We start from the raw sequence: 72,089 nt of genomic DNA on the forward strand, positions 1-72,089 counted from the left end.
CCCTCAAATTTGATCTTCGGGCCGAGTGGTGCCTTATTTAGATCTTCGGTTGAGTGGTGCCTTATCACCCTTAAAATTCTATCCCAGTGGAGTCCCTCATATTCGATCTTGTGGGCCGAGTGGTGCCTTATCTAGGTCTTTGGTCGAGTGGTACCTTATCACCCTCAAAAATTGTTTGAGCAATGCTCACAAGATAAAGATTTTGTTCGTCCGAGTTTTTCTTTTGAGGATTATCGAAAGATTTCATCGTGATTAACCGCCTATTTTTAGCAACTCTGTCGTCTTTGAGCAAAGCGTCAGCAGTACATGCTCTTGTTGACAAAATTAGTTGGTCTTTTGTCTTTATCCTTCGGCTGTTGGCACAGGCCTCGGCCAAAGAGGGGCAAACTGTAGACGCTGATTTTTGTCACCCCCTAATTGGCGATGATGACAACGGGACATGGACGATGGATGACGCACTCTCCCTCTTTTTAGACCCAAAGATACCTGACCCATAAGACCAAGAACCATACTAAGCACAAAATGGCCCATTTTAGGACCAAAAACAAGGAAAAATGGCACTGCACTCCCACGGCGTCGTGGACTCTTCCCACGCCACCGTAGACGCCTTCCCACGCCATCGTGGACGCCTTCCCACGGCATCGTGGGGATGTGTACCGGATTTCCACGGCGCCATGAGGGGGTGTGACATCAGCCTACTGACATCACCCACGGTGCCGTGAACATCTCCACGGCTCCGTGGAGGACTTATCCTGTTAGGAGAGAGAAGGGATCCCTCCTTATAAATAGGAGGGTCCCCTCCCACATTTCCCAAGGAATTTTGGGTAGAGAGACCCTCCCCAAGTGATTCCTAGCCTCTTTTCCTCCCTTTTTACCCTCATTTCTCCTCCTGCTCTCATGAAAGTGTGAGTGCTTGAAATTTTCTTGTGGCGGACAGATCCTTCGATTATCCCTCTGAGTATAGAGCGCTTTTGTGCCTTGGCATTGTTATCCCGTCTGTGCATGGATAACCATCAAAACTCCTTTATTACAGACATTATTCTATCTATTTACTCCTCTCCAAATCACTTGAAAGAGTCGTTACTTTGCCAAGAAAGAATCAGCGTCAATCCATTCGTCTATCTCCCCTGAGCCAGGGGAATACGACCATACAGGTATAATTACTGCATTTTTGTTGATTCAATGTAGTCCTTTCATATTTCATCATTTTAGTCCGTATTTTTCATATATGTAATGTAGTTTATTATGCTTGAATTCAATTCATAGTATCTAAATGTAGTTCATAATATCCCCCATCCCCATAATAAAAGAGAGAGAGCATTCGTCCTTATGTGGCATCTAACACAGAGAGACCGGTTTTGGTCGGGCGAGGTGGGTGCCTAACACCTTCCCACACTCGTAACTTGACCCCTTACCCGGACCTTTAGTCAGACCATATGGAGTCACGTAGCCCGATTCCGCTCACAACGGGTAGGGCTACACTTAATGGGTCCTAGGCCCTAACCCTAGGTGGCGACTTCACATTATATTAGCATATTTTAATGCATGATCCCAATCCCCTATCTATCAATATTATACATTGATAATATTACCCATATCCATATACGCACACACTCACATCTCCCAAAACCTTATGTCGCCATATACCATAAGGGCTGAGGAAACCCTTGTCCCGAAGGACCACGGTACTTACACTAAACAATAAATCAACAACATTGGCTCCTCAAGCAGAAATACAAGCAATGATCTCAAGGCCTTGTGAAAAAGACATGAAAACAATTACCTAGTAAGTACAGCAACATGGGAACATAAGAATTTAAAAATATTTGAGCAACTTATTGACCTGTTTTTTGTCCTATAGAGGGATCAACTCGAGTTACTACTATTGAACCTTGCGAAGAACCTAATGTCTGCAAAATGCAACAAGAGCAACATAGAATTAATATTAAGAATATTAGTATCACACATTCTTATTTAATTTAGGTTTATTTGAATATATCCATAAGAGTTTTGTGAAAGTTTGAGGATAGTTCTCCATATATTGCGGTCCTTCACGAACATCTGACGTACCAAGGCTTTGAGATGGTAATTCTGGTGTTTTCATATTGATCGAGATCTGGCATTTAACTATTTTATTAGTTTTCTTCTGCTTGCCCGTTGTTTCAATGAAGGTCTTATGTCTTTTGCTACCACCTTTTCCACCTTTTTTTTTAGCACCAAATCTCTATGAGCTTTAGTTAATTGAACTGAATTTTCTGCATTAGGACTATCCACAGTCAGTGATGCAAGTTGTGTACCCAGAATATCGGCATTAATATTGGTCATCTCAAAACCAGCGGCTGTATTAGATGCTTGGTTTGCTTGATTAACAAATTTAGGCATAAGATACCTAAAACGCTGTGTGCAACTCAGCTGGACATCTTCCATCACATCTTTTCCCTTATTGTCCTCCACCAATATATTTTTTGCTGCTCGTCCATACACTTTATTTTGAATACATCTAAAACTTTCAAAACATGACAACAAAGGATCCCATATGTCTCAAATTTTCTACAACTACATTCTAAAACTTGCTCAGATACCTTGAACAAGATTGCATGTTCTCCTTCCATAAAGTCACCATCCTCATCAACCATTCCAACAATGTACTAATGGAAGACATTAGTTACATTACGATCTTTAATAGAGCAAGAAAGAAACAAGTCATACTCATCCCTAAATTCTTTAAATATATAAGGGATATATACTTTTTTCGCTTGTTTCAGCATTGGTGCATTGCAACCCATATTCCTAGGAAGCGTATTTCTTGCATAAAACTCCGCCTTCAATTCATTAGCATGTTTATCCTCTATAACCCGTTCAAATTGCTTAAAAATCTATACAAGATCCAAACTGGGTCTCAAATAATCTTTCAAATCACTGTTAATATTTTCACTGAATTATGTGCTCCTCACACCAAGTGTGAAAGTGTGTTTCATATGACAACGTGCCCATTTCTGTTTAATACTATAAATCCGATCTAACCATGAATTATACTCAAGTTGGTAATCATCTAGCAAATTTTTTCAAGCATTCTAAAATTTCTCTTCATTTTCATAAAGGAATATGCATCTATTCAAATCCTTAAGAAAGGATGATCCATGCTTCATCATATTACCAAGATGCTTTATCCCATTCTGCATTAAGTGCCAAGTACACAATCTATGCCATGTTTTAGGTAAAACCTCACCTATTGTCCTTGCAAGTTCAACATCTGGATCAGTAAAAATGGTTAATGGTTTCTTTTGTCCATGAGCCTCCAAGAATGTCTCAAACAACCATTTGAAAGAAGCAACCGTCTTATCATATAATAGTGCAGCTCCAAATATGGTCACACACCTATGATGGTTGTCCGGTAAAAATATCAAACAGCATTTACTCTTTGCGCAAAAAATAGTGTCAAAGATCAAAACATCACCAAACAATGCATAGTTAATAAGCATCCTCAGATCTGCCCAAAACATATTTGCTATTTGTTCTTCATTATCTAGTTGCAAAGAGCATGTAAATGATGGGTTGTTCATTGTCTGATTTTCAAAATATGCTAGCAAACTCCCAGCTTCACCGTACTCTAGATTACGTTGACGTTTGGTTTGAAGTTAATTAATTGATTAGATCTTTCTTGGTGTAACATAGGTTTTCACTACTAGCTACTTGCATGCTCATTAAATCAAAAGTGGTCTTGGGCCTGATACCGGAATCATCATCCAAATCTATTCCATAGGCATCTACATTTGAGATTTGGCGCTGAGACCGCATCAAATGAGTAGTAGCTGGTGTATGCAAATCATGGTTGTGATCAGTAAAAAAATATTTACATTCGTATTGACCATCTTTCAACCTAGATAAACACAATCTTGCAAGACAATTGATTCTGGTTTCTACACGAGGTTCCTTCGTGAGCAAATCTCTCTTGTCTTTTTTCTGATGTTTGTGTTTATTACACACAAATCTCCTTTGTGTAATGATTGTCAGATCTATCTTGCTCTTATGTGCATGATCTCTCCTAATACTAAAATCAACTTTTCTACCATACTGGTTATAAAACTCATATGCATCATTTTTCGATTCGAACGTCATGCCAATCCGAGGTAAATCTTCAACATACACATCTTTAGCACTGTTATCAATCGGTGAAATCACTGGGTTGGACATATTTGACCTTGTAAAAGATGGACAATTTCAAATTTAGAAAGTCTATGCTGGCAACGACCTACTGCAAATCATAGACATGTGCAACAAGAGTAACTACATAAAATAATATAAGAATGACAGGTACAAAAAGATACAAGAAGCTACAAACCATAAATATGAACAAAAAAGATGTTCAGAGAAAATTACATTGTAATAAATTTACATGAACTAAGAAAGCTACAAACCATGGATTAGATTTGAATAGAGGAATAGATACTAATTTTCACACCAAATTACATTTGTTGATCTTTCAAATGAAATAGTACAGGTTCTGAATGTCAAGCATCTAAGTTTAGAGATCAGGGGCCTATTTTTCTTCCATAATTGAAACAGCAGACCACTAAACAGAAACTCCATCCAATACTTCTATATATATCCAAGGAAATATAACAAAAGTAAATAAATAATTATACAGACCGAAAAGTCTAGAAGAGACTCCATCTAAATGTAGTCATCTTTTCCCTCCCAGGCCCAGGTCTTGGCCTCAAATCTACATAGTCTGTAGACTGATTTAAAGCATCTCTGATGAGCCCAGTGATACTTCCGATGGCAATAAGAAATGAGTAAATATGCAGTACTCACACTGATGAGAGAGAACGTAGGAGAGTGGATCTAATCTGTTAATGAAATATTTAGACAATATCAAGTAATTGGAATGATAAAATTCTTACTAGATGGATGAGAGAGAGAGAATACTTAAGACTATTACTAGCCTAATATATCTAACATTAAGACTCTTAGACAGGGCAAACAACTCCTAGACATAGTATGCCTATTTACTGTACTTCAAATTTGTTAAAAGCTTAGCCTTCACATTCACAACAAATATATCCTCCCTAAAAAGTCTATATGTAATTCATCCTCCCCATCCTTTCTGCGTCCCTTGATGTATATATGAGAGTACTGCATTCTACTTCACCATAACTGGGCACTGTCCATCCTCATCATAGTCTGCATACTCCCTGTTGCGTGTGAAAACCTCCGGTGCTTGGTTCGCCCGTGGATGAACCTGCAAAAACCAAGCAATGAGCGCAAGAGGGCCGGTGTGGCTCCGGCCTAGGACTCTCCGATGCTCAAGTCAGGTCTCCAACGCGACAGCGTAACTGCGTAGTAAAAAGCAAGATGCGGAATAGTGCTCCATACCTGGGTATTTATAGGGTAAGGAGGAGATGAGACGGTTGGAAGAGTCCTAGTATGGTAGGAGTCATTCTTTCAGAAGGTTCTCTCGCGTAGAGCGGAGTGGAGAGTTATTTTCGGGGTCGGACTCTTATTAAGGTAAGAGTCCATGTGTGGTGTGATTCCGTGTCGCGTTGGGATCGTGGCTCGATCCTTATCCCGTGATTCTCGGGATGTGCTGACATGGCCCGGAGATCCCCGGTGGGGGGCTATGAGAGCTTCAATGGAGGAGGGCTCGGCCTACGAGGTCGGCCCATGGGGTCGGCAAAGGAGGTCGAGCTCGGGAGGTTGGTCTCGGCCATGAGCTCGACTAGGTGTCTATGGCTGACCCGTATAATCTCGGCCTCAGCCACCGGCTAGCTCGCTCAAACCAGGCTTTGTCAGGTGACTTATTGGATATGGGGTCGGCCCAATTTCCTGCTCGGCCCAACTCGGTTCTCGGACTGAGGTTGGGTCGGCCACGTGGTAGCCTCTAATAGGTGGGGTGTTTTATGCCTCATCACAGGCCCCCCCACTCATCAGGTGTCGGCTCGGCGTTGATGAGTGAAGTTTCCTGGGCACTTTTTTGGAAGATTCTTGCGGTTGGGCCGAGATTATTTATTGCTGCGGATTTGACGTTGCATGATCTGACGGTTGGGTGTCCGTGCCACATCAGCAGAGTCATTATGGCGGGCTCGGGAATTCGAAACGTCCTTTGATCTGGGCCGTTGGATCATGTTGAGCTCTGGTCGGCCGTTGGATCAGTAAAACCCAAGGATTATAAATAGGCGACTCCTAACTATTCATTCTTCACTGCTCTAAGTTATTGACTTCTCGGCAAGTTTGGAACCGTCAACTCGGTAGATCTCGTCGTTTGCTTGCTCGTGATCGACTCGGCCGAAGCTTCGTTCGTGATCGACTCGGCCGTCGTTTCGTTCCCGCTCAGCTCTTCTTCAACCAGTAAGTCTTCTCCGCCCAGTATGTCGGGTTGGTAGTAGTCCTATGGGCGAACTGCTCGCCAGGGCGGCAGAGGGCGCTCTCCCACCATAGTGAGTGCCGAGCCGAGAACTCCCCGTCCGCTCTCCCACCATAGACCTGTTGGGCTCGACCTCAGACGAGCCCGATGTAGTGGAGCTTCGTCAGGCCGAGGTGGCCGAGCCCCCGTTACCCATGGAGTTTGACCACGCGGCCCAATCCACAGCCGCAGACCGGGCCGAGAACTCCGGGTCATCCTCATCCGATGAGGAATCAAGTGAGGGAGATTCGTCCGAGATGGGGGTTGGCTTGGTAAGCTCGTCTACCCACGCCCCTAAGCCCGAGGAAGGCAGTGTCGGCACCGTTCTGAGCACGATCACGGAGGCCGACCTCGACTATCTGAGGATGACCTACGCCATCCCCGAGGACATTCAGCTCCGAGTTCCTAACCCCGGGGAGATGGCCTGCTTCATTAGGCCCGGCGAGGTGGCTCTGTACGAGACACCCTTCAAGTATGCGTTCAGGCTCCCCGTTCTCAGCCTGGTGGACCAGATCTTGGACCACTTCCATTTGTCTCCTGGTCAGCTGGTGCCGAACTCTTGGCTGGCCTTGTACGGCTTCTACGCTTTGTTCTGCGAGATGGGCCGAGGTGCGAGCGTGGCGCTTTTCTCTCGGCTCTTCTTCCTGAAGAAGTCTTCCGAGAAGGGGTGGTATTACTTCTGCCGCCGATCAGGGAAGAGTGCGGCTCTAGGCGGCCACAAATTTCTGGTCGGCACGCCGACCTTCAACAAGTATTGGAAGCCCCATTTTTTCTTTGCTTCTATTCCCAACAGCCCTCTCCGAACCGAGTGGAAGGAGATGAACCTGAACTATGTAAATAGGGTACTACCCCTGACCGAGAACGAGATGACCTCGCTCGACCTGATCCCCCAGCGTCCGCCCTTCGATGTCCTCCAGCTTCAGGACGAGGGGTTTCTTCAGAGTTGGCATATGACCCCTGGTAGGAACCCTTGCCGAGCTTGTCTCTGTTGTCCGAGCCGACCCCTTAGTTTTCTTTTCTTTTTCTGACTCGTTTTTTTTTTTTATGTTTTCGGTTTCTCTTGCAGTGGTCGGTCACATTCCTCCAATGGACACAGCTCGGCTAAGGGCCGAGACCATCGCAGATAGGAAAAAGAAAAATGTCGAGAAGAAACCCCGGGGAGAGTCCTCCAAGGCCTCCAAGGGCAAGGCCGTGATGCCGGGACCGTCGGACGCGGTGGTCGGTCCGGAGGCCGAGAAGAACACGGTCCAGCCGGGTCTCCGAGGAAAGGGAAAGGCCAAAAGGCGAGAGGAGCCCGCAGAGAGATATCAAGCGTCAAAAGCTCTCGGTAAACCTGACGAGTGGCGGCCTTCCGCCCGTGGCCTCTCCCACCAACATCTCCCGATACATCCTGGGGAGGGCTTCGGCCAATAATGTCCCCGTGAGGCCGACCTGGCGCCTCTTTCCGGGGGACTCGGCCCTGACGTCGGCCGCTCACGCCAAGGAATGGCTTGATGCCGGTCGGCTTCAGGCCGACAAGGAGAAGCTCGAGGCGCCTGTCCGACCCGAGCTCCTCTCCACCCTATTCCAAGATTTTAACATGGTAAGTTTTCTTGTCGGCTTTCGTAATTAGATATGATCCGGGTAATTTGTCTTGAATTTTGTTCTCATGCTTTTTTGTAGGGGTTCGCCAAAGCAGTGGAGACCATGCTCCGCTCGAGCGGCTCTCGACCGAGAACTATTCCTTGGGCGTCCAAGTGCAAGAAGGCTTATCGGACGCCAGGATGCCGTTCGAGGCATCGGGAGACCCAAGAGAAGCTCACCGCTCGCCGAGGCCAAAGTAGAGAGCTCTCGGCCGAGGTGGCTAGGCGAGAGAGAGAAGGTCCGGGCTCTGAGGCTTAGCTCGCCGAGGTGAAGGAGAAGGCCAAGGAAGATCCTGCCACGGCTCGAGCGCGCGCATCGTGACTATCTCCAATCGGAGGAGTACGCCGATATCTGCCATTAGATCAGGAAGCCTCCCTTCGCCGAGGGTTTTGAGGCAGGCCAAGCTGAACTTTTAGCCGAGATCAAGGCGGCGTACCCAGATCTCAATCTCTCCCGCTTTGATGATGATGCGACTACCTTCGCAGGGGAGATGGGAGATGAGGAGGGAGCCGAGGTCACCCAAGCTCGCCCCTTGAGGCACCTACTCCGGCCGACGTCCTCCCTCGGGAGCTGGACCCCAAGACCCTGCCGCGAGCCCATGCACGTGGGCGCTTCAAGGTCGCCTCCAAGTCCCACGCCGAGAGAGACGGAGATGTAAAAATTTTTTTTTTTTGTGGGGCCGAACTGCCCAATTTTGTAACCGTGCCGATCAGTCGGCTTACAATGAATAAAACAACTTATTTTTGCCAGAATTTGTCTAAGTATTTGAACTCGGCGCCCTCAGTATTCTTTTCCTTGCGTATTCTGTTTTGTTTGTGGCCAAGCTGCCGAGTCGTTTCACTAGCCGTGCTTAGGAACTCGTGTCTTTTTTATCCATGCCTCATGTGGTTAGCGGTTTCGATCATTCAACGCCCGAGGTCGATGTGATCCTCGCTTTGGTTGGTTAACTCGCCTTTCCCTTCGGTCCGATTGGAGAGGCTATCATATAAGCGGACTCGTGGCCGAGTATCCTTCCTGGCCGAGCCTAATGCCTTAGCTTAGTTTTGTACTTTGTTAGGTTCGGCCAAACAGGGATGTCGGCCCTTGAGAGGTCGGCCAGGTCAATGAGGACCGGTCTTACGACTCGGCTACCGACCTACGAGGGTCAGTCTTTGAGGTCGGCCTGGCCTATGAGGACCGGTCTTACGACTTGGCTGTTGACCTATGATGGTCGATCATTGATGTCGGCCTGGTCTATGAGGACCGGTCTTATGACTTGGCTGCCGACCTATGAGGGTCGGTCTTTGAGGTCGGCCAGGTCTATGAGGACCGGTCTTACGACTTGGCTGCCGACCTACGAGGGTCGATCATTGATGTCGGCCTGGTCTATGAGGACCGGTCTTACGACTCGGCTACCGACCTACGAGGGTCAGTCTTTGAGGTCGGCCTGGCCTATGAGGACCGGTCTTACGACTTGGCTGCCGACCTACGAGGGTCGGTCTTTGATGTCGGCCTGGTCTATGAGGACCGGTCTTACGACTTCAACTTGGGAGCTTGCCAATACGTTAAGTGTTGGAGAAAAAGACTTTATTGAATCAAATGTCAGAACTGAAGCCGAATACAAGCATGCTCAATTATTGAAAAAACTTCTTCAAATTTTTCGAGTTCCAAGGTCTCGGTACCTTCTTGCCCCCCGGAGTCTGCAAGCGATACGTGCCAGGGCGAATTTGCTTGGAGACTATGTACGGGCCTTCCCAATTTGGTGCTAATTTTCCTTGTTGCTTCGGCTGGGATGTTCTGAGTTTTCTGAGAACAAGGTCCCCTTGACGGAAATGCCGCTCTTTGACTCTTGAATCATAGTAGCTTGCCGTCTTCTATTTGTACGCCGCGTTCCGGAGTAGGGCAATTTCTCGGACTTCATCGAGGAAGTCAAGATTTGCTCTCAGCCCATCTTCATAGGTCTTCTCATCGAAGTTGAGCACTCGGTACGATGAGGCCATAACTTCAACCGGTGCGAGGGCTTCGGTCCCATAAGCGAGGCGAAATGGACTCTCCCGGTTGGAGTTCTTACGATCGTCCGATATGCCCATAGGACGCTTGGGAGTTCTTCCACCCATCTCCCCTTGGCCTCATCTAACCTTCTCTTAATGCCGGCGAGTAATGTTCGGTTGGACACTTCCACTTGTCCATTTGCTTGCGGATGAGCTACCGAGATGGGTCGGAAGTCAATGTGGAAGTGCTCGCAGAACTCTTGGAAGGCCGGGTTGTTGAATTGCGCGCCATTATCAGTGATGAGAACTTTTGATAGCCCGAACCGGTAGATGACCTTATCTCGGAAAAATTTCTCCATGTTCTTCTCAGTGATGGTGGCAAGGGGCTCGGCCTCGACCCACTTGGTGAAGTAATCGATCGCTACTACTACGTATTTTCTATTTCCCGATGCCGGGGTGAAATCTCCGAGAATGTCCATTCCCCACATAGCGAATGGGATTGGGCTCAGCATTGAGGTTAACTTTGTTGCTGGTCGGCTTGGGATTGGTGTGAACAGTTGGCACTTCTCGCACGTCTTCACGTATCTCATGGCCTCTTCTTGCATTCTTGGCCAATAGAATCCTTGCCGAAGTATCTTGTATGCAAGAGCTCGGCCGCCCATGTGACTCCCGCATATTCCCTCATGCACCTCGGCTAATGCATACTCGGCCCCCTTCGGTCCCAGACATCGGAGAAGAGGGGCCGAGATTGCCCTTTTGTAGAGTACTCCGTCGATCATCGAGTACTTGGAAGCTCGGATCTTGACCTTCCTTGCTTCGTCTCGGTTCCCCGGGAGCAGGTCATTCTCCAAGTAGTTGACAATGGGGTCCAACCAGGTCGGCCCGTCCTCTTCAATGTGCTTTACGCTTTCTTCTTGTAAGGATGGCTTCTCCAATATTTCTATGTATACTGACCGGCTCAGGTATTGGAGGTCGGCCTCGGCCAACCTGGATAAGGAGTCCGCCGCGGTATTCTCTTTTCTCGGTATTCGAGTCATCTCAAAGTGCTCGAACTCGGAGATCAGATCTTGGGCTTGGCCCAGGTATGCTATCATCCTTTCGTCTTTCGCCTCGTAGTCTCCGTTGACCTGGTTGACCACAAGTTGGGAGTCTTCTCGCACCTTCAACCGCTTTATGCCCATAGCTTTGCTGACTCGAAGTCCAGCTAGAAGGGCTTCATACTCGGCCTCGTTGTTCGAGGCGGGAAACTTGAACCTTAGGGCATATTGGACCAGAAAGCCTTCGGGGCTTACAAGTATTAGGCCGGCCCCGCTTCCTCCGGAGTTGCTTGAGCCGTCGACATTCATGGTCCAAATCGGGTCGGCCGTAGCCCCGACCTCCTCGACTGTCTTTTCTTCTCCGGCCTCATGTTCGAAACCTGTGCATTCGGCGATGAAGTCGGCAAGGGCTTGTCCTTTTATCGCCATCCTCGGTCGATAGCTTATATCGTATTCACTTAGCTCAACCGCCCAGGAAATCAGCCGTCCCGAAACGTCGGGTTTTTGCAATATCTTCTTGAGTGGCTGGTCGGTCAGTACCGTGATCGGATGAGCTTGGAAGTACGGCCTTAGTTTCCTTGCAGCCATGACTAGAGCGAATGCTACCTTCTCAAACCCGGAATACCTTATCTCGGCATCAACAAGAACGTGGCTGATATAGTATATCGGCCTTTGAGTTCGACTCTCTTCTCTGATCAACACCGCACTGACCGCTACGGGAGTGGCGGCTAAGTAGATTTGAAGCTCCTCTTTTGGTTCAGGTCGGCTGAGAAGAGGCGGGTTCTCCAAATATTTCTTCAGCTCTTCAAAAGCTTCCTGGCATTCGAACGACCAGATAAAGTCTTTTGGGTTCTAGATATTCTTTAGGGCCTTAAAGAACGGTAGGCACTTGTCGCCCGATCTCGACATGAATCGCGCCAACGCCGCCACACGTCCGTTTAGGCTCTGTACTTCTCGGATCGTCCTTGGAGGACTCATCTCTTGGATGGCTCTGATTTTTGCCGGATTGGCTTCGATGCCTCTGATAGAGACCATGAAGCCGAGGAACTTTCCCGAGGTTACGCCGAATGCACACTTTGCGGGATTCAGCTTCATCTGGTTCTTCCTCAATACGCCGAAGGCTTCTTCCAGGTCGGCCAAATGGTGCTCGGCCTTCAAACTTTTCACCAACATGTCATCCACGTAGACTTCCATGTTCTTTCCGATCTGCCCGCGGAATATATAGTTCACGAGGCGCTGGTATGTCGCTCCGGCGTTCTTCAGTCCGAACGGCATGACCTTGTAGCAGAAATTCTCTTGGTCAGTTCGGAAGGCCGTGTACGACTCGTCCTCCTCATGCATCATGATTTGGTTGTAGCCGGAGTACGCGTCCATGAAGCTCAGCATCTCGTGACCTGCCGTGGCGTCGATCAAGAGGTCGATCCGAGGTAATGGGTATTCATCTTTTGGGCAAGCCTTGTTGAGGTCGGTGTAGTCAACACACATTCTCCACTTCCCGTTCGGTTTAGGGACCATGACGATGTTAGCCAACTAGGTCGGGAATTTCTCCTCTCGGATGAATGCTGATCGGCGAAGCTTCTCCACCTCTTCTTTGATTGCAGTTTGTCGATCAAGTGCGTAGTTCCTTCTCTTCTGCCGGATTGGTTTTCGACCCGGATCCACATGGAGTCGGTGCTCGGCTATATGTCTGGGTATGCCTGACATGTCAGCGGCTGACCAGGCGAAGACATCGGCGTTCGCTTTTAAGAAAACTCCGAGCCGCCTCCTTTGATCTTCATTTAGTAGTGATCCGAGCTGGACCACCTTTGCTGGGTCATCTTCGCTGAGATGAAGCGGGGTCAGGTCTTCCACGGGTCGTCCTCTTCTCTCGATAAGCTCATCCCGCTGATCTTCTGGGAGATGCTCGACGCACATGGCCATTCCTCGAACATTACCCTTGTTTTGCTTGACGAAAGTAGCGTAGCACTCTCGTGCCTTCTTCTGATCGCCTCGGACCTCGCCGACACCGTTCTCGGTGGGGAACTTCATTTTCAAGTGAGTCGGGGAGATGATGGCTTGGAGGGCGGTCAATGAAGGACGGCCGAGTATGGCATTGAAAGCCACTACCGACCGTACCACCATGAATTTGACTTGGATCGTCGCCTGGCATGGAGCTTGCCCAATTGTGACTAGTAGATCGATCGAGCCCTTGATGGTCGCGGCCACTCCCGAGAACCCGTGAAGCGAGGTGCCTTCGGGCTTGAGCGCATCGTCACCGAAGCCTCGGTACGCTTCTAGTGACATAAGGTCCACGGATGCGCCGGTATCGACCAATACACGGTGGACGGGCCTGTTCGCAATTTCTACCTGCACCACTAAAGCATCGTCATGAGGTAAACTTATACCTTCGAGGTCGGCTTCGGTGAAGGAGATCGTCACCGCCGGCTTGAGTTTCTTGGCGGGCATCTCGGCTACTCCGATGAAGCGAGCGTTTGCCTTAGCCTTTCGAGTACTCTCTTGCCCGGGCCCTCCGAGGATAGTGTATATGGGGGCTCCCTTGTCATTGCTCGGCCCGGATCCGTCCTCCTTCTTCTCGGCTCGGACCTTGTCATCGTCTCTTTCAACTCGCCTGTTTTTGGCCCTAGGCTCGGCTCTTCTTTGATCTCGGTCATCAGGCCGCCGACCTCCACGATCTTCTCGGCCTCCTTTGACATATCGCTTCAAGTGGCCCGCTTTTATCAGCTCTTCGATTTCTCTTTTCAGCTGATAACAATCTTCGGTGTCGTGACCGGTGTCCTTGTGGAACTGGCAATATTTGTTGGGATTCCGAGATGACCCCGCTTGCATTGGTCGGGGTCGGCGGATGTACCCCCCATCTTGTATTTGCATCAGGATCTCCTTGCGAGACGCATTCAGTGGCGTGTAGTCGAGGCTCCGAGCTCGATCCGACCTGTCAGCTCGGCGATCCGTCCTTGGCCTTTTGTCTTCCCTTCTATCGTCTGTTGTCGGCCTTTTCTTGTCGATATGACCTTCGTTGCCCTTCCGGGCTTGGAGGACCTCGGCCATATTTACGAACTCGTTGCACCTCTCCAAGAGCTCGGCCAGGTTTTTTGTCGGCTTTCGGGCCAAGTCCTTGATAAGGTCCATGTCGGCCAATCCGTTGCTCATAGCCGTATGGGCCGTGGCCTCATCCAAATCCTTGATGTCCAAGGATTCCTTGTTGAAGCGGGAGACGAATGCTCGGATCGACTCATCGGGCCTTTGCTTCATACTGAGGAGGTTGACCGTGGTCTTCTTATGTTTCATACTACTCTGGAAGCGCGTGACAAAGGCTCGGCAGAGTTGAGCGAAGCTTTTTATGGAATTCGACGGCAACCAGGAGAACCATGAGGTCGCCGCGCCCTTGAGGGATGCAGGGAAGGCTCGGCAAGAGACGATCTCGGTTCCCCCGTACATGGTCATCATCGCATTAAAGTAGTTGATGTGATCTGTCGGGTCGGTCGTCCCGTCGTATCGGTCGAACGGGGGAGGTTTGAAACCGTTGGGTAGCGGCGCGGTCATGATCTCGGGAGGATACGGGTGACGCCCGACCAAAGAGTAGGCATCCGGGGTCGCTTGTTTCTTCAACCCCTCCACTTGCTCGGCCAAATCTCGTAGCCGCTTCTCCAGCTCGGTTTCAGGTGCTCGGCCAACCGGCTCCTCGGCCCGGGGTCGATAGGGTCGGTCGTCCCGTTGTAGTCGGCCATTCTGGTCAGCTCGGTCCTCACCATCCTTCCTTGTTCTTTTTTCTTCTTGGAAGTTGGACCCTCGGGGGCTCCCCTGTTGTTCTTCTCGGGGAGGTGAGCTCTGACGCCGGGGAGTATGACGCGATCCTTCTCCGTGTCTCGACGCGCGCCTTTCAACCGGGTCTTTCCTTTGTTCTCGAAATCTCCTCGGCGGTTCGTCCTCTCCGATCCATCCGAGAAAATACCGACCTCCTTGCTACGAGCCGGCCGGTTCAATTTCTCGCCTGTTCGCGGGCTTTGGCGATGTTCTTGTTCACCCCGCGAGCGCCTCTCTTGGGGCGCGGAGGTGGAGTCTTCTGACGAGACGGGTGCGAGGACGCAGCCCGACTCGGCTCGGCCCTACGCCGGCCACCATTTTGCTGCAAGTTTCTTTCAGCGCGGACCGGAGCTGGAGGGAGCGCGGCCGGCGGCTGGCCCATCAGCCCGCCTCGGGCCATCTGGTTCATGAAGGCGCGCAGCATCTCGTTGGTGTGGAGCATCTGCAGCTGCAAATCCATAACCTGTCGATTATTTGCCGGGGCTTCTGGGTCCAAACTCTCCGGCAAGGGTGGCGGTGCTGGTAGGCCATTCCTGTCCAAACTTGGCTCGGCCTGTACCCGGCTAGCCGCGGCCGTGGTTAGCGCACCTCCCCCATTCCCGCTCTCTGGAGGGGGAATGGTGCCCGTGATGGGCTGCGCACCACCTGCCCTAGGGGGTCTTCTGTTTATCCCCTGCCGAGAGGCTTCGGGGGGCGGTGATCGCCTCGTCTGCACAACGGGTTGCGGCTCCTCCGTACGGGAAGTAGAGCCATGCTGCCCTGACCTCGTGTGCACCATTATTATTGCTCTGGGAATTGGCAGAAACGACGATGCTTGCTGATGTCGTTCCCACAGACGGCGCCAAATCTGTTGCGTGTGAAAACCTCCGGTGCTTGGTTCGCCCGTGGATGAACCTGCAAAAACCAAGCAATGAGCGCAAGAGGGCCGGTGTGGCTCCGGCCTAGGACTCTCCGATGCTCAAGTCAGGTCTCCAACGTGACAGCGTAACTGCATAGTAAAAAGCAAGATGCGGAATAGTGCTCCATACCTGGGTATTTATAGGGTAAGGAGGAGATGAGACGGTTGGAAGAGTCCTAGTATGGTAGGAGTCCTTCTTTCGGAAGGTTCTCTCGCGTAGAGCGGAGTGGAGAGTTATTTTCGGGGTCGGACTCTTATTAAGGTAAGAGTCCATGTGTGGTGCGATTCCGTGTCGCGCTGGGATCGTGGCTCGATCCTTATCCCGTGATTCTCGGGATGTGCTGACGTGGCCCGGAGATCCCCGGTGGGGGGCTATGAGAGCTTCAATGGAGGAGGGCTCGGCCTACGAGGTCGGCCCATGGGGTCGGCAAAGGAGGTCGAGCTCGGGAGGTTGGTCTCGGCCATGAGCTCGGCTAGGTGTCTATGGCTGACCCGTATAATCTCGGCCTCAGCCACCGGCTAGCTCGCTCAAACCAGGCTTTGTCAGGTGACTTATTGGATATGGGGTCGGCCCAATTTCCTGCTCGGCCCAACTCGGTTCTCGGACTGAGGTCGGGTCGGCCACGTGGTAGCCTCTGATAGGTGGGGTGTTTTATGCCTCATCACTCCCCTTGTGACAAGTCAATCTCGTTGAATTTAATCCCATTTGTCTAAGGAAATGAGATTCATGTGTAAGTGTAAATTGAAACAACTTTAACATGAAATTTAAAACATAATAAGCACCACTTACACAACATGCAGTAGAAAAATCATTTAAAATGAGGTTAAAAATGTAAGACCCACCATGAGGTTAAAATTTTTTTTGCTTGGCATGAAGAACAAAAGCCCTAAATTAAGATAGATATTTTCAGGTTACATCATCCATGCAAAATGAAAACAAAAATTCATAAGTGAAAAATTTTCCACCAATAGGACTCCTTACATTTGTAGCAGGAAGAAGGTGTTTGACTGCAACAGAGAACCTAACCCGACGGTGCTGCTCTAAGTTTCCAAAAGAAGAGAAGGTAGTGGAGCGTAGCAAAGTGCGTTAGGGGGAGACCTTCATTCGATGGCCATGAACGATGGAATTGTGCTCTGAGTTTTCATTAGATCGCCATGGAAACACTAGATTTGGGGATTTTCGGTGCTGCTCTGAGTTTCCAGAAGAAGATACAAGATGGGTTGACGAAGAAGACGAAGAGGAGAGTGCTCTTAGTTTTCGTTAGATCACCATGGAGGAAAGCAAACAAGAAGGTCGGAGAGGTTCAACAATGGACAACACTAGATTTGGGGATTTTCTTTGTTTCATAAATATTTCAAAACCTAGTTTGAGTTAAGGGACGATGGGTTTGGGTTGAGTGAGATTAGTCCGGTCGGTTTGAGTGAGTAATCTTGATTTAAGGTGGTTCGTACAACTCATGTGCTCATTTTCAAAAAAAATTGAAAATTTTAAGTCAGAGCCATTGGATGGCTGTATTGCCACGTGGCGCGATGAGAAGAGCTAGAAGTAGGATGGAAGTACTATCAATGGAAGTAGAGGAGTCGGATCCCATACACCAATCACAGGGTTGGACACAGGAGGACAAGGGATTCTTTTCCTGAGGGGGAGGAGAGAGGAAGACACATGCTAGGCACCCTAGCGTTCCCTTAAAAATAAATAAAAGGGAAAATCTTGTTGTAACCAAAGTTACTTACAATAAGATTTTAACCTTACTTTTTTATCCCTTTTCTTATTCCTAGAAGTTATTTTAGTCATGGGTAAAAAAGAGTTTTCAAAATTAATTGAAAGTGACTCATCATTATGTCATTTTCAAAAGTTGTCATTGTCCATATGAAACGACAAGATTACCCCAACATTAAATAAATTTTAGGAATAAAACAAGGGACAAGAACATAAGGTTCAACTTCTTAGTTCACTTACTTGGTGACAACAAGATACATCCAAAACTTAAAGATAACCATAACTAACAGGTTTCCTCACACAAAAGACTCGTATCGCCTAAAGAGATAAATAGATGGTCAACTATGTGGGGAGAAGATCCGGAATTGGTCATGAGATGTCTAATTAAAGACTGCATTAAAGAGGTCGGGTCAAGTTCATGTATGAGAACCATCTTGTACGTGAACCTGAGTCCACTTTGAGGATTCCATCAAGTCGGCTCAGGGGCGTACGAGATGGTTCTCATAAGTAAGGATGTAAATGGGTTGGATACGGATCGGATGTGATCGGATCTGGATATTCATCTGGATATTCCCTATTCATATACGAATATCCCTAAATGAATATGGATGTGAATCGAATTTGGATTTTCGACTATCTGTTTACATCTTTGACTGTGTAATACGAATCACTCTCAATTCATGTTTTAGTCTCATAATTATCATTTCCTCATTCTTTAGAACCTCTTGAATATTAAAAAAATGCTCTATACCATTAGTTAGATATCTATTTGGATTGGATATTTTTTTTTCGGATTATTCAAGTATAAATTTGGATACCCCTAAATGGATATGGATGCCCCTAAACGAATACGAATATGAATCAAATTCGGATTTTCGGGTACCCGTTTACATCCCTACTCGTAAATGAACCCGAGCTGCACTTAGCATTAAAGGTGTAAATATTTTATGGTTATTAGAGGGATATTTATTAAAAAGGACAAAATGTGAGACAATTTTGTGGACAGGAATCATCCATCGCCCATTGGTTTTTTTTTTTTTGGAGGAAAATAGAAACTTATATAAAACTAAGAAAACAAGTACATTGGGGATACCCTGGACCATGCAACGTCTTTACAGTAATCAAAGGTAGTCAAAGTTATTAGTTTTTTCAACTAAAACAAACAAGTTATGTATATGGTTCCAAGGTATAAGCCGATTGTTGGTATCAATAAAAAGCCGATAGAGTTCTTTGTTGCATAACCAGATCTGTTTGATGCAAATCTTTTCTTTTTTGGCTCTTTCTCATCCTTATAGAAGACCAAAGAGCTTCGCTTCCATTGAATCCTGCATGCGGATGCTATCTGCATCTGTTAGAAAACTCTGTCCATCTATCAAAATGTTAATGTTCCACTGTGCTAATTTAAGAGCCGGTTCAGATACTCCTGCGAAAATTAAACCAGACAAGTTCCTTATAGGATTAGTAGTAAAACTAAGATATAATGTAAAAAATCCACAATATGGTGAGTCCATCACAAAAGAGGTTATTGCAGGTGGTGTGATATTAAGGTCCTTGGCCCATTTCAATACACTTTTAATGACCACAAAAGGGTCAACTGGGACACCACATATAATAACATTGTTTCTTACAAACCAAACAAAATAACATGTAATAATAAATATAGAGAAAAACCATATCAGAGACTGTTTATCAATATCAGGAGATGCAATTAAAGATGCATAAAGAATGATGAAGGATGGGCCAGATAGATGCTCAGTTCTTAGTCCAAGAGGACCAAAAGCCCAGATACGCTTAGTCCAATCACATGACAGGAATATATTCCAAATTAAACAAATAAGCTAGTCGCCCATTGTTAGACAAGAAGGTTTTCTAACTCAACAGGCCTTCCTAAAATCTAATGAATCCGAGTCAAACCTGGTCAATCTTAATCGTATACATATCCACACCCATAAAACTCACATCCCACACCCATTTATGCAACAACCACTCTCATTCCACATAACCACCATTCCTTAACGGTGTCAATTGGTCTAAGTTTTGAGCTATCGGTTCAGTTCTTTAACGGTTTGGGCCCTAAAAGATCAGGGCCAGAATCGGACAAATAAGCTAGTCAGTTCTAAACTTAAGATCCATGACCATTAACTAATGGATGGATCGATTTTGGTTTCTAATCTTCTTTTGCTAGAAGATCAGATTATATTAAAAACGAAAGGTGTAAAATTAATAAGAGAAAAGGAGCCATGCCCTAACTTAAACAATTACATCAGCTTAAGGAGAAACCACCTTCGGCAATGCCATCAGCAACATTTCTAAAAAGCCAAAAGAAAACTAGTTACACAAACGGAATTTTGGTCTACTAGAAGTAAGGGTGTCAAACAATACGATTTACATTTTGATAAGGTGAAATCAAAACCGAACCGGATAAGAATCAGCCAAAATCAGAATCGTTTTGCATACAGTCCGATTTTTGCCGGTTTCTATTTGATTTTCGTTATCCGATTCACAACCGGTTTACATGCGGTTTGTGCAGTGTCGTTCTGGAAATCAGTAATGAAGACAACCTTGGTTTTCAAGACCTTTATATTCTCATATTTCCCCATTCTCTTCCGGTCTCCCTCATTCATCATATTTTCTATGCCTAAGTGATAAAAATAAAAAAACTTCCCTTCTTCACCTGTCCTTTTCCTTTTCTATTCTTTGTTTTTCCATTTTTTTTCTTTTCCACTCTCACATGATGAGCAAACTCTTTCTTCTATTAAAAAGTAGGATTGTGTTAATCCATTTTAACATCATCCATAATTTTCAATTCATACTTGAATAAATATAATATATAGTTTATCCATGGCATTTTACTTATTTTATGTTTCATGTTGATGCAGTAATTATATTTATTAAATTAATTATATGTTATTAATTAATCCAATTGATGTATGGGTTAGTATTAAAGTTAGAGGTATCGGTTTCTATTCGATGTTTCCGGTTTCTTATTCGATTTAGAACCGCGATTTTGTGGTGAAAATCAAAACCAAACCGGGAAGAGAACCTATAAAATCAAAACCGGACCATTTTCTGCGGTGCGGTGCAGTTCAGTTCGATCGTAAACGGTCGGTTCCGGTTCCAATATTCGGTTTCGGTTCCACATCCTTAACTAGAAGCATCAATAAAAAGATCTTCCTAGATGTGAGACGGGTGATCCAAGTGATAGGATGTGGATGAGTTTTTTGGTGCCTCAGTGGCCAAGTAATCTACAATACAGTTGGCCTCTTTATAACAATGGATAATCTCCTAAGAGCTTGTGCTCAGAATTGGTTGAATGGAGTGCCAATCTTGTTTTAAAGACCATGGAATTGAACTTGAAAGAAATGATACTACCATTGAAGCAGAATCACCTTCCATCTGATCTGAGAAGTCCTCGAATAAGACCATAAAATTCTGTTTAAAGTTTGTAGCGTTGCCGAGGTAAACTTTGAAAATATCAACCACATGTCCCATATGATTTTTGAAGATACCAGTGGCTCATGTTCTATTGGGATTACCTAATGAGCAACCATCGATTCCTAATCGATTCCCAACAGTCCAAAATTAAACTAAAAAAAAAAATCCCTAACACTTGCTACATATATGAAATAATCACAAGAAATATGCAACCCACTATCATTGTATTTTTTTATTTCAAATTATGGAATTAGTTCATATTACTTCTTGTTTTATATTTAATTAATAAATAGGAACACCACCACCCTTATAAATTAAGATTATTTTAAGGCATGTTCTTATTTAGCATCCCCAAATGGACTTTTAAATCATCAGTCGAATCTTTGGTAAAATAGTATATGAGATGAGAGGTCATGTCAAAATTGAAAGCCTAAAAAATAAACGGCTTGACCTTGCCTCTGATGACCATAAGTCTTAAGAATTATGTAATATATAGGGCTAGGATGTGGATTTGTGAGAAATTCCACCGGTTTCGATTTCAACGGTTCCTAGTTGGTCTATTTGGAATCATTGTGATACTAAAAACTGAATATGTATTCGGTAGATCCAAAACCGAACCAATAACTTAAACAGTAGATTCAGAACCAGGCTAATAACTATTGGATGGGTCTATTCCAATTAAGAGTGTCAAACGGTGCGGTTCCAGCTCGGTGCATATTTTGTAAGGTAGAAATCAAAACAGCACCGGATAAAAATCACCCAAAATAAGAATCGTTTTATATGCAGTGCGGTTTTAGCAGTTTCTATTCGGTTTTCATTACCCAATTTACATGCGATTTGTAATACCTGTTTCACCTTTGTACCCTTTAATTTTACTTTCCATATCCTTTTCATGTGGGAGAAATTATATTGTTTCATATTATACACATCTAACTCTAGGCAAAGTTCACTTAGACATGCTAGTTGCAATGGCAATTTTAAGTGATTACTCAAGGCCGCAGAATACCGCAAGGGAAATTAACCTGAGGACATCACCAATCCATACCCCACTCAATTCATTAACAAAGTCCACTAAGACATGCTCATACAAAAATCTTTCATCCCTTCATGGATTTGGTACTCAAATTGAAATTAAAAAAAAATTCAATAAGAAGTCCTAATATTTTAGAGTACTTAACCCCATTCTTAAACAAATAAGAATATTCCTAATCTCGATTTTCTACCCGATTTATTGACGATTTTTCGGTTTTGAATCGAACCGAACCGATAATAGAACCTATGAAATCAAAATCTTGTCATTTTTATACGATGTGGTTCGGTTCGATCATAAGTGGTCGTTTCAGGTTTCAACAATCGGTTTCGGTTTCATTTTGACACCCTTAATTCCAATTCCTAACAAATCGCAATCTGATTCTGGTTCTGGTAAAAATTGGCACCCTTGCCATTCCTTCTCTCTTCTTTAAGCCACAACCCACACGGCCACACCCAATTATGGCACAACCACTTTCATTCCACGTAATCCCATACCCAATTATGACACAACTAATGCCATTCCATGTAACCGTCTTTTCCTCTCTCTTCTTTAACCCACATCCCACACCCAAATTTTTTTTTTTGGGGGGGGGGGGGGGGGGGAGGTAGAAAGATGATCTATTGAGAAACACAAATTACACTCCTACCGTCTGCCACAAGAGGGGCAGCTAGGCAAGGATCAGAATTGGGCCAAACAATCCTATCCTTAATGGATTGAGCCCTCCTGACAAGGGTATCAGCAACAACTTTTGCCTCCCTTGAAATGTACCTGAAAATTACAATCATCCAAATAAGATGCAAGGTGCAAAATATCCTCTACAATAGGCCGAATGGAGAGGTTAGAGCTCTTTTGTGGGTTCTGTAGAGCAAAGATAACATCCTGGTGTGAGGACAAACGACACGGCCCGGGGACGCCACGTGCCTTCACTTCATCCCTTTCCTTTTTCTTTTATTGTGAAGAAGAAAGAGGTGAAAATGAATGCATGTTGGGATGTAAGGAGTCGCCACTTAGAGGAGGGTCTACTTTAAACTCTATTGTGTATTATATCTTGGTCCCACAAGTTATGGACCTATAGGCCTTATTGAAATAAATTGGGAAAATTATGCGTACACCCCTTGTACTTAGTTTTAAAAATGAATCGATCCAAGGTTTTAAAAAGTGAACGAGTAGCCGAGAACACCCCCTTTAGTTTAAAAACTGCTAACACCGTGTTTGGTTGCCATGTTTAAATCGAAATAGGAGCTTTATTGATTAAAAAATCTAAATAATATTAGTAGAACAAAAAAAAAATCGACTATAGTCCTACCAAATCAGTTCACAAGTGAAAAAAATCAACCAAATAACCAGCTCTGGATCGAATCTGGAGCGATCTCCATGAATGTATAACCAAAAAAATGTAATCGAACATAACATTTTAGAGGAAAAAAAGAAATAAGAGAAGTAAGAAGGATTAGGGTTTGAAATTTACCATTTTCACGAGCGAGATTTGCAGATGGGAATTGAGAGAATTTCCTTCCACGAGATTTCTTGCTTGGGCGCTTCCTTCCTGTCCTTTTGGTGAAATAATGAAAAACGTGTTCACAAACAAATATGAACTCTGGCACTGATACGAATTCCTCCGCTGAGATGAATCCACCACCATTTCGGTCCAGCAATCCGAATGGAGGAACAGAGACGATGGTGATGACGACGACGATGACGAGAAGGAGGAGCAAAGCTGCGGATGGTTGCCGTGAATTGAAGAAAACCCCGATTTTTTGTGGATGTCGAGGGTTTTATACAAATGGTTGAATCTTTAGATGAAAGGGTGAAATCTGAAGATTTGCAACGTTTAGTGTAAATGGTGGATCTCTGGATTTTTGTGTATCTCCAGATGTCATCTCATAAATCAACCAAACACTACACGAAATTGAGAATCATGATTCTGTTGATTCAACAGCCAAGGATTTACACAACCAAACACGCTATAAAGTAACAGACTCTTAGCCATCCAACGTTAAGTGATGATGTGGTGTTGATGGTAGATATGAAATGTCCCTTTCACCCTTTCATAACAAGGAATGGGTGAAGAGATTCCCCCTTCTTCCATCTTCCTTCCCAAATCTCTCTCAACAAACACAAATCTAGAGAAACGATCTTACCTTGAGCAGATCTTGATAGTCCTGCAAGACTCTGATGTTTGAATCTGGCTCGAGCCTCTTTATCAACCATGTACGAAGGAGAATAATCCATTGCAACCCTTTTCATCTTCTTCAACATGACATCTCACGCAGAGAAAGTAAATAAAAGAAGAGTCTCAAACCCACAAGAAGAAGAAAAGATAAGGAGAGGGTCAAAGGGAATAAGATACGTTCAATCAATTGAATGCAGACAGATAAGAGATAAGGAAAGAGGAATAATAAGAGGAGAAAATAAAAGTAAAAGAAGGAGAGATCTAGAGGAACAAGTATTCCCCTTTTCTCTCACTGTGAAACTCTGACCGAGACAAACAAGAAAAGCCCACATAAATCGGAACTTGGAACTTGGAACTTGGGGAGTTCTTGTTTCTGGTGGAAGAAGAGCTAGGGCTTTGCCTTTTTCTCCTTTCCGAGCTCTGCTTGTGTTCTGCCCTCTTTACACACAGTTTTTCTCGAAGAGTGAAGAAGAGTGTTCGTGTCCGTCCAAATGAAACTATCTTTCAAATTAAACTGATGGCTGCCATGAGCTGCGCGTACCTCTCTCTCCTCTGAATTCTTTCTCATCTCTCCTTCCTGTATTCCTTCTTTCTTCTTCTTTACTCTATTTTCTGCTTTTCTTTTCTTTGCTGTCGTTCTCTGTTCTGGAAGAAGCAACAGTCCCCTCCTCTTTTGAGCTTGAGATTTGGGGTGTGAGAACCTTTGCCTTAGGCGACTTAAGCCCCATAACCTTAACCGATATAAACCCTCTTAATGTGAGTTTCATACCACGATTCAGATCTGGTTTCAGCATTACCGCCTGGGAGAAATTTCAGAGATCAAATTACTTTCTTTCTTCTCAGTTCTAGCTGTCGGTTTGTGCAATCAATAGGTCTCCTCGATATCGACCTTTCCCCTATAGTTTCCAGTTAGTCTGAGGCCCTTTGAGAGAGATTTTGCACCTGCGAGCCTTCCCTTCTTGCTGGTTCTGTTGGCCGAAGGTTGAAGACAACCTCACGATTGTGTTTTAATCCCTTTAGATACTTATTTCCAGAGGACGGAGAGATCAGTGAGGATTAATGGTAGCTTCTGATTTCTTTTTTTTGAAGATTACGGTTTTGGGAAGACAATGGAAGAAGGGGGAAGGAAGATAGAAGAAGGGGAAATCTCTTCAACCACTTTAGGTTAGTCGGTATCTAAGGGTAAAACAGATATTCCATATCCACTATTCATATTTAAAACTAGGGTTATTTTCAAATGCCCCTGAAAATGGCCAAACTTATAGTTTTTTTCTTGAACTTTCACTAATTCTACGTGCACCCCTGCTTTTCAAAATAAGTATCACTATAGTCCCTCCCGTTGGATAGATCCGTTATGTTATAACGGTTCTCAATTTTTTAACATTGATGTATCATTCTGTCCCTTGATAGAATAGAATGACAAAAATGCCCTTATTTGGAAAATATAAAAAAAAAAAAAAAATCCTGCATCTCATCCTCCCCAAATCGATTTGGGGAAGATGAGTTGCAGGAATCTTTCAATCCATTTGCAATCATCCCTGCAAACCCCTTTTGATTGAACCCATTTGCAATCATCCCTTGAAACCATTGGGTATCATGGTGGCTTGCCAATTGCAAGCTTGGCTACTTTGAAGCCCTAATCGATAACACAAACAGATTGCTTGAGTGAAGACGGGCTGTGGTGCTGTAAACACCTGGTAGTTAGACAATATTTGTTGCTTCGATTCTCCTGTATTTGTCGACGGTGGCCCTGGTTGGAACGGAAGACTTATAGATAGATCAAGATTGAGATCTGGGTACTGTTGTTGTTGTTGTGGTGGTGGTAGTGGTGGTTCTTGTTGGTGTTCTTCTGTGGTTCTCTGTGCCTCTTCAGCTTTACTATGGTTAATATTCATGACAACAATCTCCGGCGTAAGCGCATGTGCCGGTGAAGAAGAGTTGATGACCCCATCGGAGTAAGGGGTTGTGGGTGTGGTGGCAGTAGTAGTGGTTGTGGTCGTGGTGGTGGTGGTGGTGGGGTTGGCGGCGGCGCCGATCGGTCGGTGTGTTTGAGGGTCAATTCCACGGCTCAAAAGCTTGCGTTTGATGTGGGGATTCCAGTAGTTCTTGATCTCATTATCTGTTCTTCCGGTTAATCTTCCAGCAATGAGAGACCATCTAAGCATTCGAAGAAAGTCCCAAATGAGTTCATATTGTTCTTGAAAAAGCTTTCAGATCCTCAATTGAAAAAGAACTAATTAAAGTAAAAAATGAAGAGAAGGGCTTACTTGTTTCCAAGTAAGCTATGGAGTTTAATGATAAGCTCATCTTCTTCTTCAGTAAAATTGCCTCTTCTGAGATCAGGCCTTAGGTAGTTTATCCATCTAAGTCTGCAACTCTTTCCACAACGCAACAGACCTGAAACCCAACAAATATATTTAGATAGAGAGAAAGAAAAAGGAAGTTATGATCTGGGTTTTCGCTAGTTTTGCTGATTTGTGTTTGGATTAAGCCCTAAGTTGGTTACCTGCAGCTTTGGGGAGAGATCTCCAGCAACCCTCACCATGGGCTCTGATGTAGTTGATTAGACGCTGGTCTTCTTCTTTGGTCCATGCACCTTTGTCGGTGTGAGCTTTCTCACAGCAAGGAGAACGACCCATATCTCGCTCTCTTCTTCTATGTCTCCTGCTTCTCTCTTGTGCAGGGGTTTTTTTTTTTTTTTTTCTTTTCAAATAAGGGCATCTTTGCCATTCTACCCTATCAAGGGGCAGAATGGTCCATCAATATTAAAAAATTGGGAACCGTTAAAACATAACGGATCTATCTAACGGGAGGGACTATAATGGCATTTAGTTTAGAAAACAGGGGTACACATGAAATTAGTGAAAATTCAGAAAGACAACTGTAAGTTTGACCATTTTCAGGGGGCATTTGAAAATAACCCTTAAAACTAAGTTGTACACTTAATTTACCCAAATAAATTATAGTTACTTACGGGTTAGGTTGGACTTCTGCAATCCAACTACCCTGCGTGGTCTACTTCATACTTAACTTGTTTGGTGCATTTAGTTCCCAAAAAGTCCACATCACACCATTATAATATCGTCAAATGTCATTCCACATCTACCATTCTTATTCCAAACGTTGAATCAGAATTTCCCGTCTTAATATCCTAATTCAATTCCACCCAAAAAAAATTCCTAATCCAATCGTAGGGCCACTAGCATAAAAAAAATAAAGGGTTTTTCATAATTATCACCCCAAAAACTTTCATATATATTATTATCCCTTCTAAAAAACTTTCAAACAACTGGTACCCTCCCTTGTTACATACTAATAACTAAATGACCCCCACCGTTATAGACCCGTAACGGAGGGGGTTAGTAGTGATACTGTGCCGTTGTCACGAAATTTGTAGGACGAAAATGCACTTCGTCCAAAGTGAAATTTTTTACAATTACCATCCCAAAAACTTTCATATCTATTATTACCCCCCCCCAAAACTTTCAAACAACTGCTACCCTCCCTTGTTGCATATTAATGACTAAATGACCCCCACCGTTACAGACCCGTAACGGAGGGGGTTAGTAGTGATACTGTGCCGTTGTCACGAAATATGTAAGATGAAAATGCACTTCGTCCAAAGTGAAATAAAACAATCTTCAAAGGGTTATTTTTTTGTTTTCTTCGCCTCAACGACCTACCCCTCCATAGGAATTAGAATGATTTACTACTATAGCTACTCTCTTTCACAGAAACTGCTTTCCTTGAAGGAGAACCAAAACCCTTTATTATCTCATCTTCTTCATCTTCTTGTCTCCCTATCCATATCAAACACTTCGCCACAGATACCTTTTCTTCTCTTGATTACCATTTTCGAAGCCAAATATGTACAGAAAACCTTATCCCTCTTTCATTCTCAATCTCAGTGATGTGGTTATTGCCTTAGGTGAGAGAGAATTTGGATTGAATCATATGACGTTAATGGCTGAAAATGGTGAAGACAAACTCATCGTTGTGGCTCGCCACATTGCTAAGACTCTTGGCCGGACCGAGACCGTGGCTGATGACATTCTTCAGTTGTTTTTCTCATTCGACAGCCGCTTCTCCAGAGAGAAGTTGTCTGAGAAGATCAACAGCGACGATCCTCAAAGTTATGCTACCTTGGAACAGACTCTGAAATCTCTTGATCATCAGATCTCTCAGTATGTCTCAGCTAATCAGCCCATTTGGTCTGTTTCCGCCGATGCCTCAGCCTTCCTCGACACCATTGATGAATTACTCTCCACATCCAGGGATTGGAATTCCTTAGCTGGCGAGAAATCCATTGCTGCTTGTGTTAGAGGAATTGAAGGTATAACCCTTTAAAGATTATTTTATTTCACTTTGGACGAAGGGCATTTTCGTCCTACAAATTCCATGACAATGGTACGGTATCGCTACTAACCCCCTCTGTTACGGATCTGTAACGGTGGGGGTCACTTAGTCATTAGTATGCAACAGGGGAGGGTAGCAGTTATTTGAAAGTTTTTTTGGGGGGGTAATAGTAGATATGAAAGTTTTTGGAATGGTAAGTGTAAAAAATTTCACTTTGGATGAAGGGCATTTTTGTCGTACAAATTTCGTGACAACGACACAGTATCACTCCTAACCCCCTTTGTTACAGGTTTGTAACGGTGGGGGTCACTTAGTTATTAGTATGCAACAGGGGAGGGTAACAGTTGTTTGAAAGTTTTTGGAGGGGGGGTAATAGTAGATATGAAAATTTTTGGGGTGTAATTGTAAAAAACCCAAAAATAAAAAAACACTAACTAGTTTTTTTTTGTTTTTTGTTGTGTGAGTGTGTTACTACGCCAAGACAGACCCAGTCCGGCGTGAAAAAAGCACCCCTAGATCTTTCCACCTTTCCAAGGGTGTAGCAGTCTTTTTACATTGGACTGTGTATGGGTGCAGGTAAGGGTGTCAAAATCAAACCGAAATCGAAAACTGAACTTTAAATCGAGCCGAACCGAATTAATTCAGTTTGGTTTCGGTTCTGGTATATGGTATTCTAATTTGGTTTGGTTCGGTTTCGATTTCATGTCAAGACTCGTCGGATTGAACCGAAACCGAATCGAATAAACCACTTAATCCAAATCCATATATCTTTTAAATTTTTTGGTAACCATATCTAACCAAATGACTTTAAATATTTCACTTTCCTATGTTTTTATTATTTATTTGGTAACTATCCAACGAAATGAAATTTATATGCCACTTTCCATAGGGGAAAATAAAAAACTCAATGAATTTTGTTTGTATTTTTGGTAACCATCTAACCTAATGACTTTTCATATTTCACTTTGCAGGTTTTCTCTATTTACCTTTTTAACTCTTCAACTTCAACTCTTCAAGTGTGCAATCGAATTAGAATCGTAACTCAAAACCGAATTAGACCCGAATTGGAACCGGATTTGAAAACTGAATTAGAACCGTAATCGAACCGAACCGAGTAGGTTCAGATTCGGTTGGTGGTCCTAGAATCGACTCGGTTTTCGATTCGATTTTGGGTCACACTCTCAAGTCATGGAACCGAACCGAATACCCAAAATCGAATCGTTTGATACCCTTAGATGCAGGTATACGCCCACACAAAGCACCGATTAGTGTTTCATTTCCAAAAAATAAATAAAATAAATACAAAAAAAAGAAATGCCACCTAGTTGTGTGTTGTGACATGTACTTGCTCCCAAACCCAATCGATCACGAAATGATTACCCCGCCCCCTTGAAAAGAGAAGTGTGTGTTGATTATTTTGCACCCAAATGTGTCTAGGGACTCTGGGCACATGTACATGCCACATCACACCACCAGATGTTCTCCGTTCAAGGGGTGGGATGATCATATTGCCCATCCTCATGTTTCTGGGCGCAGCCTGTGCCCTGACATTGAGAACAATTTCCCATAAATAATGTCCACCACTCCTTACGTGTCGTGATCAAAATTCCATCCTACCTGGGGTGACAGGAGGGTGGACTTAGTTGTCCAAGAAGCATTGTAGGTATATGCCACGTATGGTGTCAGAGATTCCTTTTTTGGATTTTTCTCCCCATCTGCCAGTCTTCAGTGTCGTTCCATCCTCTTCGTCTTCATCTCGCCTCAAATATTACTTCTGAAGTTGGAGAAGAATCAAGAATACGTGAGATTGCGAGAATGCAAAAGTCGCGATTGTGCACTGCGCATCCCAGCGTACCGTAGCAATCTCGTACATAACTTCTGCATATTAAATTAAATAAGGTCCCTCCTTATCCGCATTTGCTTCTCTGTCCATTTAAATCCTCATTATCTCTGCAACTCTTCAGAGCCAAAAAAACGAACTTGAATCGAAACAATTATTAAGCTCAAAATGCTCGGAGATTGTTGCTTGTTTCCGTTCCTCCGGTGCCGGAAGTATGAACCAGGTGACGGGGAAGCTGATCTTGATCCTGTACTTCTCATCGCCGGTATCGGTGGCACCATTTTGAATTCGAAGAACAAGAAGTTTGGGTACGAGATTAGGGTTTGGGTTCGGATACTGTTAGCTGATTTGGAGTTCAAGAGAAAGCTCTGGTCCATCTATAATCCTAAAACAGGTTCCTAAAACTTAAACTTGTTGAAGCTCCAACCTTTGTTTTGCTTATTAGTTTGTTTATTAACTGATGAGGTAGTGCCATTACTGTTATATTATGTTTCTACCGGATATCCAAGCCGTTGGATTGGGGTGCAGTGACGTTGTTCGGCCTTTCGATGATGTCATTGCCTCGTTCCAACTGCTTCGAAACCAATGGTTACTCTGAATTTTTCGTTTCTTCTTGTTTGGACATTTCTGAGATTTTGATTATAGGGCGTGTGGTTTTCTAGGTTATACAGAGCTATTGGATGATGGGAGTGAAATAGTAGTGCCCGAGGATGACTACGGACTATATGCGATTGATATTTTAGACTCTTCATGGGTAAGCTTGATCCTTAAGTAAACAACAATGTAATGAAAATATTCCATCTATTATAGTTTCTACGGATTGCTTGTCTCTGATTGCAAGTACTACTATGGTTTCATGGTTGCTGTCGTTTGTGTCTACTACATTCAATTTAAAGACTGAGCCAAGAAAAGGGTGGGGGTAGGGGATTCTAACAGCAGCTGAAGGGAGTTAAGAAAAATAGAAGATAATAAAGAACCTAGTGTACATTATATCTGATTGAACAGTCATTGGTTGAATATGCTGACTGCTTGGATACTTTATATGAAACACTCTTTGGGACCACTTAATGCAATCTTTCTGGGGTTACGAGGAGTTACTTGACTTCTATATGTGATTGGACCTCATGGGCTTGTCTGGGAAACTGGCATGGAGAAGGTTTCTTGGAGTATTGATGGGCAGTTTAGCCAGCAAAGGATTTTGTCATCATGGGTTACTTTTGGGTTCTGTTCAGACATCAAAACACAGGAAATATTTCATTAGTTATATGTAGTTAATACTGTAATTTTGGTCTCATATTGCTATATCTGGAATTTACTATTTCGGTAACTTTATGTTTATTAGTCTTAGAATTATGATTTAAATTCATTATAATAAATAACATGATTCTAGTTTTGGTTATCTTGTATTTGATTAGAACAAAAATTACTTTTCATAGTAATTCTGCTTTTACTTTTAATACTGTCCTTAAGTAACTTTTAAGGTTAATAAGAAATTTTATGTATAAAAGATGGGAAAATCTTGTTGAAACCCAAGTTGTTGAAAATGAAGTTGTAACCTTACTTTTTTACCCTTTTAGTATAACACATTTTTCCTTTCAATGAGAGTAAAATCATGTCATTTCGCAAATATATTCAAAAAATGTGCAAGACAATTACTGTTCTTGAGAATGACTAATGATTAAGTTGCTTTCAAATTATTTTGAAAACCCTATTTTTTACTTGAGTTAAATAACTTTTGGGAATAAAACAAGGGACAATCAAAAGAATATTTCAACTTTTCAATTCACCACTTTGGTGACAACAAGATGCACCCATAAAAGGTTAAGCATTAACTAGTTAATTCACATTGTTCTCTATCTCCTTATAAAGGACATCTTCTTCCATTTCCTTCAAAACCCTTATTTCTGCCAATTGTGCATTAATGTTCCTGCTAGCCTATTACCCTAAACCTTAATCATCTTCAATTTTCCACTGTTGAAAGATTCAAAACATATTTGTCTACCCACCAACAGAACCTAACTTGTTTTAGACAGTATTTCCTTTTCCCAAGACTATATGATTCCACTTGAAGTTGTGTCGAAGATTGAGTTTCCTAGGCTTTATATCAAAGGTTAAACTGCTCTATTTCCCAGTTCTCTGTATCTCTCTCCTTGCAGTGGTCCAAACTCTGCTTTTACCATCCACCAGTTATTAATACTTTTTTTTTTCACTTGTAGATAATGAATAAAATGTTAAGGTTATGTGAAAGATTCCAACTATTTCATCTCTCTGAACCTACTGGTTCTCTTGTGTTTTCACTTTTTACTGCTTTTCTTTTTGTTATTTTTGGTTTCTCTGATTTGTTCTTTTCTTGATGTTCCAGTGGGCAAAAGGTTTTCACATTTCAGATGTATATCAGTTTCATGATATGATTGATATGCTTATTGGATGCGGGTACAAGAAGGGAAGCACGTTGTTTGGACATGGTTATGACTTCCGTCAAAGCAATAGGTAGTCAATCATTAACTGTTTAGCTTTTGGTGGTAATAATTGATTACTGATATTCAGGTAATAACATCCTTCAATTAAATGCTAACTAAGTGTTGTGACTGATGCCCTATTATAATTATTTCTTGTAAGAAAACTGGTCAATAATCTGAGCTTCAGACTGGTTATCACGTTGACAGAATTGACAAAGCAATGGATGGTCTAAAAGAAAAACTGGCTGCAATCTACAAGGCTTCTGGGGGGAGAAAAGTGAATATCATTTCACATTCGATGGGTGGATTGCTTGTGTCATGTTTCCTGTCACTTCATAATGACGTGAGCATTTACTTCCCTCACCCAACCCCCTACCCCCAAAAAACACTTTGTGACCAGTTGAGTCATTTGCACGAGTTTTTTAGGATATGTATTTAGAAAGAAAGTTTATATGTTCCATGAGAGGCTAGATGTATAATATAATTCTTGAATTTGCAGGTTTTTGAGAAGTATGTCAACAAGTGGATTTGCATTGGATGTCCGTTTCAAGGTATTTCCTTTTCATTCAGCTTTTTGAAACATGGTACCCCAGAACATGGTCCTGGCATGCTTTTGTGAGAATAATTTATTGAATTTAAACTGTACACAGTGGAAATTTCTGTTTAACCGAAGTTGTATATGGAAGCCTAGAGAGAATCCGTGCTCTGTTTGTGACAAATTCTCAGAAAGAGCAGAGATTTTCCAGACAATTCTTCTTTTCTTGATCAATCAAAAGTAGTCTGGCGTTTTTGGATGTGTGAGAAATAAAGTATTTATTGTATTGAAAATTGAATGATAAGGTTCCATATGTATTGACTACACACAAACAAACACAACTAGGAAAAAAATATATATAATACCACTATCATTTCTATGCTATGTTAGTGGTATAATAAAGAAAGAGTAAATTACTCCCCCCTCCCCTGGATTATGTCCGAATGACAAGCCCTACCCCTGCATATTGGGTAATAGCTCTCCTCTCCTCTGAAATCAAAAGATTCTATCAACCGTACCCATTCTGTGAAAAAACGCTGTTAAGTGATGACATCACCCTTAATATATCCAATTAAACCTCAAAATGCCCTTATGTATGTGAATTTATTTTACTTGAAACCCTAAACCCATTTTAGGGTTTCAAAACCCCATTGCCGCCTTTAGCGGCGGCCAAACCAGAGGGCTGGCGGTCTGGATGTTACTGGCGAAGGATTGCCATGCTACTGCGACTGCGATGTTGGCGACAGATGCCCGTGAAAGTGGACGGCAACCATGAATCAATGGAGAATCCCTTGTAGGGTTATGAAACCAGACTGCTGCCTCTTGCGGCGGTTCAAGCAGAGGGCCGGTGGCCTCAAGATCACTAGAGACCTCAATCCCGGTGTTACTCGCCGGTAAACCCAAGCGGCAACCAGGCATGGGCTAAGGATTCTCTCAGGCTTCAGTCCATTAGAGCTCTAGAGTCTCTACTTCTTATCGAACGAAACACGAATTTGCACTTAGGTTGTTGGATTGTAAAAGGAATTAAAAATGCAAAATCAAAGATGAGATGAGCAGTAGCAGCAGGAGAAGGGGGGTCCACTGGGTGAATCTCGCAAACCGCCTCAGACCTGTTCATGTAGGGTAAAAAGGATAAAAGAAAGAACAAAATAAAAAATCAAAGCAGATGATGAAAAGAAAAATACGAACACTGTAAATAAAATCTCCATCAACTTTTTTCTTGTTTCTTGAATTCTGGGTTTAGTTACTTTGTCAGCCATAACAGAGTAGTTGGGGCTTGAGAGAATTTCACGGTTTCGTCTCATCTGGGCCTGTTTCTGTGCTTCTCTGCTTGCATTTCCATTTGTTTCAACTTTTCTTATCTGTGTTTTCTTTCTTTCTTCTGATTTTTCTGTTTCCTTGAGTTACCATCTAAGGTATTTCCTTCTTCTGTTTTTTACCTTTTTGATGGGTTGAATTTTCTTCTCTTCTCTTTTTTTTCTCCATCCTCATCCATGGGTTGTTCACAACTTTCTATTGAAATTCCTTCAGGCTTTTGTTTTGTTTCTGCCCAGTTGTTTCCATCATACTTTATTTGGGTTCTCTTCATTTCTCTTTCATTAACAATTTGAAGATTGTGTATGGTGTTCTTCAACCTCCACCATTGTTGGCATCTGATTGTGTCAAGGTCTTGGCAAACGATGAAGGCTTCTCTTGGACCTCAGACCCGTTGCTTCCCAGAACCCCATCATTGTTGCCAACTTCGTTTTTAAAAAAAGGAAAAACAAATTTAATCTTCTAAGCTCCTCTCTGATTTGGTTTGCCGGAAGTTTCAAGTCCTCTTTTCCGCTGGAGACGATATGACAACCCAGTCAGGGTTCATTGGTTTATCCCTTGAAGCCAAAGGTATAGGAGATGAGGGTATTGTTGTCTTTTAATTTGCATTTTTAACACCGTCAGCCAAAATGGGTACAGTTGATAGAATCTTTTGATTTCAGGTGAGGGGAGAGCTATTACTCAATATGCAGGGGTGGGGCTTGTCATTCGGGCATAATCGAGGGGAGGGGGGGGAGTAATTTACTCATAAAGAAAATATAAGAAACTGAATACTAGAACATTATTTTTTTATACACGAAATCTAGAATATTATTCTAAGGGTATTCATGTAAGTATGCAACATATGTGAGAAAGAAGGCATAGTTGTTAAGGCGTCGCCTAGGCGTCCAGGCAGATTTTCTGGTTAAAGGCGGTTGTTGCCTAAGTGGTATCGAACACCTTAGTGGCGTCGAACCAGGTTTTATATTTGTTATTTTATTTACTTAAGATAATATTCATAAATAAGCAAATACCCCCTATTTGAATCCAATAAAAATAGTTAAAAAAAAAAAAATCAAATTCTAAAAGGATAAAAAGTCAACCCCCAGTTCAAGAACAAAAACTGGATTTTCGACGGTAGGTGAAATTTTCAACTTTCTAATGTTGGGGTTTTTCTCAAATCTAAAAATTCCATAAATCTTAATATGATAATATATTGCTAAAAACCAAAAGAGTGGTAAAACATCATTTGTTTTGATATCTAAAAAAATATTTTCATTCAGACCGATTTTGACAGCATTTGTGCACACCAAATAAGGTTTGACTGAAACATAACTCCTTTAATATAAATCAGATTTAAACAATCTTGGATTTGTTGGAAAGCTGGGTTGTGTTCTACCTAATACAAAAAGTCTCCATGTAAAAGTAAAATCATTTGACCAGTCAATCTTCTTAGAGAAACAAGAACATTTCTCTAAATTGAGAGCAGTTTAATTACTTATAGATAAGATCATATTTTCTAAGAACAGTATAAACCAACTGTGAGACTAGGTATACCAAGACAATGACCAATTCCAAGAACAATATAAACCAAATGTATGTTTTGATTGTTTTAAACTTCCAATAGCTTGCTTGTACAGTTCTGTTGTATTCTTGTTCTATGTTGATTTTTGATGACTTGATGTAGCTTAATATTGATTTTTGATGACTTGATGTGGCTTAATGTTGATTTTTGATGACTTGATGTGACTTAATGTTGATTTTTGATGACTTGATGTGGCTTAATGTTGATTTTTTATGATATAAGGTATGTATTGTAGGATACTAAATAATGTTAGAAAAGAGGGGAAATAAAAAAATAACACTTGGGCACCTAAGCGCTTAGGCACCCCTCCACCGCCTTGGATAGCCTTGCTGCCTTGACAACTATGAAAGTTGGTTTATAAAATGTTCTCAAACTGGTATTATTGGCACTCTGAAGGGTGCAACGCACATTATGCTAGAAAGATTTGCTAAAATATAATGTCATGCTGCATTTGCATGTCCTTAACCACTGAACACCCCCTTGCAAAACAGAAAATAGGAGAATGGCTTGAGTGAATTACTTGTTCACTCAGCCTCTTTCATTTATAGCTTTCAATAATAGGGCAGAATTACATGAATTACTTGTTCACTCAGCCCCTTTCATTTATAGCTTTTAATAATAGGGCAGAATTACAAATATGTCCCTGTACAGCCGACTATGCTAGTTACAGAGAACAAACAAAGAGAAAAACCAAAATTACCCTTATCGGGTTACACAACTCAACACTCCTTCTCAAGTTGGGGTATAGATATCACACATGCCCAACTTGACTAAACTAGGATGAAATAACTTTCCACTTAGCCCTTTGGTGAAGACATCAACAAGTTGATCATCTGACTTCACAAAAGGTATACAAGTCTGCCCACTTTCTAACTTCTCCTTGATGAAGCGTCTGTCAATCTCCACATGCTTGGTATGATTATGTTGCACTAGATTGTGGGCAATACTGATTGCTGCTTTGTTGTCACAGTACATCATCATTGGACGATGAACAAAACCACTAATATCCCGGAGTAAACTCTGAAGCCACAATAACTCACATATGCCTTGGGCCTTAGCACAGAATTCGGCTTCAGCATTGGACCTTGTCACAACATTTTGTTTTTTACTTCGCCACATGACAAGGTTACCTTCTACAAAGGTACAATAACCTAAAGTGGATTTCCTGTCAGGGTTACCACCCTAGTTAGCATCTGTGTAAGCCTCAATGCGAAGATGATCATGCGGAGATAGGAGAATCCCTTTTCCTGGAGCTGACTTCAAGTAGTGGAGAATACGAAGAACAACAGCCATATGAGTGGAGTGGGGATCATGCATGAACTGACTGACCAAGCTTACTGCAAATGCAATGTCCGGTCTAGTGTGGGAGAGATAAATTAATTTTCTCTCCAACCGTTGATATCGCTCCTTATCAACTGGATCACCATCCTTCTCTTGCAGACGAGTAGTAGCTTCCAAAGGAGTGTCACATGGATGACATCCTAACAAACCAATCTCTGAGAGTAGGTCTAGAACATATTTCCTTTGGGAGAGAAAAATGCCTTTGGGAGAACAGGCAACTTTAATCCCAAGGAAGTACTTGAGCTGTCCTAGGTCTTTTATTTCAAATTTTCGTCCCAAGAAGGTCTTCAGGTGGGAAACTTCAGCTGAATCATTACCAGTCACAGCTATGTCATTGACATAGACTATAAAAAGAGTGACCTTATCCCCTTTTCGCTTGATGAATAAGGTGTGATCGGCATTGCTCTATTTGTATCCTACAGAGATCATTGCTTTATGAAACCTACCAAACCAAGCCTTAGGATATTGCTTCAGCCCATATAATACCCGCTTCAGCCTGCAAACCTTCCCATGAGTCTTGTGACAAGAATTGGAGGAACCTCCATATAAACCTCCTCTTCCAGCTCTCCATGAAGGAAAGCATTTTTCACACCCAATTGCTTCAAATCCCAGCCTAGATTGACATCATATGGCAGCAAAACCTGAACAGTGTTTAGCTTTGCAATTGGGGCAAACGTCTCTTGATAGTCAATCCCATAGGTCTGAGTAAAGCCTTTGGCCACAAGTTTGGCCTTATATCTGTCCACTGTTTCGTCTGGCTTCTGCTTGACAATAAATACCCATTTACAACCAATTGGTTTCTTGCCCGAAGGAAGAACCACCAGCTCCTACGTCTCATTTTTGGATAAGGCCGTCATCTCTTCCATCATGGCTGCTTTCTACTTTGGATCTGCAATTGCCTCCTGTTATTTTGAGGAATAGAAACAGAAGAAGGGGAGGACACAAATGTACGATAGGAAGGAGACAAAGCATCATGGGAAACAAAATTGGAGATGGGATGTCGGGTGGAAGACCTAATGCCTTTACGGGCAGCAATAGGTAAATCAAGAGAAGGATCCTTACTAGGTGGTGTAGCAGAGTCTGGATCTGGATCAAGTTCTGACGATTGGAGAAGTGGTACAGTAGTGGTAGTCTTAACTTGCTTTTTGTTCTTTCGGGTATATTAGAAGCTTTGGGGGTGACTTTTCCTATAATGTCGATACCCCAAGTTGCGAATAGCTATGGCGAACTAAGGGTGTATAATTCTGAAGGGTATAGGCTTGATCAATAGGAATTTGAATTATAGGTCTATGCTCCCCCTGAATAGGAATCATGTTGGATACTGAGGTTGGAGGTTTTAGAGAAGAAGGCTCCCCCTGAATAGTAGCGGTAGAAGAGCAAACAAATCTTCGAACCCTAGTTCATGCTCCCCCTGAAGAGGTGGCTGAGAATAATACGCCAGGGATTCATGGAAGATAATATCCATGGTAACAAATGTACGCCGAGTGGCTGGATGATAACATTTGTATCCTTTCTGGGTGGTGGAGTAGCCCAAGAAAATACACCAAATGCTCCGAGGATTGAGCTTGCCATGAAGATGATAATTGCGAGCATAGCAAACACAACAAAAAAGTTTTGGGGGGACCACAAAAGAGGAAGAACCCTGGAGAAGGTCAACAGGGGCATGACCATCAAGGACAGTGGTAGGCATGCGGTTAATGAGGTAGGCAGCAGTGAGGATAACATCACTGCAATATGGAGAAGGAACCTGCTGTGCAAACATAATTGCCCGAGCCACTTCCAGAAGGTGCCGATTTTTTCTTTCAGCCACTCCATTCTGGGCCGGAGTGTCTACGCAGTTGGTATGATGAAGGATGCTATTTTCAGCCAAATAGTTTTGGAACTGACCTTCCATGTATTCCCTGCCATTATCACTCCGCAGAATTTTAATGTGGCATTGAATTGGGTCTGAATCATACGATGAAATAGCTGAAAATATTGAAAAACCTCACTCTTGTGTTGCATCATATACACCCAAGTAGTCCTAGTAAAGCAGTCAATAAGGGAAACAAACCATCTATGGCCAGAAATAGAAACACAACAGGCAGGGCCCCACACATCAGTATGAACTAAAGCAAAGGGGGAAGTACTTCTTTTATTTAATGGAGAGTAAGTGGAATGAGTCTGTTTAGCCAAAACACATGCCTCACATAAAAACTCATCCTTTTTACAATTTTTAACTGACTGAGGAAACAAAAAGGCTAAAGTTCAAAGAGGAGGGTGATCAAGCCAACAATGCCATAAATGGAGATCCGAAGAAGTGGCTGAATGTAACTGATGAGCTGGGGATGAAGCTGACGGTGGACAAGTCTAACCCGTGTCGAGTATGTAGAGATCACCATGTACCTTACTACCCCCAATCGTGTGGCCTTTCACCAGATCTTGTATGACACAATGAGAGGGAAAGAAAGTTACTTTGTAGTTCAAATATTTAGTTAGACTACTAATGGAAAGAAGATTGGTAGAAAAGGAAGGAACATGCAAAACAGAATTTAATGTAAGGGTAGAAGAGCAACGAATGGAACCCTTTCCATTAATAGAAGAAAGAGAATCATTAGCTACTCGAACACTATCTTTGCCAGAAGAGGGAAAATACTAGTGAAACACATGGGAAGAACCAGTCATGTGGTAAGTGGCACTAGAGTCTATAATCCAAGGAACAGAGACAATCGATGCACAATGACTACCGATTGGAATACCTGAGGCAAAGTGAGAACTAGAAGGGGTAGCAAGTGTAGATGTCATGGTAGGTGCAGCGGAAGAGGCCTGTAGTATGCGACAAAAAGCCATGAGTTCATCCCGAGTAAGCCCAATGCTAGTAGAAGGGGCAGCAACAACAGAAGATTCCATAAGATTTGCCTTGGGTTTGGACTTCACACGGCCCCGTTGGCCTAAAAATCAGCAGGCTTCCCATGTAACTTCCAACATTGAGCCTTGGTGTGATAAAGTTTGTTGCAGTGTTCACACTTGACAGGTTCTTTGGAGGCAGCATTACCACCATCAGTAATGGGAATAGAAGTGGGGCTAGAAGTAGTCTGTAGGGCAGACCGATCAACAGTAGGAGTATGCAACATATCAGCCCGGTGAGTCTCCTCTGTATGAACCAAAGCAAATGACTGCTCTAGTGTAGAGGAGGGAGAGCGGCTCAGTACTTGCACTCGAATAGGGTCATACTCCACATTCAGACCTGCCAAGAAGTCGTATACACGGATTTTGTCGACGTTTTACGATAGACAGCAATATCAGTAAGTGTAGAGGGCTGATAGTCGGAGTAATGATCCAATTGCTGCCACAAGCTTTTGAGGGCAGCATAGTACGCAAATACGGACAGCTCCTTCTTAGTGGTGTCATGGGCCTTCTTGCGAATCTCATACACCTGAGCATCGTTCCCAATGCGTTCATAAGTCTCCTTGGCGGCACTCCAGATTTGATGGGCTGTTTCCAGAAGTAAAAAATTGTCGGACAGATCTGGTTGCATAGAGTGGATCAAATAAGACATCAGCATAGCATCATGAGACATCCACTTTTCTTGCGGAGAACTAGTTTCAGCTGGCATGGGGTTAGTCCCAAAGATATGGCCAGTAAGGCCATGATCAGCAATGGTCATGTAGGTAGTTCGAGATCACTTGAGGTAATTTGTGCCATCCAGTTTGACAAGAGCAGCGAGGGGAAGAAATTCTGTCCAGGACTGTCCATCAAGCCCAGAGGTTGCAGAAGAGGAGTCTGAACCTGTCATTGGTGCAGCCAAACAATGAAGGGAACAAGAAAGGACCCGATGCAGTCAGCCAAGAAGAACCAACAACCATGAGATCGATATGAGGGAAAATCGATCTCAAGAAAAGAAAAACTGGAATCTCCAAAAAAGTTGCAGAAGCTGTGGCTGAAACTGAGGTCGAGGGATCCTCTTGATGGTAGTAAACACCTCCGAAAGAAGCAGCAACAACAAGAAGCAGCCCAGCAGCCCTAACCCAAAAGGAATCGATTGTTGTCAAGGTTTTAGAAAATCCTGAAAATAAGATCGATTTGAGGTTAGGGTCTTCAAAGGAGGAATGAGAAAGGTCGACAGTTGCTGGTTAGGGTTGTAGAGGAAGCCCCAATCAGGGGAAGATCAACCTACAAAAGGTTTCAAGGCTTGATCTTCAAACTTGGGGAGCTTCAATATCGCAAAAAGAAGGGCAGCAACTATGGGGCAGAAATAGGGTTTATGTCATGGAGAAGATGAGGTGGGTTTAAGGGCAGCAACTAGATCGTAAGATCACCTCATTAGTGCTGCCCTAAGGTGAAGGGAAAAAACCAAGAAGAAGAGGAGGAGAAAGAAGATCGAAGGAAGCAGGGGAGAAGAGAAAACGAAGGAAGGAAGGAAGGGGGTTTTGGCACTTAGATCAGAATAGGGTTTTAGGTTTTTGCTCTAATACCATGTTAGCAAACCAGAAAATAGGAGAATGGCTCGAGTGAATTACTTGTTCACTCAGCCCCTTTCATTTATAGCTTTCAATAATAGGGCAGAATTACAGATATGTCCCTGTGCAGCTGACTATGCTAGTTACAGGGAATAAACAAAGAGAAAAACCAAAAATACCCTTATCGGGTTACACAAGAGAGAGAGAGAAATCAGTATTGTAGGGTGGCAGAGAATAAACCGTAAGAAGAAATAGAAGAAGGGGGGGATTAGAAAGAAATCAAAATTTCAGAATAGCAGGGGGGAAGAAGACATCATGTAGGAGAAGGAGAAGAAGAGGGGAGGGGTTGCACACGCACACAAATCAGAAACTTAATCCATTCTTTTTTCATTCGTCATTTAACATCCTCTGGCCAAATGGCCTAGTACAGCTTAAAATAGAGAAACAAAACAATAAAAAAAAAGACTAACTAGGCTGTTGATAGGGCACAAAGTACAACAGCCTAGGGGGAAGTGCCAAAAAAGCATAAAGTTGATGGGGGCACAAAGTCCAACAGACTAGGGGGAAGTGTCAAAAAAGCATAAAGACTAATCAGCTTTTAACTTAAAGAGCTGGTCCCAAGTGGGCCTGGGCCTGGGCCTGGACTATGACTTAAACAACTTAAGAACTGGTCCCAAAGGGCCTGGACCAAATTACATAAGAACTGAAAACTGAACCAAAAAGTGCAACAGAAATTGGCCCAGTTAAATAATTGCCTAATTTAAAATGGGTCCGGGTCTGGTTCGGGGCCCAACCCGTGGCTCGACGGATCGAACTGGGTTTGTCCTGCATCAGAGAGAGAGAGAGAGAGAGAGAGTCAGAGAGTCATTGTAATTGAAAATAATGCTTAAGTTAGCTTATAATATGAGGTAAATACTTCTCTGGATGTGAAATAATATATCAATCACTTGGACGTCGAGTTTCTTATATGGTTCTAGTTAGTTGTTGGCAAGAATAACATATGTACACTTTAGGGGACAAGAATTTTGAGACAAGACTGCTTTATTAACTCTTCTATATTATCTATGTGTGACAGGTGCACCAGGATGCATCAATGATTCTCTTTTGACAGGACTGCAGTTTGTCTATGGCCTTGAAAGCTACTTCTTTGTATCCAGATGGACAATGCATCAGCTGGTAAATTCTTGATTTGGAATAGCTTTTATTTTTGGGGCAAGTTTGAACATCAGGCATCATAAGAAATGATCAATTAAGATGTAATGACACATATAAGATAATCGTGAGATCTTCACTCATCTCTCCAATCTTTCAAAGTATGAATATGTGCCCCCATTCTCATTGTTTGAATCACATTGTTCCTTTCATTGCTTCTTTTGCAAGACCAATGGTGAACCTTGGATTGATTATCGAAGTTCTGCAGTTTACTCTCAATCACATTACAAGAATTTGAGTTGGGAGCTTGTCTATTTTATGATTTACTCTTTCAAGAGCAGCCAAACAAGGTCAAAATACATTCACTGGGAACATAACCTAGTGACTCTTTTTTTTTTCAAGATTAGAGATTTTTTCAGAGAAGCAATTAGTAAACCTAGTAAAAATATGCATTTGAGAAATTTCTATTCAGAAAGAGGGGGGGGGGGGAATAAAGCATTTGAGGAGTTGTTTAGGTTAGAGGAAACCGTCCACCGATATCCTGTTGTTAGAGCCTCTTCATATAGGTTCCTTGTTGGAAAGTTCTAATTATTACCGATAGATTCCTTTGTCCCAAAATTACATTATAAAAAAAAAAAAAATCTATGTTTACTCCATAATGCCTTTTGATGCAGTTGCATTAGCATGGTTGGACCGGAACAACCCACTTTGGAGACCCAAGCCAAGACGTATGGGCCCAACCTGGTTTTTTGGTCAGGGGGCTGGTAGATTACATAGAAGCAATCTTTATTTTGTTTTGGTGGGTTAATCACGTAGGAGTTATTTGGAAGTTTCCTTACTTGAGTGGTTCCCTTGTTAAGTTAATTTCCTAGTTTGATATTAGTTGCTATTTATAGGAGTTTGTTTTCTTTTATATATGTAAGCAACCATTGCGCAATGGTAGAATTGAAGAATGGAGTGAGATATTGAGATTGTTTGTGGAGTGTTCCTTCCCCCCCTCTCTCTCTTTTCCTTCCCTAAGGTACGAAACCTTCCTTCTCTCTTATTCTTATGTGCTGCTGATTTCCCCTCTTTTTTCTCATTCTTCCAATCTGAAATCTCTCTTGGTCCTCCCTTCCTTTATTCCCTCTTCCCAATTCTGTTACTCCCTATTTTCTGTCGAGTGGCGAACTGTGGGTGAGGAACGAAGTGTTGGAACTCAGTTACTCCTTCAAGGTTGGACCTGGTATTTGGGGTTTGAGTCTATGCATAGGGGCAACAAAAACCCTAGACTCTTGGACCCATACACCTTCCCTGCTGCTTGAACAAAACCAGCAACCAGGTCAGGTTTCACTAGTACCGCTGGGGTCAGTTGCAGAAATGTTTTATTGTTTATTTACCATATTCATCAACCTATTGATGATTGTTCCTAATAGAGTTGCGATTACAGAATCTTACCTTAAGGTTTCAGGGTGGTCGGACCTCTGCAGGCGTGAGTTCTTTCATGTGGCAAGCAAATCTGTTCTCTGCCTTCCTCTTCATATCAAGAGGAAGAAGAAAAATTCCTTTGCTATTTACACCTAAGGGCCTGACCTCAATAAATTACATTCATGCCCCTGTTATTTAAGCTTGTTTCCATTTTATCCCAACTCTGCCTTAAATTCCAGATTTTCCCTTAATGGGATCTTGGTTCAGTCTTTGCAACGATATCATAATCCTCAATAGAGAGCATTGTAGCGAGGTGAGAACACAACCAAAATTGAGAAATTTTAATTGCAAAGGAAGAAGTAAGAACGATAAGCAGATGTGACTTGAAGAGTCTCACCCCAAGCCTAGGCTAGAACCTCACAATCCACCCTAGCTTCTCACCAGGAATGCATCTCACTGCAGTCTCTCTCTCAGAGAATAATAGAAAAAACCAAATTCATTCAAATTTTGATTTCAAATGCTCCCAGGCAACTCTGTTTATAGAGAGGCTAGGAGGGTTCCAGAATCTCATTGGACTTTCTCTTAGACTTAATGGCCTGTACTTTTTCATGGACTTACATTGGGACTCTTTTGAAGATATTTATTGACTTTACATTTTCAAGGTCTTTGACAACTAGCAATGGAACTAATCTGTTGACATCCCCAAGACTTCACAACTTTAGAAGACTAGATACAGCTAACTAGTTAGATTCGTGTAGACCACACTTATCCCTCATATATAGGCTTTTCAAACAGCCCCATTACAATAGAAAACATAAAAATTTCCAACCTATGGCCCATATAACCCATTAGGCTACTTATTTATTCCATTAGACTAGGATTTGGGCTTATTCCGGTGTGAATACTTGTGCCGGAACCTGTATTGGTCTACATAAGCTCTCACCGGCTTGAAAAAACTCGTCCATGAATTTTGTAGTAATGACGGGGTAACATGTGAGTAGCCAGCATTGACTGGTCCCAAATTGAACTCTGGTAATGTAGAGACGTTAGGAATAAAGTCTTCAACCCTTGGAGCTTTCTCTTCAAAGTATTTGGGTGTAATGACGAACTTGATGTGTGCAATGTCGCAATCATCATCAAGAGTAAAGGATGTACCCAAGTGATCTCCCGTAGTGGTATTGTCAGCTTCTTCACCTTCCGTTTCATCTTCCATTGTAGTAGTAGAGGCCTTAGATTCCTCAATCACTGTCGTCGTCAATAATCTTTGTTAATGAAACCAAATATAAAACATGAGTGCTATGGATCACCATGCCGTCCTCATCATCAGCAGGCTGTTCCTCAAACCTCCTCAGGAGGAAGTCCATCATATTACTCCATCTTTGGATTGGCGTCAACGGCTGTCATGATAGCATTCTTTGGGCGTTGAGGGCAGAACTTAGCAAAGTGCCCATATTTGGCTTCAAACCTGTACTCGATAGCAGTAATGAGGTCTGATAAACTGCCTGATCATGTCAGTACTCTGGTTGAGAATATTTGTTTAGTCAGAATTCTTTGAACTGGGTTTATCCATAGTTTTGATACTAAAATAATAGGATCCTAGTTCAGTCCTTGCAACAAAATCAGAGTCCTCAATAGACAGGATTGTAGGGAGGTGAGAACACAACTAAAATTAAGAAATTTAATTACAAAGGAAGAAGTAAGGAACATAAAAGATATTACTTGAAGAGTCTCACCCCAAACCTAGGCTAGAATCTCACAAACCACCCTAGCTTCTCACCCGGAACAGCATCTCCCTGCAGTTTGTTTCTCACATAATAATGAAAAAAGCCAAATTTATTCTAATTTTGATTTCAGATGCTTCCAGATAATTCTTTTTATAGAGAGGCTGGGAGGGTTACAAACTCTCAGTGGGACTTTCTCTTAGACTTAATGGCCAGTACATTTTCAAGGACTTACATTGGGTCTCTATTCAAGATATTTTTTACTTTAAATTTTCAAGGTCTTTCACAATTAACAGTGGAACTAATCTATTGACATCCCCAGTACTTCACAACATTAGAGGACTAGATACAACTAAATAGTGAAATTCGTATGTACCACTTTCCCTCCTATATGGGCTTTTCAAATAGGCCCATTACAATAGAAAACATAAAAATTTCCAACCCATGACCCATATAACCCGTCAAACTACTTAGTTAACCCATTAGACTAAGATTTTGGGCTTGTTCCGGCGTGAATACTTGTGCTAGAACCTCTCTTAACTTACTCAGCCCTTTTCTTTCAAACCTAAATACCTAATTACCCATATGACCGAAGCCCTCTTCGCCTTTCAAAAGAGCTTTGAATTGAACTTTGAAATTATGGAACTGCCACTGATCATCTTATTTGATTTTCTCTTGCTTGGGTGGGCCCATAGCAACCCAAATTTAGGGTTTCAAACCCTGAGGTCTCACCACCTTTTGAGCAAAACAAGCTCAGAGGCTGCCCCACCTATTTGAACTCCCATATTTAGTTCAATAAATCCTTTTTGACTTGTAGTGCAATTGTTTCTAAAGCTCATGTATCCTAGCTTCCTCACATCATGTCTGAAGCCACCGAGTGTAATGTTTGTACTGTTTCACTTGTCCATCAAATGGGTTTTCATACTAAAACATGACCTATGGTTTTTTGTATTGTGAGCATGACCTTTAAGCAGTCCCCTAAATAAAGGGGAAACGAGAGAGATGGCATGCACTTTGCCTCACTCCCATCTCAGTTTTGGGTTTCTGTGATCAACAAATTTAATTCTTCTTTGTAATTATGTACATGATTCTTAGACAGCATGCTGTCTCTTGAATAAATTTCACATTGCATCTTGGTATTTTTTGTGCCACTCATTTCTTATACATTTTGAACAATCAATAGATGGCATTTCATGTTAGGTTATTTCTGGAGATATTTGTATTAAAATAGTATTATCTTTTCTGTTGTACAGCTAGTTGAATGCCCATCTATCTATGAGATGTTGGCGAATCCAAATTTCAAGTGGAAACAGCAACCTCTAATTCAGGTTTGGAGAAAGCAATCTGAAGACAAGGAAGATTCTTCGGTCAAATTGGAATCTTACGGCCCCAATGACTGTACTTCTTTGTTTGAAGAAGCATTGAGGAATAATGAGGTACAACCTTCAAGCTTCAATAGCAGCAACAGCATACTAAATTCTCACTGCAAAGGTGTTGATTTTCCCCCTTAATAATTAAATTTGCTTCTTGTTCTTCTAGTCAGTGGCTTTGGTTTTAGTTTGGGTTTATTTGTTATCATTTCCACAGTCAGTATTGAAACTAATTTTAAATTGAAATTTGCCTAGCATGTTTGTTGGTGCCAAAATATTTCTAGATACAATTAGTTTGGCATTCTGGGTCATGTCATATGTGACATTATTTTGGTATCACATAATGCTGGCCCAGTTTAAATTTGGGCCCATAGTTATCAAGGGGCCAAGGAGACCCAAGGCGGTGGAGGGGTGTTTAAGTGTCTAGTCGACAAGACGCCCACCTAGGCGACCAAGGCGCCCTCAAGTGCTATTTTTTATTTCATCCTTTTCTAACATTATTTAGTGTGCTGCAATATTTTAGTGTGCTACAAGATATACCTTATATCATAAAAATCAACATTAAGCCTCCTCAAGTCATCAAATATCAACTTTAAATCTCCTCAATTCATAAAAAATCAACATTATGCCACATCAAGTCATCAAAATCAATATTAAGCCACATCAAGTCATAAAAAATCAGCATAGAACTAGAAGACAGCAGAGCTGAAGAAGCAAGCTATAGGAAGTTTGAAACAATCAAAACATACATTTGGTTTATACTGTTTTTAGAAAATACAATCTTATCTATTAGTATTTAAATTGCTCTTGGTTTAGAGAGATGTTCTTGTTTTCTAAGAAGTTAGACTAGTCAAATGACTTTATTATTACATGAGAGTTTTTGTATTAGTTAGAGCACAAAACGAAGTTTCCAACAAATCCAAAATTGCTTAAATTTGATTTATATTAAAAATTATGTTCTGTTCAAACCTTATTTGGTATGCACAAATGCTGTCAAAATCGCTCTGAATGAAAATATTTTTTTAGTTATCAAAACAAATGAATATTTTACCGTACTTTTGGTTTTTAGCAATTTTACCATATTAAGATTTATAGAATTTTTAGATTTGAGAAAAACCTCAGCATTTGAAAATTGAAAATTTCACCTACCACCGAAAATCCAATTTTTGTTCTTGAACTAGGGGGTTGACTTTTTATCCTTTTGGAATCTGATTTTTTAATTATTTTTATTGGATTCAAATGATATTTGGCATAAATAAGGGCAAATACCGGGTTTGATACCAATAAAACCCAGTGCAAGGTACCTTACAATAAGGCGGCAGTCGCCTAGGCCCCAACAAAACCGCCTGGATGCCTAGGCGATGCCTTGACAACTATGTTTGGGCCAGATTTTAGTTTTGGTTTGGGTTGGGCTGAAATATAAGGCCCAAAAGTGGGAGTTTTAGGGGGTACATGAAATTATTATTTTATTTTGGTGGGTCCCATGTGTTGGAAGTGTGTCCATCAAACCCAATTATTGAAATTGAATTGTTTTATTTAATTAATTAATTAATGTGATTTATTATTGAGCCCAGGTGGTTTGTAAGTCTTTTAATCTAAAACTGTTCACGTCTAGGGACAGGATTGGATACCCTGTTTATATGGTCATCACATTGTGTGTACCTAGGAATGGTGATTCCAGGGCACCAGTGCGAGTTTACATATTGTGTGTACATTGAACCGGATCATTTGAGAATTTCTCATGTGAGTTATTGTTGGTTAATTGAAATGAAATTCTTGTAAGTTGTGTATGATTGGTCCCTTATCCCTTATCCTGAGGAGTCCTTATCAATGTGGTCACACACTGTGTGTTGCGGAGCACCAACGATTGATGTCTCCTTGACTTTATATCGGTGCACTGGATTCATAGTGTTTGGATGTATTCGAAAGAGACGCCCATCATGGAATCCACTGCCCCTAGTGGGTGAATATCGAGGAGAGAGAATGTATGTAATAGATTGGACATAAATCCGGATCCTTATCAATGTGATCACACACTGTGTTGTGGTGCACCAACGGTTGATGTCTCCCTGACTATATATCGGTGCACTAGATTCATAGTGTTTGGATGTATTCGAAAGAGACGTCCATCATGGAATTTACTGCCCCTAGTGGGTGAATATCGAGGAGAGAGAATGTCCTATAGTGTACCGTGTTTGTTTAGTGGGGGACTGTTGCGTTATTAACTACGTAAATTGGGAATAACTAGTTACACCTACTTGGCTGTGTACATTTTGGTAATTACCACGGTCCGAATGTGATGTACACTTGAAATGTCACATGCTGGGTGGAATCCCGATGGGATCCTACCTCTTCCCCATTTGGATTCTTCTATTATGGTAGCACCTATTCGGTTGGCCATGGTCCTTGGGATGATATCCCTTTAGTTGAAATCTTTCGTATGAGATGTGTTCTCATACTAAACGTTAGGAAGTTTATTACTTGTGTTTGAATTTTAAAAATTCAAATACACCTAAAATCAAGCCATTATGGGATAAGATGTTATGTGCCTAGTGGGGCCCACTCTAGCGTATGGGCGCTAGATTGGGCCAGCCTAGTATGAGATATAGGTTAAAGGGCTTTATTTAACGCGTTCCATCAACTCTGGAGCTTTTTTGGTGAAGTACCTAACATTTGGTATCAGAACTGGGCAACATGGAATGGGCTGCCTAGAGTAGAGTGAAAGCTGTCAAGAAAGGGCTACCTACCGCCAGGTAGCAGAGTGGAGTCGCTTGGAAAGGGTTACTTTCTGCCAGAGTGAAAGCTACCTAGAGTGAGAGCCACGGAGGACGATGACTATAGAAGCGTGGTGGTCTATTATGTGCCCAGTGGGGCCCACTCTAGTGTCTAGCCTAGTATGAGATATAGGTTAAAGGGCTTGATTTAATGCGTTCCATCAACTCTGGAGCTTTATTAGCTTTGGAGCTTTTGGCGTATCGGTGAAGTACCTAACATTTGGTATCAGAGTTGGGCACCACGTCACGGGTTCGAGTCACGGAAAGGGCTGCCTAGAGTAGAGTGAAAGCTGTCAAGAAAGGCTGATAGGGCTACCTGCCGCCAGGCAGCAGAGTGAAGTCGCTTGGAAAGGGTTACCTACCGCCAGAGTGAAAGCTACCTAGAGTGAGAGCTGCAGAGGACGACGATTGTGGAAGCGTGGTGGTCTATTATGTGCCTAGTGGGGCTCACTCTAGTGTATGGGCGCTAGATTTGGCCAGCCTAGTGTGAGATAGGTTAAAGGGCTTGATTTAATGCGTCCCATCAGCTATGAAGCTTTTGGTGTATCGGTCAATCTAACATAAGGTTCCATAAAGCCTTGATTTTAGGATGTGGTTGGTTGTTGGTTATGTTAAGCAACCAATAGGATTCCTAATACTACAAGAGAGATATGGGATATAGGTTTTAAAAGGAACTACATTCTCTCCCACTCTAAACAAGAAGTTCTCTCGTACAAAAAATTTCTTATAACAACCGACTCTCTCCCTTATCTTCTCCAAGAAAAAGAGAGAATCCCATTGGAGCTCTTGGGAGTTCAAGTGTGTGAGGTCATAGTTGGTGGCCAACGAAGAAGGGAATGGGTTGTTTCCGTGGTGGTGAGAACCTGCTGGCTAAGACTCCATGGAGAGCTTGGGCTTGTGGGCTTATAGGTAACCTTTAATTTTCCCTTCCGTTTGTTGGATCAATATTGGAATGCCTTCCCGGCCAGTGGGTCGATCTACCTTCCCTACTCCATGTTGGTGAGGAAAGTAGTAGTGGGTTTTAAGTTAGTCTATGAGTTAGTTTAGAAAAGTATAGATATAATATTTTATTAGTAGTTGAGCTGATCTAGAAGATTTCTTTGTTTTCTATAAATAAGCATTGTAACCCACCTTGCGATAAAGTTGATTAATGGAATGAATTGATTTGGTTGTTGCCATATTGGCTGAAGAGCTTTCTCTTTCCTCCTCATGCTAGCTTTCTTTCTCATCCTTACGATAGGAAGATTTTCCCCTTCTTTTCTCCTTTTATTTTTCCCTTATAACTTATAAATTGATAGCTTTCTCTTCTTCTCTTTCTTCTATTGAATTTTCAATTTCAGATCTATTTTTTTAGGAGATATTTTATCTTTTCCCACTCATGATTTGATTATTTTCTCTCTCCACTTAACAATGCTTCCTATTTTCCCTCTCTCACTCCTATCGACCACGTTTTTTCTTATTATTGCTTATCTTCCTTTCTTTTTTCCCTCCCATCAATTGCTACATGATCCTAAATCTTAGGTTGCTTTCTTCTATTATCTCCTCCACAACACTTATTGATCTTCTTTCCCCTCTCATCCATTTCATCTCATCTATTTCAAATATTTGATATTTTATTTTCTGATCTTAATTCTGGAAGTTAGTTGTAAGATCTTGTAATTTCCATCTTAAATTCTTACAGTCAGATCTAGATTCATATTTGACCATATCTGCCGTTAGATTGAAGATGAGATCTGAGTTATCTGAACAATCAGATTTGAATTTTTCCATCCTATCTCATCAGTGGGCCCACTACCCATAGGTCAGTCAATCAGATCCATCAGATATGATCATTCTGCATCATCACAATTGATGAGGACACTTGGCACATCTAGAAGAGCTGCCACATCTGAATATGCACAAAGCTCTCTTTTTTGTTTTTTTCCCTATTCTATTGTAAGGGGGAGGGAAGGTGTGGACCAGGAGGTCTTGGGTGTGAACCAGGGGGCTTGAACCCAAGACAACCTGGCAGGAATGGGCTTTTACGCACCATAAACTACCAAGTGCGCTAGGCACCTGTTCACAAGCCTTCCTTAATTGGTGCTGGTGCTCAAAATTTTCTGGTCATATACCCACATATTTGAGTTTCAGAAAATAGAATCCGTACAAAATAAAGCTTCTGAGAGGGGGGGCCTTGGTGCAACGGTAAGGTTGCTCCATTGTGACCAAGTGGTCACGGGTTCGAGTTTGGGTCTCTGTAAAAGCAGGGGTAAGGCTGCATACATTATGACCCTCCCCAGATCCTGCAGTGGCGGGAGCCTCGTGCACTGGTTACACCCTTTTCACAAAATAAAGCTTCTGAAATTCTTGAAAGTTTTTTTGTTTTTTTTTCCTTTTCTTTCTGAAAAAATGGTTTGGTGGATGAAAATTTAAGGGGAAGAGTCCAATACATGGTGGGAATACAATTCAGTTGGGTCAGCAGATTAGACTTGCTGCCAATCTTGGGATCCCTGAACCATCCTATGGTTGGATTGGCTACTTCAGGCTTCAGCCCTCCATGTGGCTCAAAATAGCTGACCTGTATAGAGAAGCTTTCTTGTAATGATGATTACTTGATAAATTTATCGCTGTATACAATGATATGTAAGCTATACTTACATACAAACTCCTAGGAAAGCTAGGAAGTACTTGCAAGGGTTTTACACTGGTTTGAGGCCTTGGGGGTTCATCTTGTTTTGTTTCTTCTAACCAAATCCAGGCTGCAGAATTACTCGACTATCCCATATAGACTTTTGGAGATCAGTGTGCTAACTGCTAAAGACCTCTGGACACCTAGATAGATGTGCCATTTACGTATGTGAGACATCTATTGGTACATAAATTGATGTATAATGTGGCATATTCATTGCTGTACTTGATCTTATGTTACATATTCGATCAGTCTCCACCAGTTAATTTTTGTACTGCTGGTCCCATGCCCGAAAGGAGGATGATGAGTGCATCAGGTAGGCAGTCAACATCCTAAAAAATACATAGCCAAACCTTAAAATATGGATCTAAATAGAGTTGAATGCTGAAATAGGCTTGGCTGAGTCGAATAAGTAAACAAATTTTGTTTCTCAGTGGCAGTGATATTAGTTATGCCTCTCTCTTCATTTTTTGGGGGTTTGGTATGACCTACTGAATTTGCTAAGATACTATGTTTAATACTTCTCAGTACATTCTGTGGTCTAACCTGCCTTTAGCATCATTCCACGTGCAGTTGAATTATGGTGGAAAGTCAGTAGCTCTACCATTCAATTTCAGTATACATAACTGGGCTTCTGTGACACGTGAAGTTCTCAACAAAGCTCGACTTCCAAGTGGTGTCAGCTTCTATAACATCTATGGAACATCATTGGACACGCCTTTTGATGTTTGGTACGTAGCTAATCCACTCTATGAGGGGTACAGCATACATGTGGCTCAATTCACATGCCATTCTGTTCCGACAAAAGTTAAAACCGAAATATGCTGTCAAAATTTCAAAGTATATATCATTTCCACAAAAGAATTGTAACCTCTACATTTTTTACCCAATGAGTAATTGTGACACATTTTCTCTTTGATGCAGCTATGGTTCAGAAACCTCTCCTATAGATGACTTGTCCGAAATATGCCACTCATTGGTAAGTAGACTGAATTTGGTCTATGCAAGAATTAGGCTACATTGACCTACATGAGGAATTATAGAACGAGTATTGGATCCTTGACCCTGTGATGTCTGAACTATAAGCTCACAACAGACATAGTGTGGGTTATGAGTTATGACAAGTTATTAGTGTGCTAAAAAAGTATTGGATGTTCAATTGATTGTCTGGTGAGCCATATATAAGTAGCTACCAAATGCTGCAAGCACCCTGAGGGTGGAGCATCTTTCTCGTATGACTTCTTAGTGACCAAATGATATTTATGTGATCGTCTCATAAGATTGTCTTAGTTCTTATTGTCATTGTCTCTCTTTTCAGCCTCAGTATTCTTATGTGGATGGAGATGGGACTGTTCCTGCTGAGTCAGCTAAGGTGCTATATCCTGTCTCTTATTCATTATCTGTTTCTTTGTATTTTTTTTATGTTATCAAAGAGAAGTCTTGGTGATGATCTTTTAGGTCCATTGGGTTAAACTCTGCAGAATGACCTTTATGATAGCAAGTATAGCCCAGCTCAGATGCGTAAAAGGAAAGAAATAAGAGCATTTTTCGGAGGGGAAGGGTGCAAGAGAACTTTTTTTATGTCAACTTTTTGAATACTAAGTGAAATTCACTACTTGGGAAGATTATCTAGTATTTTAACTCTTACCATTACAGAGCACTACGAACTTAAAGGTACCGGGGAAAGTTGTGGAAAGTATTACTTCCAGGAAAATTTAAGTTGTGTAGGTTTGTTCTAGAAGCCAAAGTCACCATTCTTGATTAATGTGCTAGCCGGTTCTCTACTGTAATTTTGATAATGGATATATTCTGTATTTGTGCTCTGAAGTATAGTTAATTGATCATAAGTTGCAGTTTATGTAATCAAATATTTGTTGTCATTTTACTTTCCTAATACTGACAAAATTCCTGTAATAGTCAAGTTGATTATATCATCTTACATTCCCTTGACTAGAGGTCTCAACTTAGCTTATTTGAGAATAATATGGTGGTTGGTTGCATCCAATAGATCAATTCATGATATATGTAGTTTTTTATTCTTTATTACAGGCTGATGGTTTTGCAGCAGAGGAAAGGGTAGGAGTTGCCGCTAATCATCGAGGACTGTTATGTAATAACGCAAGCTTTCAGCTAATCCAGAAGTGGTTGGGTGTAACCCAAAAGTCTCTCAATAATGCAAAGACTTCCAGAGTAATGGATGAATTTTCAACTGAAGATGCTTGTTCAAAGAGACAAAGTACGTGTCAACTTATTTGAAAAGGGTTGGGAGTTGATAAGAATTCACACCACAAAGGTTCTCATGCTGCTTGGGAGTGTTGGAGTGCAACAGTATTTTCGGTACAGAAAGTGTTTAGGGAATCAATCAAAAATTCTTTCCAGTACTCCACAGGCTTCCAGAGTGAGAAGATGATAACTAAAGTGCAGTTCTTGCTTTGGAGCTCGTTGGGCTAAGTTAGAGTAGTCATTGGTCATTATTTGATTCATATACATGTATATAGAAGCTCGAATCAAATCCTCTTTACCAAGAAAATCAGTGATTTCATACTTTTTGTGGGTTGGGGGAGTTGTTCGCTGTCTGCTTTAGCTTTTGATGAAGTTCATCATCAATTACTTGCTTCAAGGGGTGGCAGTATCAGCGGACATGGTTTACGTATTTGAGGTTTCGTGGTCTCTAAGAGGCCTGATTGTATATAATTATGCCACCATCTACTTGAATAAAATTCAGTGCATCTTAGTGAAAGGAGCTTTACCTAATTGTATAGTTTTAAACGGCACTATCTTCTTTCCCACACCCCTTAATATCATATATCCTGTTAATACAATGCATGACCATGTCAAAATTCATATGCATGTTAAGAGAATTTCAATTTTTTTGGTTGAACTCTCTCTTACAGTGTCAACTGATCAAATCTTTCCTTATTTCGCTTGATCTTGTGAGATTTGGTTAGGAATCTTTTGCTATGCTTGCCTTGTTTTTCTCCTCTCTCTTCTTTCAGGATGGTTTCCAGGTTGAGGTTTTTTCCCCGTAGGGGCTGCAGCTTCTGTTCCTCAAGCTTTATGACTCGTGTGGCTGAAGGAGATAATTGTTCCTGCTTCCCCTTGTTTTGATGTTGTCTTATGTAGATGGGAATGAGAAGGTCGTGCTTGGCGCGTTGGTCAAGTGCTCACTTGCTGAACGCTTGGTCACGGGTTCAAGTGCTGGAAACTGCCTCTCTGGAAACAGGGGCTAGGCTGCGTACATTCGACTCCCCGGACCCTGCTAAACGCGGGAGCCTTGTGCACTGGATATGGCTTTTTTTATTTTTTATTTTTATGTAGATGGCAATGAAACCTCTCTATCTGTTATATGTGTTGGGTTGGCCTCAGCTCTGTTTTTTTCCTATCTGATGGCGCTCCTGGCGAAGAGCTGGATGGTTATGGGTGTCGGTTCCGACTCCTCGGCTATTTTTTCTGATTGTTCTGGTTAGTTTTTTATCCACCCAAGTCTGGTTCATTCTGGTTCAATCTTTGCCTGCCTCCCCTGTTGAGTGTTGAGCAATTATCTCTGCATCCAGGGTTGGAGACGTGAATATCTTGGGGTAGTTTAGTGTTCATATTGTCATTTTGGGAGCCCTGGGATTTCTCCCAATTATATGGGTGAGGGCTATGACTTTCACTCAATTTGTGTTTTATGCTCTTGAAGAAGCTCTGCATTTCAGCTGCTGTTCAGTTTGCGAATTGATGGTGGCAGATGGTTCAGGAGGATTTTTCTGATTATAGTCATTAATTCTAAAATTCTTTTCTTTTGGTTCTCTCTTGATGCAGTTGCTGCTGCGAGTTGAAGTTTGGACAAGGTAGAGAAGAAAGGAGAACGGCAAAAAGACAGTAAAAACATAAGAAAACAGAGGGAAGTAGGGAAGAAAAAAGAAAGAAAAAGAAAAAAGAAGAAAGAGAGATAAAACAAGGAAAAAGGAAAAAATTTGAAAAAAAAGGTAGATCAATTGAGACCCTTAAGCCTTTGTAATGTGGTGATTAAGATTGTAATCAAAATCTTCGCCATCCGTTTGAAGCCCTTCCTCAATGATATCATATTCCCCACTCAAATGGCCTTTATCCCTAATTGTTTGATTTCCGACAACATTCTTCTTGTCCATTAAGCTTTCTATTACAGTAACATTAAAATAAAAAAAAAGGGAAGAAAATTTGTTGCTTTAAAACTGGATATGGCTAAGGCACATGACCGCTTTGGGGTGGCCCTATGTTGAGAATGTCTTGCTTCGTCTTGGCTTGTATGGGAGTCGATGGTTATGTCCTACATTACTTCTGTATCTAATGATCTGCTTATAAATGGGTCTGGTAGAGGGGCTATCATACCTACTATGGGGAATCCGATAGGGGTGACCCACTTTCCCAGCCATATTTGTCTTATGTCCTCAAGCATTGAGTTCTCTCTAGAGTAGACTCAATGACTCATCCATGGCATTAAGGTGCACAACAGAATTTCTTCCCTCACCCATTTGTTATTTGGTGATGATAGTTGTCTATTCTCAGAAGTGGCTTTGTAGGAAATTCATGATTTCCAAGCATGCTTAAATCTCTATTGCGAAGCTAATGGTCAATAAATCAATTATCAAAATCCTGCTCGACTCTAACCTCAACATTTTGCAGAGATTTAAACAGTGTTTTCACGGGTTCTAAAAATGCCTTATCGAGATGGTCCCTACAGATATTTGGGATTACCAACTGAGTTGGGAGTTTCATAGGCTGATTTATTTAAGGAGATTATCAAGAAATCCTTTCGAAAATGCAAGGGTGGAAGTGACATTTGTTATATCATGTGGAGAAGGAAGTCCTCTTAACATCGGTGGCCATGTCGACCAACACCTTTGCAGCCTCACATTTTAAACTTCACGCCTCTCAATACTCCAAGCTAAGCAACTCACTTCTATTGGGGAGATGCAGACGATACTAAGAAAATCTGTTGGGTCTCTTGGAACTGCTTCTAACGCTCGAAAGAAAAAGTAGGATTGGGCTTTCGCAATCCAACTATCCAAAACCGTGCTCTTGGGCAAGCTAGCCTGGTGACTATGGAAATTCCCCGATTTACATTGTACAATTTTAATGAAATAGCTATACTACCCCCATTCGGATTTTCTAGACTCTCTCGCCTCAGTTCTAACCCATCATGGGGTTGGCACAATATAGTGAAGGGGAGAAAGCTCTATTGGATGGTTTAGGTGGATTGTTGGTACCGGGGAGAACATTTAGATCTGAGAAAACAAATGGCTCCCATCTAGTCCTAGTTTCAAGATCACTTCAAACATGAAGAGGAGTGCTGGTTTCAGAGCTCATTGATCCTGAAAGAAGAACTTGGAGAGCAGAACTTTTGGATAGCCTTTTCCACTCTGATGACAAAGCGGCAATATTGGAGGTCAAAATGAGTCTATTCCGTCAACCAGATGCAAGAGTTTGGGGGGAGGGGGTGCCAGGAATGGAATATATACAGCCAAGTCGGATTACCATTTCATGTGCAACCAAATAGACAAATGGAAGGCTATTTCACTTCCATCTCCTCAGACGGCCCACATCGAATAATCCCTAAAGAGGTTTTGAAGACTATTTTGTCCTGCCACTCACTCCCAAAAATTTCAAGCTTCATCTGGCAAGCCTATGTTGATGGTCTTGCCACAGGGGAGGGCCTCTCAAGAAGATGTGCCATTATGTTCTCAGATAAGCAAGTTGGGAAGGATATAACAGGTTCATTTGTTGGTGGTTATAGTGGTCCAAGAATGATTTGTTGTTTACAAGAGGCAATTGATCTCCTCTAGAAATTAATCATCTAGCGAAGCACAATACCTAGAGTTCTGTAATGCAACCCAAGCTACTATGAAGAACTCTCCCCTGTTCAATCCTACATATATCCACCTCCCCTCCCCCTCCACTTTGGCATCCCCTTCAACATATCTCTTTAAAATTTAATTTGGATGCATCTTTGAGTAGGGACAAAGGGGGTCTGAGGTGTCTGGTCTGAGGCAATAAGGTATTCCTAAGGTGGTGGTGTCCGCCCCAGCTTATTTTGTATCGATTCTCAAGGGGGGAAGCTTTGGCGTTAAGAATGGGTTTGCTCTATAGCATTGCTGAGGGGATTGATGCCTTGGAGGTGGAATCTAACAACAGGGAAGTAGTTTTACTCTTCCACCACATTAACAATGAGTTTATAAACATCGCTGACTTCATGTCTAGGAAGGCCTCTTGTGCGTTCAAGACAACCTGGCCGTTATCCACTCCTTGGTTAATTGACTTATGTAATTCGGATGCCTTGTGATTTACACGCTTCAATAAATAAATTTAATCTCTACCAGACATTTTGGCTTTGGTGCAAGCCCTTCGGCCGATGGTATCTTTCACTTTCAGAGAAGATAACACAGCGGCTGACTGGGTAGCTAATTATGCCTGCGACTCGGCATCGAACATGACTTTTCTTTCGTGGCTTGACTTTCCCCCGGAGCTGAGGAAAATAGTTAGGGAGGATGCATTAGGCTTACATGTTATTCGTAAGTAGTCTTTGTCTATGGGAGGGTTGGATGCTGGTTTTATCTGCACTTGTGTGTTGGTTGAGAGAGTGAAAAGTTTGTCTTTTCCGTGGGTTGGGGTAAGGCGGGTTAAGTCCCCCCCCCCCATTGTACTTGATTTTTATGAGTTGACTATTCAATAAAATGCCAGGGGCCAGCCCGGGTCCCAGATAATATTCGGGTTTAAAAAAAAAACAAAAAACAAAAAACAAAAAAACAAAAAACAGAAGAAGATTGGCATGGCCAATTTCTGGCTCAATAACTTTAGACTATACCTTGCTCCCAAAATTAAATATTAGAATTTTAATGTTATTTTCTCCCGCATGGCTTGTGTGTCGGCATCTATGCTTTTAGCTCTATGTTTACGCTTTGTTTCTTTCTCTTGTACGTGTTTTTTGATTATGTTTTGGTGGTTTTTATCAACGAGGGTTCTTTCGTGGAATGTTAAAGGTCTACATATTAGGAGCACTAAATGTGCTTTTCTTACGGTTGGTTGCCGCAACTAGCGGATTTGGATTTTTTTTTTCTCCACCGGCGCTGGTGTGTTCTTTCCTTCCTCCCCTGGTCTAAGGAGTGTCCTCTGAAACAGATCTCTGGTTATTCCCATAGCCCCCCCTTCACTACCTTTACCTCCTCCTCCCCCTCTACAAGCTGAACCACTGCCGATGAATAACGCATGGGATCCGCAGGATTGCGAGGCGCATGAAAGCTTTGACGATGATAATATCTTCGACATTGACGATGATATTGAAGATCGTCTCTCCCATTCTAAATCTCTCATCCTGGCAGGCTTCGTTCTCGTAGGGAAGCCTTATAGAAAGTAGGCTGTGACTGAAGCTCTTCTCGCCGCTTGGAACACAAGCCATTCAGTGTCGGCTTCGTTACTTAGAGAACACACGTATACTTTTCGGTTCCAACACCCCATGGATGTTTAGAATGTTCTCATTGATGGCCCATGGTCTGTCGCGGGCAACCTTATCGTTCTGGAACGATGGAATTCCAATGCACAATGGGCGTTTGCATCGGTTGATATTTGGATCCAGGTGCATAATATTCCCACTGAATTGCAGGATCACCAGATGATTGCACGACTGGTGCAAAAGTTGGGGAGCTGTTCGAAGTTAATGTATGTCACGAGGGTTCGTTATGGACAGCGAGTGAATTTTTACAGAGCCAGGACTACTATCTCTATTGGCAAACCACTGAAGGCATCCCTGCAACTTTGTCGACGTAACAGAGTAGTATATAATGTAGTACTGAAGTATGAGCGCCTCCCACTTTTCTGCTACTTCTGTGGTCTGATTGAGCACGATGAGCAGAGATGCCAGGACTTGTACGAGAAGCGCAATGCCCATTCTCAGTCATGGATGTGCCCCGGATAGGCTGTGCACCCAATTCATGCAGAGGAATTTTGAGCCGTCCCTTCGCTGCCAAAGGCCGGACGTCAACCTCTTGGAACAGGCTATTATGGTGCCCCTCGCGCATCCTCACCTCCATCAGTCCCGCCGGTACCCACCACCTCACCGGACCATAGCAGTGCCGTGACGCAGAATCCACCCTACCCCTCTACGACAAACACGGGTGCCGTAACCGTGTTAAACTCCACTAGTGCCAACTCATCCACGTCCCCAACTAAGCCCCACCACCCAACAATTCCCATGCACAACTGCCCCTTGTTTCCTGCAGTTCATGATTATCAAAATACCCCCCGTATTGTCACCCCTCTGGCTGCATACCCAATCCCATTACATGCATTTACATCCCAACCTCCTAACCACACTCTACCTCTTCACGTTTTAAATCCCACCCAGAACCAGCAAGCTAATCCCCTTATCCAATACATAACCCACCTACCCCAAACACCTGAAGTGCACCAAGCCTTAACGGCACTTCTTCCCCATATTTCGGGTGTTTCCTTATCCCCACAAACCAGAACTGATCCACTACTCATATCCCAACAACTATCAAACCCAACTTCTAAACCCGACCCAAGCCTTTTAACCCGTCAACCTCATCTCCAACCTCCCAAACGACCCAGGATTGACGAGGATGCTGCAATTACTTCTGAAACTACAGTAATGGAGATCTCTGATCTTTCAACCTCTCCCTCCCAATTTTTAGGAGAGAACCCCGTGGCGGCTTGCACGACGCAGCCCCACTGGCAGAAATGAAGATATTGGGTTGGAACTGTCACGGGATGGGGAGGCCCGAGACGATACGTTCCATTCATCACCTCCTCAAAGAAGAGAGATCTGATATTGTTTACCTGATGGAAACTAAGTGTAAAAAGGCAGCTATTGAAAGGCTTAGGCGGTTTAGAAATTTTTTTCATTGTGCTACAGTTGAACCTCAAGGAACCTCGGGTGGTTTGGCGATACTGTGGAAGGATACTATCTAGCTGAAAATACTGCACGCTGATGAACGAATGTTTGACACAGAGATTACCCCGGTAACCGACCCTTTTTTCTTTCTTACCTGTGTCTATGGTGACCTAGTTAAACACCGATGGAAATGGGTTTGGGATCGTATCATGGTAGCGAGGAGCACACGACAGGGCAATTGGTTGTGTTTTGGTGATTTTAATTCATACCTTTCATGGCATGAAAAGATAGGGGGTTCCACAGACTGCTCAAGAGACTCGGATATATTCAGAGCTTTTCTAAATTCTTGTAATTTTATGGACATGGGATACCAAGGGCCGGCCTTCACATGGAATAACAAACGTTCGGGTGATTCAAATATAAGAATTAGACTGGACAGAGGATTATGCAATCCTGAATGGCGACAATCCTTTACAGATGATGTTGTGTTCGTGAAGCCGGCAATCAACTCTGATCACTCTCCACTTGTGATCGACACTGAAGGTGCAAAAGCTTGGGGTCGCAAGCCTTTTAGGTTTGAGTCCATGTGGCTCAGACATGCAGACTGTCATAATGTTGCTACCAAGAGCTGGTCGATTACTCCTGCAGGTTCAGAAGTGCAGAAGCTTCTGAGGAAGATCAACAATTGCCGCACTGTATTCCAAAAATGGAACCGAGAGATTTTTGGGAATATTTATCTAAATATTAGTAATCTGAAGGCTGAGCTGGCACATATTCAAGGATTACCTTCCTCTTTGTACTCACAAGGGAAGGAATCAGAGATTCAAAGGCTGCTAGAAGAGGAATTGCATAAGGAGGAAGACCACTGGCGAAAAAAATCCAGAGTTGAGTGGCTCCAAGGTGGTGATCAAAACACAGCTTTTTTCCACTTGACTACCCTGCAGAGGCGCAGCCATAACCAGATACTGAAATTAAAGCTCCCCATAGGTGAATGGACTACTACTAAAGATGAGGTCTCTTCTACTCTTTGTGATTATTTTATGAATTTGTACTCTTCAGAATCAATAGATAATGACTCTTTGAACTATATTCTAGAAGCAGTACAGTCTGTGGTCACTCCTGAACTGAATGACTCTCTATGTAAACCCCCTGAGATGGAGGAGATCCGCATGACTTTATTTGCCATGGCTCCCACCAAATCTCCAGGACCGGATGGACTACCACCTGTATTTTTCCAACGGTTTTAGGATTTGGTTAAGGATAATATTTTTACTTATGTTGCAGAATTTTTTTGCACTGGAGTTATACCTACTGAATTGAACCGGACCTTCATCTGCCTTATTCCAAAAGTCAAAGTACCAGAAACGGCTGACCAATTCCGCCCAATTAGCCTCTGTAATGTTGTGTTCAAAATCATTACAAAGCTCATGGCGGACCGGCTGCATGGTGCTCTCCATCAACTCATCTCTCCTGCACAATCGGCATTTATCCCTACTCGGCTTATTTCAGATAATATTCTTGTGGCGCATGAAATGTTTCATTACATAAAGAAACAGAAGAAGGGGAAGAGTATGTACCTAGCTTTGAAATTGGCTATGTGGAAAGCCTATGACCGTGTTGAGTGGAATTTTATCGAGGCCATGCTTAAGAAGATGGGTTTTTGTGATTTCTGGGTATATAGGGTGATGGCATGTATTCGCATTGTCACGTACAATATTCTTGTAAATGGGGCAATTAAAAGCACAATTCAACCAATGAGAGGAATCAGACAAGGTGATCCGATATCTCCTGCCATCTTTATTCTATGTTCACAGGCTTTATCGGCAGTAATAAGGAGAGCGGAGGAGCAAGGGGAGTTCAAGGGGATTAAAGTGAGAAATAGGGGACAACCCATCACACATCTTTTATTCGCAGATGATTGTGTCCTTTTTTCCCAGGTAAAGCTGCAACAGATTACCTCTCTCAGATCTTGTTTGGAGATATATTGTAAGGCATCAGGGCAAGCAATAAATTTAAATAAGTCAGCTCTCACCTTCAGCCCTAACACACATACAAGGTTCAAGAGGTGGTTCTCCAGGGTACTCAAAGTTTCATATGGTACAGGCCCATCTAAATATCTGGGGCTTCCCACGGAGTTTGGTTCCTCCAAGAAGTGGGTATTTTAGAAAGTAAAGGAGAAAACCTTGAGCAAGTTAAAGGGGTGGAAAAGCAAATTTCTCTCGCATGCAGGCAAGGAAGTCCTATTGAAATCTGCCATCTCTCCTATTTCAAACTATGCAGGAACACATTTCAAGATCTCTATCTCACATCACGAGGAGATTCGAAAGGCAGCTGCAAATTTTTATTGGGGAGAAACGGAGAAGGGGGTGAAAACTCACTGGATATCCTGGTCTAGGCTTTGCCGGCCAAAATGCCGAGGTGGGTTGGGATTTAAGGATTCTAGGATCCAAAATCAAGCTTTACTGGCAAAATCCACATGGCGAATTTGGTCTTCTCCAGATTCATTTTGGGTGAGTTTTATCAAGGCTATTTATTTTCCAAACTGCGATTTTCTAAATGCAAAGTTGGGAAATAACCCCTCCTGGGGCTGGCGCAGTTGAATGGAAGGCCGACACACCCTTCTAGAAGGCTTAATTTGGCATATTGGTGATGGTACTCAGGTGGATATTTGGGGGGATAAATGGATTCCATCTTCACCGAATTGGAAAGTTTAGTATCCCAAACCGGATGGCTGTACTCTAGGAAGGGTTGCAGAGCTCATTGACCCAGTCTCAAGGACATGGAAGATGGATGTTCTACAACAGTACTTTCACCCGATGGACATCCAAGCTATTATGAAAATCCCACTCAGTCTCTTCCCCTCAACTGACAGTCGAGTTTGGGGTGCGGCAAAAGATGGCCGGTTCAGCGTTAAATCAACATATAACCTCCTTGCGAAGCTAAAGGAAGAGAAAGAGGCAGCAACATCCTCAAGTTCACACATCCATGCATGGGAACTCGTTCCAAAAGGTGTTTGGAATCGCGTTTGGGCCGTGTCAACACTTCCAACAATTAAAACATTTATTTGGCGGGCATGCAATAGAGGAGTGGCTACAGGAGAGGGCCTATACACCAGGCAGTTTCAGATAGACCCCTCTTGCGTCAGGTGTGGAAATGCTCGAGAATCGGTGGACCACCTTCTTTTCGATTGCCCTTTCGCTTGGGCAGTGTGGTTTGGGTGCTCTCTTTCCTATACACCGCCAGTGGAGCCTAAACTTGTGGAGTGATTGGGTAGCTAGGACGTTCTGTTCAGGCAAGATAAGAAGAAGATGGCTAGGGAACCCCTCTCATGGGCTTCTTTCATTTGTTGGTATCTCTGGAGAGCCAGGAACGATAAGGTCTTCAAAGTTAAGGAATGGACAATGCATGAAGTTATTAATGCTGCAGAGAAGGCGTACAAGGAATTCGCTGGAGTGCAGAAGGTTCAACCCACTACCATGGCGCCATCTAACACTCATGCTTCTCCGCCTAATGTAGCGTGGAAACCACCCCCTACAGGTTTTTGGAAGGTGAATTGTGATGCTGCTGCGACATCGAACAAGAAGAAGGGTGGCTTGGGAGTCGTATTCAGAGATTCGGCAGGTAGCATCGATAGAGCCATCTCGCTGCCCCACTCTTTTAGCTCGATCAACCAGGGTGAGGCCCTTGCCATCAGGTTGGCCCTCTCGACTGCCTTGCAAGCTGGCTTTACTAAGTTACAAGTGGAGTCAGATTGCCTGGAGATCATCAACCTGCTGTCTAACCTGGCTATGATAACCCAATGGGAGGTGACACTGATATTGGATGATATCCGCACCTTAGCTACTTCCTTCACCATGATTTCTTTTGTATATGTTCCAAGGAGTGTCAACTATGTTGCAGACACCTTGGCTAGGAAGGCCTTTTTGTGTGTGTGTTCAACAAACTGGCCACTTTCCACTCCGTGGCTTCAGGACTTGATTAGGTCTAAAGCCACTGCTTGTTCACACGTTTCACTTTAATAAATTCACTACTTACCACCAAAAAAAAAAAATGTGCTTTTCGTACTCATATTGCCAAGTACAGATGTGATGTGGTATTGCTACGTGAGACTCGAACTCTAGTTACTAATTACAAGTTGTTTCTTAGTTCTTTTAATACTTCTATCTCTGCTACCTTTATTCCCAACACTAGTATTAAGGGTTATAGTGGAGGCATTTGGTGTTTGGTTAAGCCAAATATTAATATGTCATATGTGTTTACCAGTAATTGGTTTGCAACCATCTTTCTAGATGATCCGTAGAAAGGTATTTCTTATGTCTTATTGGTCTGTATGCTCCTCCATCTTTCCCTGAAAGAATTTGCTTCTAGAATGATTTATCTAATTTTATTTCTACTATTTTTGTTCCTTTTATTGTCATTGGAGATTTTAACCAGATTTTGTTTGATCATGAGAAGCTAGAGAGAATCTATGCCAATCTCAATGGTTCAGCAATGACCAGTCTTAGAGGGATGGTGGAGTCTTTTGGTTTAGTCAATATTTCTTTTCAAGGATCACGTTATATGTGGTATAATTAGAAAAACACCCTAATTTGATCATGGAGTGCCTTGATATGTGTCTGGTTTGCATTGGGGGGTTTCTTAGTGGCCCAATGCTTGTCTGCTGTCTTTACCATTTTTTGCATCTGATCACAATTCGATTTGTTTTGGATAATGACATTGGTTTACCTTCTTATAAAAAATTATTTCATTTCCAAGCTGCATAGTTCAAGTTTCTTGATTTCTTTCCTAATTTTGAAAGAAAAAATTTAGATTGTCAAAACATTTATACTAACCTGGCATCCTTGATGCTTTCTTCATTTTTGGAATAAAAAAATGTGGCAATTTGTTTTTATTAAAATTATTTTTATTTGAAAAATATCATTTTCTTAAATTCTTGCCTCCTACAATTGAAATTCTTTCCCAATTGTCTAAAGTGTCACTAGATTTATTGGTTGTTGGAGGTTGAAGAGATTTCTGGCTTTAAAAATCTCGGGTTTCTTTTTTATTTGAAGGTGATAGGAATACTAAGTATTTTCATGCATTGGCCTCACATAATGTTTATAAGTGAAAAATTAACTATTTGTTGAATGAGCAAGGTGAAAAGGTTTTTGACCTTTTAGTTATAGCTAATATGTTTTGTCAGCATCTTAGTCCCATTTTCACTACTTCTAATCAGTGGACCCAACATTTATAAAGAACCTGTTTGACCCTATTGTTTCTGATGATGACATTGCTTGGCTCAATACCCTACCATCAGAAGAGGTTTTTTCTTGTTTCTTTGGTAGAGTCAACTTCTATTGGATAGAACGAATTACACTCCTGGGCTCTAAAACATAATCAACAGAGACACAGGGATCGGAATTGGGGCCAAACTATCCTATCCGTAACAGATACAACTTTCCTTGCAAGGGAGTCTGCAACAATGTTTACATCCCTTGGAATAAAATGAAAAGAAACATCTCAAGATAGGAGACCAGTTGTCTAATATCAACCACTACAGATCTAACAATCAACGACACTTCCTTTGACGCATCACACAGATAGTGAATGACTTTTGGGTTATCGCTCTCTACCATCAAAGAGCAGGTACCCTCAGAGACTGCTTCGAGTTGACCTTCCCGTATAGCTAAGGCTTCCCCTACTAAGATATCCGTGAAAGAAATCAGATTAGAAACTGCCATTATAGAAGCACCCAGATGGTTACAAAGAATAAACCCCATGCCCTACGCTTCCTTTTTGGGTCCCATGAGGCATCGCAATTTAGTTTGAAAGTACCACATACAAGGGGTAACCAAGATGGTTCAGAAGAGGTTAAACATGTTGTTTTTGGTATTAATGCATATAAGTTTCCTAGGCATGCTGGGGGTGCTAACAATTTTCTTTCATAAATGTTGGGATCATGTTAAGTGTGATATTATTAGCTTTGTTCATACTTTTTTTCATAACATTACCCTTTTGTTTGGTAACAACCATACTCTGCTCACTGTGGTCCAAAAAAGAGAATGTTGAGGGAGTTGACGAATTTAGACCAATTAGATGTTATGAATAGACGGAAAAAAAAATATCGCATCTATCCAAGAGACAAGATGGAATGGTAACAAGGCTAAGGTGTTGGATTACTTCAAACATCGATATTCAGGAGATCATAGTAATAGAAGCGGAATGAGCATAACTTTGGACAAAGATCTAAAGAATGATGTAGTTGAGATCAAAAGACTGGGAGACAGGATTATATCCATTAAACTGGTATTGGAGAAAGAGGTTGTCAATATTGTTAATTTGCACTTATGCACCCCAAGTAGGATTGATGTAAATAGTAAGCACCAATTTTGGGAACACATGGATGAGTTAATGCAAGGTTTTTGGCTTAGGATGAATCGATTATTATTAGAGGTGATCTGAACGGACATGTTGGTAGTGATCGTTGATGATATGAAGGTGTCCATGGCGGTTATGGGCTTGGGGAGAGGAACAAGGAGGGGACCTCAATCCTAGACTTTTCGGTGGTTTAAAATCTTTCCAATGTGAACATTTTATTTGAAAAAGAGAAGCACTTTCCAATGTGAAAGTCCTCTGTCCAACTTGTAGCTGATCTGGATGCGAGACGAACTGCAGTACATTCAGCTTCATTCCTATCAATCCCATAATCGATTGAAGATGAAGAGTTTGCACGAACTTGTATTTGTGCACTACAACGAGCAGCTACGGATTCACAATCAATGGAAAATTGAGTTTACCCCTATAGACCTGACTCACATATATGACTATGACGATCCAATTGACTCTTGGATGTGTGTTGGTGTTAGTGTGGAGCCTAACGAGACAGATCCATTGTTCGATGCTGATGCTGTTGGTTTGAAACCAATGGCATAGCGGCACATATCGAAGAATATCACTTTTGCATTCAAAATCGAAAAACCACGGGAAAGCTTTGGTTACCTTGGAGCCGCAATCGAAGCTCCTCCTTCAGATAATAGTTCTTCTATGATCCGAACAAGAGATGTGATTGAATTGTTCAACTCTTTGAAACTATCAATCCCGTGCAATATAGTAGAAGATCACAAAACATACAAGGGTTTCAAAAACCCTAACTTTCTCAAACCTCACAAACACAAGAGATAGGGAGAGAGGAATCATTGGAGAGAGAGTGAGAAGGCTAAAAAAAAGTAAAGCCTTCCCCTCTCCTCCTTTTATATTAAAACCCTCTTTTTGGGTTGTTGGCTTGTGCAAGTCTAGTTTCCTAAATATAGACTATTCAATCTGGTGAGATCTTGTCTAATTTCCATATTGCTCAACATCTTTGCTTCTAAAGTGAGAAGAGGTAGAATCTTAAAGGGATTGCTATCTCTTTAATTATGGCCAACTATATAATCTAATTATATTTTATTTATTCCTATGAGTAAAAAGATAATAAACCAATTTAATATTCCCAAAAATTATCTTGCACAGCTCTTTAATTTGTAAATAAGACCTTCCACTAATCCAATATCCCATAATGAGCTATAGGGCATGTAATTAAATACTGTCAACCCCCAACTCATTGTACAAGTCCATTTCAGAGATTCTGTTACCGTGATCGGATGCCCAGAAAATACTTCAAATAAATTTAAATACATAAATAATTATTGTCATATTACAAAATAATTTTGTAAATAATTTACAAAAATGGCACTGGTACTAGATTTCTATCCAATCCATCATAGACTTACTCTCTCCTTGATATTCCTGAATTAACGGTAGTGGATTCCATGTTGAGCATCTCTTTCATTAACAACGTATGATCACGTGTCCAGTGCGCCGATATATAGTCTGTAGGACGTCAACCATTGGCTTAACAAAACAAGTGACCCAACATTGTAACGAATAAGATCTCTCAAGTCAAAGGTCAAATGACAGGTACGAATCTCGTTCTCACACAACTGGGAGTAGCACATGCGAGATTCTTACCAGATTCTTTTCTATACACGCACAATATATGTACCCACATTTATGCACCAAAAACTCAATTCTGGTAACATACAATGTGACGATCATATGAACGGGAAGGATGTTCGGTCCTGTCCCCAGTCAAGAACTATTTTGGGTGAAAACCCATGGAACAACTTACAAGCCCAATAAAAGTACATGTCATGCGTAAAATGAAATAAATATTTTATTAATTAAACCAGGTTTGATGGACACATATCCAACAAATATTATGTGGTTGGATAGGGAGCTTTAAGGATACTCCTGGAGAGTTTGATCCCACACCAATAGATGTCGATGAGATATATCAGAATATCCACCAGAAGTTCTACCATGACGTCGATATTGATCCTATTCAGTTGGACCCAGACATTGATGAAGTTTAAGAACCAGCATATCTTCATCTACATCAGCGTAGACGTGGAGGCTAGTTGAGTGGTACTATTGCTGATGTGGGAGGCCGTTGAAGGACTAACACTGTACGAGGAGGCCAGCCAAGTGGTACTAATGATGGTGTGGGAGGCCATCTAGGGGCTACCACCGCACATGGAAGCCTGCCTGGTGGTAGTATTGGTGGTCAAGGAGGTTGTACAGGGACTACCAACGACTGTGGAGGACAGTTGGGTATGACTCTTCAAGAGGTGACCTTCTAAAGAGTGGTTTGCTATCCATTAAGGTAATGGTGATAAGGGGGAGGACGCCCACCTATTGGTACAAGACTTGGAGGTCAATCGAGCAGCCTGAGTAATGGAACTGGTACACCTGGCACTACAAGAAAAATGATCTATGCCGGCGTTTCTTAAACGCCGCTAAAGGGTAAAAATGTGCCGCTGTTTCATTTCCCGACGTTTATAATAAACGCCGCTAAAATGCCGTGATATGTAATGCCGCAAATATACAACGGCGTTTATAACTTATGCCCGTGTATATATATTTTTCATGACGTTTCGAAAGAAACACCATAATATGGTAATTTACAACGAATGTTTCGAAAGAAACGCCGTAATATGATAATTTACAACGAACGTTTCGAAAGAAATGCCATAATATGGTAATTTACAATGACGTTTATCATAATGTCGTTATAGTATAAAAGTGCTTGTTTATTAACGGCGTTTATACATAAATGCCGAGGGTAAATATACTACAACGACGTTTAATTAATGCCGGTATATTGTTTGGAATTCTGCTGTTCCGTGGCATTTATCTATAAACACCAGGATATAAATCTGATTTAGTAATTTGGCGGCATTTGTAGGTAAACGCTGCTAACATTAGTTTTTTTTTTTTTTTTTAAAATCAGTTTCATATACTACTTCCATCCACATTAATCCTGTCACCTGTTTCATATATAATATACATCCATCCACTTAAAACAGTACTTTAAATAATGCCCAACATCCACTAAATATGAAATGTACATATCAAAAGTACTTAAAGGAAGTTCAAAGTACATAGTACATCCATTAAATATGAAATAAAGAACAGTATCAAAAGCATTAAAAAGAAGTTTGAAGTACTAGCTACAAACACTAAACGTAAAATAACGAACAATAAAAAAAGTACTCAAAGGAAGTTCAAGGTACTACATCCACTAAATATGTTCAACATCAATTTCAGCCTTGACTTGACAAGAGAAAAGATAAGCCTAAAAAAGTTTCATCAACACCACCACCCATTTGGGACCACACCAATTCAACTGCATGTTGTCAATTTCTGCATATGAAGTTTTCTACATCTCATTACTTCAAGTCCGACTGCTATCCCAAGAATGAAAAATGCAATAAACACTGCAAGAGACAAAACAAGTAAAATCATAATCTTTAATCTCATGGTAAGTAACAAATATAGCATACAATCGTTTGACATCACCACTGCTCAAGTCCTAGTGGGACTAGGACAGATCAAACCCCGCCAAAATAGGAATCATATGGATGAACAGAAAACAGTTCAAATTGGCCTACAGAAAATTAAATTATGTGGTCAATCTCAGGCCAAATAGATCAGTAAAATATGCATGGTCTATAGGAAATCAATCTTGGAAGATTGCCTAAACGAAAGGCAATACTCCGTGTACTTCCATCTTCCAAATCAGAGAGAGAGATTACCCAAAATGATAGCCTTATCCAAAGAAAATAATAAATGGCTGAAAGGTTTCATACATGGTCATGTATGAACAT

General features: G+C 42.0%; 1 protein-coding gene and 1 pseudogene across 1 annotated transcript; one reads left to right on the plus strand and one right to left on the minus strand.

The window, feature by feature from the left end:
• Window positions 1-26,085: 26,085 nt before the first annotated feature.
• LOC122659733 lies at window positions 26,086-26,768 on the minus strand (annotated as a pseudogene).
• Window positions 26,769-30,361: 3,593 nt separating this feature from the next.
• On the plus strand, window positions 30,362-55,558 carry LOC122660383 (phospholipase A(1) LCAT3-like). The gene is made up of 11 exons (XM_043855664.1): window positions 30,362-30,683; window positions 30,952-31,043; window positions 32,652-32,779; window positions 32,956-33,091; window positions 33,248-33,299; window positions 43,017-43,117; window positions 47,475-47,657; window positions 53,607-53,764; window positions 53,958-54,012; window positions 54,352-54,405; window positions 55,083-55,558. Exons 1-11 carry the CDS (start codon window positions 30,458-30,460, stop codon window positions 55,287-55,289), a joined length of 1,392 nt encoding a protein of 463 aa, XP_043711599.1. The 5' UTR covers window positions 30,362-30,457; the 3' UTR covers window positions 55,290-55,558.
• The last annotated feature ends 16,531 nt before the right edge of the window (window positions 55,559-72,089 follow it).

The sequence above is a fragment of the Telopea speciosissima genome, chromosome 4 (genome assembly GCF_018873765.1).
Source record: "Telopea speciosissima isolate NSW1024214 ecotype Mountain lineage chromosome 4, Tspe_v1, whole genome shotgun sequence".
NCBI classification, from domain to species: Eukaryota; Viridiplantae; Streptophyta; class Magnoliopsida; order Proteales; family Proteaceae; genus Telopea; species Telopea speciosissima.

What these genes read in the sequence shown, in the direction of transcription:
- LOC122660383 (XM_043855664.1), top strand. Translation starts at nt 30,458, where the DNA reads ATGCTCGGAGATTGTTGCTTGTTTCCGTTCCTCCGGTGCCGGAAGTAT. An exon ending in CATCTATAATCCTAAAACAG is followed by an intron (nt 30,684 to 30,951) that starts GTTCCTAAAACT and finishes GTGGTTTTCTAG; the next exon opens with GTTATACAGAGCTATTGGAT. An exon ending in AAGCATTGAGGAATAATGAG is followed by an intron (nt 47,658 to 53,606) that starts GTACAACCTTCA and finishes TTCCACGTGCAG; the next exon opens with TTGAATTATGGTGGAAAGTC.